This window comes from Salmo salar, chromosome 14 (assembly GCF_965601325.2).
Source record: "Salmo salar chromosome 14, fSalSal1, whole genome shotgun sequence".
Lineage (NCBI taxonomy): Eukaryota > Metazoa > Chordata > Actinopteri > Salmoniformes > Salmonidae > Salmo > Salmo salar.
The window spans coordinates 75,914,205-75,985,632 of NC_138304.1; the positions used below are offsets into that span (position 1 = coordinate 75,914,205).

Consider the following 71,428-nt stretch of genomic DNA (forward strand, 5'->3'; position numbering starts at 1 on the left):
CTTAGAAATTCTAGGGACAATTAGGAGGCCCGCGTCTTGTGACCGTAGCGTACATGTAGGTATGTACGGCAGGACCAAATCGGAAAGATAGGTAGGAGCAAGCCCATGTAATGCTTTGTAGGTTAGCAGTAAAACCTTGAGATCAGCCCTTGCCTTAACAGGAAGCCAGTGTAGGGAGGCTAGCACTGGAGTAATATGATCAAATATTTTGGTTCTAGTCAGGATTCTAGCAGCCGTATTTAGCACTAACTGAAGTTTATTTAGTGCTTTATCCGCGTAGCCAGAAAGTAGAGCATGGCAGTAGTCCAACCTAGAAGTAACAAAGGCATGGATTAATTTTTCTGTCATTTTTGGACAGAAAGTTTCAGATTTTTGCAATGTTACGTAGATGGAAAAAAGCTGTCCTTGAAACAGTCTTGATATGTTCTTCAAAAGAGAGATCAGGGTCCAGAGTAACGCCGAGGTCCTTCACAGTTTTATTTGAGACGACTGTACAACCATTCAGATTAATTGTCAGATTCAACAGAAGATCTCTTTGTTTCTTGGGACCTAGAACAAGCATCTCTGTTTTGTCCGAGTTTAAAAGTAGAACGTTTGCAGCCATCTACTTCCTTATGTCTGAGACACAGGCTTCTAGCGAGGGCAATTTTGGAGCTTCACCATGTTTCATTGAAATGTACAGCTGTGTGTCATCCGCATAGCAGTGAAATTTAACATTATGTTTTCGAATTACAACCCCAAGAGGTAAAATATATAGTGAAAACAATACTGGTCCTAAAACGGAACCTTGAGGAACACCGAAATTTACAGTTGATTTGTCAGAGGACAAACCATTCACAGAGACAAACTGATATCTTTCCGACAGATAAGATCTAAACCAGGCCAGAACTTGTTCATGTAGACCAATTTGGGTTTCCAATCTCTCCAAAAGAATGTGGTGATCGATGGTATCAAAAGCAGCACTAAGATCTAGGAGCACGAGGACAGATGCAGAGCCTCGGTCTGACGTCATTAAAAGGTAATTTACCACCTTCACAAGTGCAGTCTCAGTGCTATGATGGGGTCTAAAACCAGACTGAAGCATTTCGTATACATTGTTTGTCTTCAGCAAGGCAGTGAGTTGCTGCGCAACAGCTTTTTCTAAAATGTTTGAGAGGAATGGAAGATTCTATATAGGCCGATAGTTTTTTATAATTTCTGGGTCAAGATTTGGCTTTTTCAAGAGAGGCTTTATTACTGCCACTTTTAGTGAGTTTGGTACACATCCGGTGGATAGAGAGACGTTTATTATGTTCCACATAGGAGGGCCAAGCACAGAAAGCAGCTCTTTCAGTAGTTTAGTTGGAATAGGGTCCAGTATGCAGCTTGAAGGTTTAGAGGCCATGATTATTTTCATCATTGTGTCAAGAGATATAGTACTAAAACACTTTAGTGTCTCCCTTGATCCTAGGTCCTGGCAGAGTTGTGCAGACTCAGGACAACGGAGCATTGGAGGAATATGCAGATTTAAAGAGGAGTCCGTAATTTGCTTTCTAATGATCATGATCTTTTCCTCAAAGAAGTTCATGAATTCATTACTGCTGAAGTGAAAGCCATCCTCTCTTGGGGAATGCTGCTTTTTAGTTAGCTTTGCGACAGTATCAATTTTTTTTGTCGGATTGTTCTTATTTTCCTCAATTAAGTTGGAAAAATAGGATGATCGAGCAGCAGTGAGGGCTCTTCGATGCTGCACGGTACTGTCTTTCCAAGCTAGTCGGAAGACTTCCAGTTTGGTGTGGCGCCATTTCCGTTCCAATTTTCTGGAAGCTTGCTTCAGAGCTCGTGTATTTTCTGTATACCAGGGAGCTAGTTTCTTATGACATATATTTTTAGTTTTTAGGGGTGCAACTGCATCTAGGTTATTGCGCAAGGTTAAATTGAGTTCCTCAGTTAGGTGGTTAACTGATTTTTGTCCTCTGACGTCCTTGGGCATGCAGAGGGTGTCTGGAAGGGCATCAAGGAATCTTTGGGTTGTCTGAGAATTTATAGCACGACTTTTAATGCTCCTTGGTTGGGGTCTGAGCAGATTATTTGTTGCGATTGCAAACGTAATAAAATGGTGGTCCGATAGTCCAGGATTATGAGGAAAAACATTAAGATCCACAACATTTATTCCATGGGACAAAACTAGGTCCAGAGTATGACTGTGGCAGTGAGTAGGTCCAGACATGTTGGACAAAACCCACTGAGTCGATGATGGCTCCGTTAGCCTTTTGGAGTGGGTCTGTGGACTTTTCCATGTGAATATTAAAGTCACCAAAAATTAGAATATTATCCGCGATGACTACAAGGTCCGATAGGAATTCAGCGAACTCAGTGAGGAACGCTGCATATGGCCCAGGAGGCCTGTAAACAGTAGCTATAAAAAGTGATTGAGTAGGCTGCATAGATTTCATGACTAGAAGCTCAAAAGACGAAAACGTCGTTGTTGTTGGTTTTTTTTGTAAATTGACATTTGCTATCGTAAATGTTAGCAACACCTCCGCCTTTGCGGGATGCGCGGGGGATATGGTCACTAGTGTAACCAGGGGGTGAGGCCTCATTTAACAGAGTAAATTCATCAGGCTTAAGCCATGTTTCAGTCAGGCCAATCACATCAAGATTATGATCAGTGATTAGTTCATTGACTATAACTGCCTTTGAAGTGAGGGATCTAACATTACGTAGCCTTATTTTGAGATGTGAGGTATCACAATCTCTGTCAATAATGGCAGGGATGGAGGAGGTCTTTAAACTAGTGAGGCGAACTAAGGCGAACACCGCCATCTTTAATTTTGCCCAACCTAGGTCGGGGCACAGACACGGTCTCAATGGGGATAGCTGAGCTGACTACACTGGCTGTGCTAGTGGCAGACTCCACTAAGCTGGCAGGCTGGCTAACAGCCTGCTGCCTGGCCTGCACCCTATTTCATTGTGGAGCTAGAGGAGTTAGAGCTCTGTCTATGTTCGTAGATAAGATGAGAGCACCCCTCCAGCTAGGATGGAGTCAGTCACTCCTCAACAGGCCAGGCTTGGTCCTGTTTGTGGGTGAGTCCCAGAAAGAGGGCAAATTATCTACAAATTCTATCTTTTGGGAGGGGCAGAAAACAGTTTTCAACCAGCGATTGAGTTGTGAGACTCTGCTATAGAGCTCATCACTCCCCCTAACTGGGAGGGGGCCAGAGACAATTAATCGATGCCGACACATCTTTCTAGCTGATTTACACGCTGAAGGTATGTTGCGCTTGGTGACCTCTGACTGTTTCATCCTAACATCGTTGGTGCCGACGTGGATAACAATATCTCTATACTCGCCAGTTTTAGCTTTAGCCAGCACTGTCTTTAGATTAGTCTTAACGTCGGTAGCCCTGCCCCCTGGTAAACAGTGTATGATCGCTGGATGATTCGTTTTAAGTCTAATACTGCGGGTAATGGAGTCGCCAATGACTAGGGTTTTCAATTTGTCAGAGCTAATGGTGGGAGGCTTCGGCGTCTCAGACCCCATAACAGGAGGAGTAGAGACCAGAGAAGTCTCGGCCTCTGACTCCGACTTGCTTAATGGGGAGAACCGATTGAAAGTTTCTGTCGGCTGAATAAGCGACACCAGTTGAGCATTCCTACAGCGTTTCCCTCCAGAAGCCATGATAAAGTTGTCCGGCTGCGGGGACCGTGCGAGGGGGTTTATACTAACGTTACTATCTGTACTTACTGGTGGCACAGACGCTGTTTCATCCTTTCCTACACTGAAATTGCCATTGCCTAACGATTGCGTCTGAAGCTGGGCTTGCAGCACAGCTATCCTCGCCGTAAGGCATGCGTTTGTTTACAGTGCCAGATAGCAAGTGAATGAAATCCTCTTTCCTTCTTAATGCGTTTGAGCCAATCAGATGTGTTGTGACAAGGTAGGGGTGGTATACAGAAGATAGCCATATTTGGTCAAATACCAAGTCTATATTATGGTAAGAACAGCTCAAATAAGCAAAGAGAAACAACAGTCCAACAGTCATTTAAGACATGAAGGTCAGTCAATTCGGAAAATGTCAAGAACTTTGAAAGTTTCTTCAAGTGCAGTCGCAAAAACCATCAAGCGCTATGATGAAACTGGCTCTCATGAGGACTGCCACAGGAGATGAAGACCCAGAGTTACCTCTGCTGCAGAGGATATGTTTGTTAGAGTTAACTGCACCTCAGATTGCAGCCCAAATAAATACTTTACAGAGTTCAAGTAACAGACACATCTCAACATCAACTGTTCAGAGATGACTGCATGAATCAGGCCTTCATGGTCGAATTGCTGCAAAGAAACCACTACTAAAGGACACCAATAAGAAGAAGAAACTTGGAGGAGGTGTGATGGTGTGGGGGTGCTTTGCTGGTGACACTGTCTGAGATTTATTTAGAATTCAAGGCACACTTAAGCAGCATGGCTACCACAGCATTCTGCAGCAATACGTCATCCCATCTGGTTTGCGCTTAGTGTGACTATTATTTATTTTTTAACAGGACAATGACCCAACATTCCTCCAGGCTGTGTAACGGCTATTTGGAGTGCTAAATCAGATGACCTAGCCTCCGCAATCACCCGACCTCAACCCAATAGAGATGGTTAGGATGAGTTGGACCACAGAGTGAAGGAAAAGCAGCCAACAAGTGCTCAGCACATGTGGGAACTACTTCAAGACTGTTGGAAAACCATTCCAGGTGAAGCTGGTTGAGAGAATGCCAAGAGTGTGCAAAGCTGCCATCAAGGCAAAGGGTGGCTACTTTGAAGAATCTAAAATATATTTTTATTTGAACACTTTTTTGGTTACTACATGATTTCATATGTGTTATTTCATAGTTGTGGTATCTTCACTATTATTCTACAATGTAGAAAATAGTAAAAAGAAAGAAAAATCCTTGAATGAGTTTGTGTGTCCAAACTTTTGACTGGTACTGTAAGATATTAAATTGTGTTAGATATTTCTGAGCGTAAGGTGCCAGGTCGTACAATCTTGACTTCCTTTGATGTTTAGATGTGCTGGCTGTAATCACCCTCATGAGTCAAACCAATTCATAAAATGTTTAACTAATACTGATTTGCAAAGTCTTTATTACATTTGTCAAACTGTGTGATGAAGAAACAAGTACTGTATTGCAGTTGAAAATAAGTTAGTTAATAGTTAATCAAGAGAGGAAATAACAAAACTCAAATAAATATTTTAATCTACCTTATTATACATTCAATAAATAACTGATAACCGCTTTAGTCAGTGGACAGCACAGCTTGAAACCACATAAAGTACATAGCTAATAAATACATAAACATACATACTGTTCAGCTCAGCTGTAACTTTGATTAACAATCAGATGTATAATATAAAAAATTGTACAATGTGCAAAAAACTTGCGGATTATTAAGCCCATTATGAATTTTCTTATCATGATAAAAAAAATAGATGCAAGCACCCAATGAAGTCTCTTGATTAGCAGATATAGATAGATAATTGGCTGTTCTTGTGATGACAGTTGCCCACTGATGTTAGTGTTGTCACCTCAGAAGAGTCCGTTTCTGGTGGTGTACTGTACATTGTAAGATCTGCGTCTGTGCCAGCGTCTCCGTACAGCTGCACAGCAGCCACATAGCATACACTGCAAAAGAAAGATGGGGAAACATGATTCACATGCTAAAATATCATTGCAGAAAATAAACAGCTTATTTGATGAAATACTATGTAAACTATTTTCATAGTATACATGTGAACACAGGCCTATACGTACACATAGCAGGATCCACAGGGGTACCAGAATGATAGCGATGCCACAAGGAATGATAATGGCCAAAGCCCAGCCAGGAAAACCTCCAACACTTGTGGTATTGAAAGGAGTAGTCAGCAAAAGGGTAGGAAGTGGTGTGGTGCTGGTAGGTGTTGTTGGGGCAACAGTGGTGGTCAGAAGACCTAGAATATTAATAAAATAACATTTTAGAGGGATTATAAACTTGTAAAATGTCATAACATAGATATAAAAGTGTTTTCGGAATTGAGTATTTTTCACATTACATGGTGTTTGATAACTCACTGTCATAAAAAAACATAGAAATGACAACCGTATGGTAACAAAAGCAGAATACCTGAGACTTTTAAGACATCCTGTAGAAAACCACTAGGGTGGCTGACATCTTCCTCCTTGTATACATACGTCACGTTTGCCCTGATTTCAGTGCCATAAGCACTGTGAATGTAAAAATGGATTATGTGTGAGAGTTAAATATGGTCCCTTCTTCCTGTTTAACTGTACAAGCAGCAGCTAAATGAAATCTTCAGAAATTCTAAAGAGTGCAGTTGAGAAAGATGGGTTGGTTCAAGGTTATGACGTTGTACTTACATGAAGTCGGCGTTGGGAAATTGAAACTGTTTGCCGTCTGGTTCACTGAGAAGTTCACGAAGCTAAAAGGGGAAAACATCAAGTTGTCAATTACTATCGTGACCTGAACATGACCATGGATGTATCTTAGGTATACAAGTACAGTATCTTACTAGTGTGTTAATTGAAAGCTGTATCTGGATGTAGGTCTCATTGGTGAATGTGAGTCTATTACTTAGAGACTCCAGGGTTACATTGGTTATTTTGAAACCAAGGTTGATGGCAAATGAAGTATCAGTAAGTTCTGTGAGCACACAAAAAGAAGGTCACTATAGCAACAGATCAAATGAACTGCTACAATTTAGGAGATTCAACAACATTAAAAAACATTCAAGAAGTATTTAGATTGCAGGAGCAGTTGAATGTGTACTTATTAAGAAATTATGTTATAGAGTGGAGATAAATGTGTTCATGAAGCCTAATTTCTTAAACTCACTGATATAAGTTGCATTCTGGAAGGTGGTTTGAGTGGTCTTGGATTGAAGAGACAATTGCTGCTTGACGGCACCAAGGACAGCATCCTCAGTGGGGACTGGTGTTTTGAGCTTGAATATCAGTTCAACAAAAACCACGGCTGTGCCAAATCTAAAAGGAAATAATAATACATGGAAAATTACATTTCCTACAGAAAATGTGTGTACTTGCTAGCATGTCTTAAAGTATTAATGGTTGTAAAATAATTTATAGTAGTGGCAGTCACTGCAAGAGTAATAGTATGACTGGTTATAATTGGAAAAAGTAGGTAGATGGAAAGATTGATTGATGGATCGGAAAGGATAGCATGAACATATGAAAGTTGGTTCGGTCTCTCTAGCTTGATCGGTTCAAGAGGTAATATTATTTTTGCTGGGTTATTATATGCTAATTTATACTCATTTAAATTGTTTTAGTTTAGAAAGTTTAGAAAATGTTAAAATAATTTGAAAAAGTATGTCTTAAATCTAGTGGTCTTGCCTTCAGCAAGCACATTAATAATAATGGATTGGATTTATATTGCGCCTTTTGACCGATTGATGTACTCAAAGAGCTTTCCTAAAGAAAGGTTGACATTTTGGATGCTTTTATTAAAAACATCAGTAGTTAACGACACAAGCATGGATATACATGGTTCATTGTTGCAAAGGTTCCTTGATTGACAAAGTGTTAATTCAATTGTATGAAATAATTATAATAAATGATCTTGCTTACCTAGTTGTTGATGTCACTGAAGTCAAAAGGGTAGGAAGTGGTGTGTTGCTGATAGTTGTTGTTGGGGCAACAGTGGCGGTCAGGAGACCTAGAATAGAAATGAAAATACATTTTAGAGGGATTATAAACTTGTAATATGTCACATAACATAGATATATAAGTGTTTTCGAGATTGAGTATTATACACATTACATGGTGTTTGATAACTCACTGTCATAAAAAAAACATAGAAATGACAACCGTATGGTAACAAAAGCAGCATACCTGAGACTTTTAAGACTTCCTGTAGAAAACTACTAGGCTGGTTGACATCTTCCTCTTTGTATACATACGTCACGTTTGCCGTGATTTCAGTGCCATCGTCACTGTGGATGTAAAAATGGGTTTTGTGTGAGAGTTAAACATGTTCCCTTCATCCTGTTTAGATGTACAAGCAGCAGCTAAATGAAATCTGCAGAAATTCTAAAGAGTGCAGTTGAGAAAGATGGGTTGGTTCAAGGTTATGACATTGTACTTACATGAAGTTGGCGTTGGGAAATTTAAACTGTTTGCCATCTGGTTCACTGAGAACCTTATGGAGCTAAAAGGGGACAAAACATCAAGTTGTCAATTACTATCATGACCTGAACATGACCATGGATGTATCTTATGTATAGAAGTACAGTATCTTACTAGTATGTTAATTGAATCCTGTATCTGGGTTTCGGTCTCATTGGTGAGTGTGAGTCTATTACTTAGAGACTCCTGGGTTACATTGGTTATTTTGAAACCAAGGACGATGGCAAATGAAGTATCTGTATGTTCTGTGAGCACACAAAAACATTGTCACTATAGCAACAAATCAACTGAACTGCTACAATTTGGGAGTTTCAACAACATTAAAAAACATTCAAGAAGTATTTAGATAGCAGGAGCAGTTGCATGTTTACTTATTAAGAAATTATTTTATAGACAGGAAATTAATGTCTTCACGAAGCCTAATTTGTTGAACTCACTGATATAAGTTGCATTCTGGTAGGTGGTTTGAGTGGTCGGGAATTGAGGAGACAGTTGCTTCTTGACGGCACCAAGGACATCATCCTCAGTGGGGACTGGTGATTTGACCTTGAATATCAGTTCAACAAAAAACCCCACTGTGCCGAATCTAAGAGAAAATAATAATACATGGAAAATTACATTTCCTACAGAAAATGTGTGTACTTTCTAGCTTGTCTTAAAGTATTCATGGTTGTAAAATAAGTCATAGTATTGGCAGTCACTGCAGTAGTAATGGTAGTGACTGGTTATAATTGGAAAAAGTAGGTAGATGGAAAGATTGATTGATGGATAGGAAAGGATAGCCTGAACATATGAAAGTTGGTTCGGTCTCTCTAGCTTGAACGGTTCAAGAGTTAATATTATTTTTGCTGGGTTATTATGTGCTAATTTATACTAATTTAAATTGTTTTAGTTTAGAAAGTTTAAAAAATGTTAAAATAATTTGAAAAAGTATGTCATAAATCTAGTGGTCTTGCCTTCAGCAAGCACATTAATATTAATGGATGGATTTATATTGCGCCTTTTGACCGATTGATGTACTCAAAGAGCTTTCCTAAAGAAAGGTTGACATTTTGGATGCTTTTATTAAAAACATCAGTAGTTAACGACACAAGCAAGGATATACATGGTTCATTGTTGCAAAGGTTCCTTGATTGACAAAGTGTTAATTCAATTGTATGAAATAATTATAATAAATGATCTTGCTTACCTAGTTGTTGATGTCACTGAAGTCAAAAGGGTAGGAAGTGGTGTGTTGCTGATAGTTGTTGTTGGGGCAACAGTGGCGGTCAGGAGACCTAGAATAGAAATGAAAATACATTTTAGAGGGATTATAAACTTGTAATATGTCACATAACATAGATATATAAGTGTTTTCGAGATTGAGTATTATACACATTACATGGTGTTTGATAACTCACTGTCATAAAAAAAACATAGAAATGACAACCGTATGGTAACAAAAGCAGCATACCTGAGACTTTTAAGACTTCCTGTAGAAAACTACTAGGCTGGTTGACATCTTCCTCTTTGTATACATATGTCACGTTTGCCGTGATTTCAGTGCCATCGTCACTGTGGATGTAAAAATGGGTTTTGTGTGAGAGTTAAACATGTTCCCTTCATCCTGTTTAGCTGTACCAAGCTAAATGAAATCTGCAGAAATTCTAAAGAGTGCAGTTGAGAAAGATGGGTTGGTTCAAGGTTATGACATTGTACTTACATGAAGTTGGCGTTGGGAAATGTAAACTGTTTGCCATCTGGTTCACTGAGAACCTTATGGAGCTAAAAGGGGACAAAACATCAAGTTGTCAATTACTATCATGACCTGAACATGACCATGGATGTATCTTATGTATAGAAGTACAGTATCTTACTAGTATGTTAATTGAATCCTGTATCTGGGTTTCGGTCTCATTGGTGAGTGTGAGTCTATTACTTAGAGACTCCTGGGTTACATTGGTTATTTTGAAACCAAGGACGATGGCAAATGAAGTATCTGTAAGTTCTGTGAGCAGACAAAAACATTGTCACTATAGCAACAAATCAACTGAACTGCTACAATTTAGGAGTTTCAACAACATTAAAAAACATTCAAGAAGTATTTAGATAGCAGGAGCAGTTGCATGTTTACTTATTAAGAAATTATTTTATAGACAGGAAATTAATGTCTTCACGAAGCCTAATTTGTTGAACTCACTGATATAAGTTGCATTCTGGTAGGTGGTTTGAGTGGTCGGGAATTGAGGAGACAGTTGCTTCTTGACGGCACCAAGGACATCATCCTCAGTGGGGACTGGTGTTTTCACCTTGAAAATCAGTTCAACAAAAACCCCCACTGTGCCGAATCTAAGAGAAAATAATAATACATGGAAAATTACATTTCCTACAGAAAATGTGTGTACTTGCTAGCTTGTCTTAAAGTATTCATGGTTGTAAAATAAGTCATAGTATTGGCAGTCACTGCAGTAGTAATGGTAGTGACTGGTTATAATTGGAAAAAGTAGGTAGATGGAAAGATTGATTGATGGATAGGATAGGATAGCCTGAACATATGAAAGTTGGTTCGGTCTCTCTAGCTTGAACGGTTCAAGAGTTAATATTATTTTTGCTGGGTTATTATATGCTAATTTATACTCATTTAAATTGTTTTAGTTTAGAAAGTTTAGAAAATGTTAAAATAATTTGAAAAAGTATGTCTTAAATCTAGTGGTCTTGCCTTCAGCAAGCACATTAATAATAATGGATTGGATTTATATTGCGCCTTTTGACCGATTGATGTACTCAAAGAGCTTTCCTAAAGAAAGGTTGACATTTTGGATGCTTTTATTAAAAACATCAGTAGTTAACGACACAAGCATGGATATACATGGTTCATTGTTGCAAAGGTTCCTTGATTGACAAAGTGTTAATTCAATTGTATGAAATAATTATAATAAATGATCTTGCTTACCTAGTTGTTGATGTCACTGAAGTCAAAAGGGTAGGAAGTGGTGTGTTGCTGATAGTTGTTGTTGGGGCAACAGTGGCGGTCAGGAGACCTAGAATAGAAATGAAAATACATTTTAGAGGGATTATAAACTTGTAATATGTCACATAACATAGATATATAAGTGTTTTCGAGATTGAGTATTATACACATTACATGGTGTTTGATAACTCACTGTCATAAAGAAAACATAGAAATGACAACCGTATGGTAACAAAAGCAGCATACCTGAGACTTTTAAGACTTCCTGTAGAAAACTACTAGGCTGGTTGACATCTTCCTCTTTGTATACATATGTCACGTTTGCCGTGATTTCAGTGCCATCGTCACTGTGGATGTAAAAATGGGTTTTGTGTGAGAGTTAAACATGTTCCCTTCATCCTGTTTAGCTGTACCAAGCTAAATGAAATCTGCAGAAATTCTAAAGAGTGCAGTTGAGAAAGATGGGTTGGTTCAAGGTTATGACATTGTACTTACATGAAGTTGGCGTTGGGAAATGTAAACTGTTTGCCATCTGGTTCACTGAGAACCTTATGGAGCTAAAAGGGGACAAAACATCAAGTTGTCAATTACTATCATGACCTGAACATGACCATGGATGTATCTTATGTATAGAAGTACAGTATCTTACTAGTATGTTAATTGAATCCTGTATCTGGGTTTCGGTCTCATTGGTGAGTGTGAGTCTATTACTTAGAGACTCCTGGGTTACATTGGTTATTTTGAAACCAAGGACGATGGCAAATGAAGTATCTGTAAGTTCTGTGAGCAGACAAAAACATTGTCACTATAGCAACAAATCAACTGAACTGCTACAATTTAGGAGTTTCAACAACATTAAAAAACATTCAAGAAGTATTTAGATAGCAGGAGCAGTTGCATGTTTACTTATTAAGAAATTATTTTATAGACAGGAAATTAATGTCTTCACGAAGCCTAATTTGTTGAACTCACTGATATAAGTTGCATTCTGGTAGGTGGTTTGAGTGGTCGGGAATTGAGGAGACAGTTGCTTCTTGACGGCACCAAGGACATCATCCTCAGTGGGGACTGGTGTTTTCACCTTGAAAATCAGTTCAACAAAAACCCCCACTGTGCCGAATCTAAGAGAAAATAATAATACATGGAAAATTACATTTCCTACAGAAAATGTGTGTACTTGCTAGCTTGTCTTAAAGTATTCATGGTTGTAAAATAAGTCATAGTATTGGCAGTCACTGCAGTAGTAATGGTAGTGACTGGTTATAATTGGAAAAAGTAGGTAGATGGAAAGATTGATTGATGGATAGGATAGGATAGCCTGAACATATGAAAGTTGGTTCGGTCTCTCTAGCTTGAACGGTTCAAGAGTTAATATTATTTTTGCTGGGTTATTATATGCTAATTTATACTCATTTAAATTGTTTTAGTTTAGAAAGTTTAGAAAATGTTAAAATAATTTGAAAAAGTATGTCTTAAATCTAGTGGTCTTGCCTTCAGCAAGCACATTAATAATAATGGATTGGATTTATATTGCGCCTTTTGACCGATTGATGTACTCAAAGAGCTTTCCTAAAGAAAGGTTGACATTTTGGATGCTTTTATTAAAAACATCAGTAGTTAACGACACAAGCATGGATATACATGGTTCATTGTTGCAAAGGTTCCTTGATTGACAAAGTGTTAATTCAATTGTATGAAATAATTATAATAAATGATCTTGCTTACCTAGTTGTTGATGTCACTGAAGTCAAAAGGGTAGGAAGTGGTGTGTTGCTGATAGTTGTTGTTGGGGCAACAGTGGCGGTCAGGAGACCTAGAATAGAAATGAAAATACATTTTAGAGGGATTATAAACTTGTAATATGTCACATAACATAGATATATAAGTGTTTTCGAGATTGAGTATTATACACATTACATGGTGTTTGATAACTCACTGTCATAAAGAAAACATAGAAATGACAACCGTATGGTAACAAAAGCAGCATACCTGAGACTTTTAAGACTTCCTGTAGAAAACTACTAGGCTGGTTGACATCTTCCTCTTTGTATACATACGTCACGTTTGCCGTGATTTCAGTGCCATCGTCACTGTGGATGTAAAAATGGGTTTTGTGTGAGAGTTAAACATGTTCCCTTCATCCTGTTTAGCTGTACCAAGCTAAATGAAATCTGCAGAAATTCTAAAGAGTGCAGTTGAGAAAGATGGGTTGGTTCAAGGTTATGACATTGTACTTACATGAAGTTGGCGTTGGGAAATTTAAACTGTTTGCCATCTGGTTCACTGAGAACCTTATGGAGCTAAAAGGGGACAAAACATCAAGTTGTCAATTACTATCATGACCTGAACATGACCATGGATGTATCTTATGTATAGAAGTACAGTATCTTACTAGTATGTTAATTGAATCCTGTATCTGGGTTTCGGTCTCATTGGTGAGTGTGAGTCTATTACTTAGAGACTCCTGGGTTACATTGGTTATTTTGAAACCAAGGACGATGGCAAATGAAGTATCTGTAAGTTCTGTGAGCAGACAAAAACATTGTCACTATAGCAACAAATCAACTGAACTGCTACAATTTAGGAGTTTCAACAACATTAAAAAACATTCAAGAAGTATTTAGATAGCAGGAGCAGTTGCATGTTTACTTATTAAGAAATTATTTTATAGACAGGAAATTAATGTCTTCACGAAGCCTAATTTGTTGAACTCACTGATATAAGTTGCATTCTGGTAGGTGGTTTGAGTGGTCGGGAATTGAGGAGACAGTTGCTTCTTGACGGCACCAAGGACATCATCCTCAGTGAGGACTGGTGTTTTCACCTTGAAAATCAGTTCAACAAAAACCCCCACTGTGCCGAATCTAAGAGAAAATAATAATACATGGAAAATTACATTTCCTACAGAAAATGTGTGTACTTGCTAGCTTGTCTTAAAGTATTCATGGTTGTAAAATAAGTCATAGTATTGGCAGTCACTGCAGTAGTAATGGTAGTGACTGGTTATAATTGGAAAAAGTAGGTAGATGGAAAGATTGATTGATGGATAGGATAGGATAGGATAGCCTGAACATATGAAAGTTGGTTCGGTCTCTCTAGCTTGAACGGTTCAAGAGTTAATATTATTTTTGCTGGGTTATTATATGCTAATTTATACTCATTTAAATTGTTTTAGTTTAGAAAGTTTAGAAAATGTTAAAATAATTTGAAAAAGTATGTCTTAAATCTAGTGGTCTTGCCTTCAGCAAGCACATTAATAATAACGGATTGGATTTATGTACTCAAAGAGCTTTCCTAAAGAAAGGTTGACATTTTGGATGCTTTTATTAAAAACATCAGTAGTTAACGACACAAGCATGGATATACATGGTTCATTGTTGCAAAGGTTCCTTGATTGACAAAGTGTTAATTCAATTGTATGAAATAATTATAATAAATGATCTTGCTTACCTAGTTGTTGATGTCACTGAAGTCAAAAGGGTAGGAAGTGGTGTGTTGCTGATAGTTGTTGTTGGGGCAACAGTGGCGGTCAGGAGACCTAGAATAGAAATGAAAATACATTTTAGAGGGATTATAAACTTGTAATATGTCACATAACATAGATATATAAGTGTTTTCGAGATTGAGTATTATACACATTACATGGTGTTTGATAACTCACTGTCATAAAAAAAACATAGAAATGACAACCGTATGGTAACAAAAGCAGCATACCTGAGACTTTTAAGACTTCCTGTAGAAAACTACTAGGCTGGTTGACATCTTCCTCTTTGTATACATACGTCACGTTTGCCGTGATTTCAGTGCCATCGTCACTGTGGATGTAAAAATGGGTTTTGTGTGAGAGTTAAACATGTTCCCTTCATCCTGTTTAGCTGTACCAAGCTAAATGAAATCTGCAGAAATTCTAAAGAGTGCAGTTGAGAAAGATGGGTTGGTTCAAGGTTATGACATTGTACTTACATGAAGTTGGCGTTGGGAAATTTAAACTGTTTGCCATCTGGTTCACTGAGAACCTTATGGAGCTAAAAGGGGACAAAACATCAAGTTGTCAATTACTATCATGACCTGAACATGACCATGGATGTATCTTATGTATAGAAGTACAGTATCTTACTAGTATGTTAATTGAATCCTGTATCTGGGTTTCGGTCTCATTGGTGAGTGTGAGTCTATTACTTAGAGACTCCTGGGTTACATTGGTTATTTTGAAACCAAGGACGATGGCAAATGAAGTATCTGTAAGTTCTGTGAGCACACAAAAACATTGTCACTATAGCAACAAATCAACTGAACTGCTACAATTTAGGAGTTTCAACAACATTAAAAAACATTCAAGAAGTATTTAGATAGCAGGAGCAGTTGCATGTTTACTTATTAAGAAATTATTTTATAGACAGGAAATGAATGTCTTCACGAAGCCTAATTTGTTGAACTCACTGATATAAGTTGCATTCTGGTAGGTGGTTTGAGTGGTCGGGAATTGAGGAGACAGTTGCTTCTTGACGGCACCAAGGACATCATCCTCAGTGAGGACTGGTGTTTTCACCTTGAAAATCAGTTCAACAAAAACCCCCACTGTGCCGAATCTAAGAGAAAATAATAATACATGGAAAATTACATTTCCTACAGAAAATGTGTGTACTTGCTAGCTTGTCTTAAAGTATTCATGGTTGTAAAATAAGTCATAGTATTGGCAGTCACTGCAGTAGTAATGGTAGTGACTGGTTATAATTGGAAAAAGTAGGTAGATGGAAAGATTGATTGATGGATAGGATAGGATAGGATAGCCTGAACATATGAAAGTTGGTTCGGTCTCTCTAGCTTGAACGGTTCAAGAGTTAATATTATTTTTGCTGGGTTATTATATGCTAATTTATACTCATTTAAATTGTTTTAGTTTAGAAAGTTTAGAAAATGTTAAAATAATTTGAAAAAGTATGTCTTAAATCTAGTGGTCTTGCCTTCAGCAAGCACATTAATAATAACGGATTGGATTTATGTACTCAAAGAGCTTTCCTAAAGAAAGGTTGACATTTTGGATGCTTTTATTAAAAACATCAGTAGTTAACGACACAAGCATGGATATACATGGTTCATTGTTGCAAAGGTTCCTTGATTGACAAAGTGTTAATTCAATTGTATGAAATAATTATAATAAATTATCTTGCTTACCTAGTTGTTGATGTCACTGAAGTCAAAAGGGTAGGAAGTGGTGTGTTGCTGATAGTTGTTGTTGGGGCAACAGTGGCGGTCAGGAGACCTAGAATAGAAATGAAAATACATTTTAGAGGGATTATAAACTTGTAATATGTCACATAACATAGATATATAAGTGTTTTCGAGATTGAGTATTATACACATTACATGGTGTTTGATAACTCACTGTCATAAAAAAAACATAGAAATGACAACCGTATGGTAACAAAAGCAGCATACCTGAGACTTTTAAGACTTCCTGTAGAAAACTACTAGGCTGGTTGACATCTTCCTCTTTGTATACATACGTCACGTTTGCCGTGATTTCAGTGCCATCGTCACTGTGGATGTAAAAATGGGTTTTGTGTGAGAGTTAAACATGTTCCCTTCATCCTGTTTAGCTGTACCAAGCTAAATGAAATCTGCAGAAATTCTAAAGAGTGCAGTTGAGAAAGATGGGTTGGTTCAAGGTTATGACATTGTACTTACATGAAGTTGGCGTTGGGAAATTTAAACTGTTTGCCATCTGGTTCACTGAGAACCTTATGGAGCTAAAAGGGGACAAAACATCAAGTTGTCAATTACTATCATGACCTGAACATGACCATGGATGTATCTTATGTATAGAAGTACAGTATCTTACTAGTATGTTAATTGAATCCTGTATCTGGGTTTCGGTCTCATTGGTGAGTGTGAGTCTATTACTTAGAGACTCCTGGGTTACATTGGTTATTTTGAAACCAAGGACGATGGCAAATGAAGTATCTGTAAGTTCTGTGAGCACACAAAAACATTGTCACTATAGCAACAAATCAACTGAACTGCTACAATTTAGGAGTTTCAACAACATTAAAAAACATTCAAGAAGTATTTAGATAGCAGGAGCAGTTGCATGTTTACTTATTAAGAAATTATTTTATAGACAGGAAATTAATGTCTTCACGAAGCCTAATTTGTTGAACTCACTGATATAAGTTGCATTCTGGTAGGTGGTTTGAGTGGTCGGGAATTGAGGAGACAGTTGCTTCTTGACGGCACCAAGGACATCATCCTCAGTGGGGACTGGTGTTTTCACCTTGAAAATCAGTTCAACAAAAACCCCCACTGTGCCGAATCTAAGAGAAAATAATAATACATGGAAAATTACATTTCCTACAGAAAATGTGTGTACTTGCTAGCTTGTCTTAAAGTATTCATGGTTGTAAAATAAGTCATAGTATTGGCAGTCACTGCAGTAGTAATGGTAGTGACTGGTTATAATTGGAAAAAGTAGGTAGGTGGAAAGATTGATTGATGGATAGGATAGGATAGCCTGAACATATGAAAGTTGGTTCGGTCTCTCTAGCTTGAACGGTTCAAGAGTTAATATTATTTTTGCTGGGTTATTATATGCTAATTTATACTCATTTAAATTGTTTTAGTTTAGAAAGTTTAGAAAATGTTAAAATAATTTGAAAAAGTATGTCTTAAATCTAGTGGTCTTGCCTTCAGCAAGCACATTAATAATAATGGATTGGATTTATATTGCGCCTTTTGACCGATTGATGTACTCAAAGAGCTTTCCTAAAGAAAGGTTGACATTTTGGATGCTTTTATTAAAAACATCAGTAGTTAACGACACAAGCATGGATATACATGGTTCATTGTTGCAAAGGTTCCTTGATTGACAAAGTGTTAATTCAATTGTATGAAATAATTATAATAAATGATCTTGCTTACCTAGTTGTTGATGTCACTGAAGTCAAAAGGGTAGGAAGTGGTGTGTTGCTGATAGTTGTTGTTGGGGCAACAGTGGTGGTCAGGAGACCTAGAATAGAAATGAAAATACATTTTAGAGGGATTATAAACTTGTAATATGTCACATAACATAGATATATAAGTGTTTTCGAGATTGAGTATTATACACATTACATGGTGTTTGATAACTCACTGTCATAAAAAAAACATAGAAATGACAACCGTATGGTAACAAAAGCAGCATACCTGAGACTTTTAAGACTTCCTGTAGAAAACTACTAGGCTGGTTGACATCTTCCTCTTTGTATACATACGTCACGTTTGCCGTGATTTCAGTGCCATCGTCACTGTGGATGTAAAAATGGGTTTTGTGTGAGAGTTAAACATGTTCCCTTCATCCTGTTTAGCTGTACCAAGCTAAATGAAATCTGCAGAAATTCTAAAGAGTGCAGTTGAGAAAGATGGGTTGGTTCAAGGTTATGACATTGTACTTACATGAAGTTGGCGTTGGGAAATTTAAACTGTTTGCCATCTGGTTCACTGAGAACCTTATGGAGCTAAAAGGGGACAAAACATCAAGTTGTCAATTACTATCATGACCTGAACATGACCATGGATGTATCTTATGTATAGAAGTACAGTATCTTACTAGTATGTTAATTGAATCCTGTATCTGGGTTTCGGTCTCATTGGTGAGTGTGAGTCTATTACTTAGAGACTCCTGGGTTACATTGGTTATTTTGAAACCAAGGACGATGGCAAATGAAGTATCTGTAAGTTCTGTGAGCACACAAAAACATTGTCACTATAGCAACAAATCAACTGAACTGCTACAATTTAGGAGTTTCAACAACATTAAAAAACATTCAAGAAGTATTTAGATAGCAGGAGCAGTTGCATGTTTACTTATTAAGAAATTATTTTATAGACAGGAAATTAATGTCTTCACGAAGCCTAATTTGTTGAACTCACTGATATAAGTTGCATTCTGGTAGGTGGTTTGAGTGGTCGGGAATTGAGGAGACAGTTGCTTCTTGACGGCACCAAGGACATCATCCTCAGTGAGGACTGGTGTTTTCACCTTGAAAATCAGTTCAACAAAAACCCCCACTGTGCCGAATCTAAGAGAAAATAATAATACATGGAAAATTACATTTCCTACAGAAAATGTGTGTACTTGCTAGCTTGTCTTAAAGTATTCATGGTTGTAAAATAAGTCATAGTATTGGCAGTCACTGCAGTAGTAATGGTAGTGACTGGTTATAATTGGAAAAAGTAGGTAGATGGAAAGATTGATTGATGGATAGGATAGGATAGCCTGAACATATGAAAGTTGGTTCGGTCTCTCTAGCTTGAACGGTTCAAGAGTTAATATTATTTTTGCTGGGTTATTATATGCTAATTTATACTCATTTAAATTGTTTTAGTTTAGAAAGTTTAGAAAATGTTAAAATAATTTGAAAAAGTATGTCTTAAATCTAGTGGTCTTGCCTTCAGCAAGCACATTAATAATAACGGATTGGATTTATGTACTCAAAGAGCTTTCCTAAAGAAAGGTTGACATTTTGGATGCTTTTATTAAAAACATCAGTAGTTAACGACACAAGCATGGATATACATGGTTCATTGTTGCAAAGGTTCCTTGATTGACAAAGTGTTAATTCAATTGTATGAAATAATTATAATAAATGATCTTGCTTACCTAGTTGTTGATGTCACTGAAGTCAAAAGGGTAGGAAGTGGTGTGTTGCTGATAGTTGTTGTTGGGGCAACAGTGGCGGTCAGGAGACCTAGAATAGAAATGAAAATACATTTTAGAGGGATTATAAACTTGTAATATGTCACATAACATAGATATATAAGTGTTTTCGAGATTGAGTATTATACACATTACATGGTGTTTGATAACTCACTGTCATAAAAAAAACATAGAAATGACAACCGTATGGTAACAAAAGCAGCATACCTGAGACTTTTAAGACTTCCTGTAGAAAACTACTAGGCTGGTTGACATCTTCCTCTTTGTATACATACGTCACGTTTGCCGTGATTTCAGTGCCATCGTCACTGTGGATGTAAAAATGGGTTTTGTGTGAGAGTTAAACATGTTCCCTTCATCCTGTTTAGCTGTACCAAGCTAAATGAAATCTGCAGAAATTCTAAAGAGTGCAGTTGAGAAAGATGGGTTGGTTCAAGGTTATGACATTGTACTTACATGAAGTTGGCGTTGGGAAATTTAAACTGTTTGCCATCTGGTTCACTGAGAACCTTATGGAGCTAAAAGGGGACAAAACATCAAGTTGTCAATTACTATCATGACCTGAACATGACCATGGATGTATCTTATGTATAGAAGTACAGTATCTTACTAGTATGTTAATTGAATCCTGTATCTGGGTTTCGGTCTCATTGGTGAGTGTGAGTCTATTACTTAGAGACTCCTGGGTTACATTGGTTATTTTGAAACCAAGGACGATGGCAAATGAAGTATCTGTAAGTTCTGTGAGCACACAAAAACATTGTCACTATAGCAACAAATCAACTGAACTGCTACAATTTAGGAGTTTCAACAACATTAAAAAACATTCAAGAAGTATTTAGATAGCAGGAGCAGTTGCATGTTTACTTATTAAGAAATTATTTTATAGACAGGAAATTAATGTCTTCACGAAGCCTAATTTGTTGAACTCACTGATATAAGTTGCATTCTGGTAGGTGGTTTGAGTGGTCGGGAATTGAGGAGACAGTTGCTTCTTGACGGCACCAAGGACATCATCCTCAGTGGGGACTGGTGTTTTCACCTTGAAAATCAGTTCAACAAAAACCCCCACTGTGCCGAATCTAAGAGAAAATAATAATACATGGAAAATTACATTTCCTACAGAAAATGTGTGTACTTGCTAGCTTGTCTTAAAGTATTCATGGTTGTAAAATAAGTCATAGTATTGGCAGTCACTGCAGTAGTAATGGTAGTGACTGGTTATAATTGGAAAAAGTAGGTAGGTGGAAAGATTGATTGATGGATAGGATAGGATAGCCTGAACATATGAAAGTTGGTTCGGTCTCTCTAGCTTGAACGGTTCAAGAGTTAATATTATTTTTGCTGGGTTATTATATGCTAATTTATACTCATTTAAATTGTTTTAGTTTAGAAAGTTTAGAAAATGTTAAAATAATTTGAAAAAGTATGTCTTAAATCTAGTGGTCTTGCCTTCAGCAAGCACATTAATAATAATGGATTGGATTTATATTGCGCCTTTTGACCGATTGATGTACTCAAAGAGCTTTCCTAAAGAAAGGTTGACATTTTGGATGCTTTTATTAAAAACATCAGTAGTTAACGACACAAGCATGGATATACATGGTTCATTGTTGCAAAGGTTCCTTGATTGACAAAGTGTTAATTCAATTGTATGAAATAATTATAATAAATGATCTTGCTTACCTAGTTGTTGATGTCACTGAAGTCAAAAGGGTAGGAAGTGGTGTGTTGCTGATAGTTGTTGTTGGGGCAACAGTGGCGGTCAGGAGACCTAGAATAGAAATGAAAATACATTTTAGAGGGATTATAAACTTGTAATATGTCACATAACATAGATATATAAGTGTTTTTTTCGAGATTGAGTATTATACACATTACATGGTGTTTGATAACTCACTGTCATAAAAAAAACATAGAAATGACAACCGTATGGTAACAAAAGCAGCATACCTGAGACTTTTAAGACTTCCTGTAGAAAACTACTAGGCTGGTTGACATCTTCCTCTTTGTATACATACGTCACGTTTGCCGTGATTTCAGTGCCATCGTCACTGTGGATGTAAAAATGGGTTTTGTGTGAGAGTTAAACATGTTCCCTTCATCCTGTTTAGCTGTACCAAGCTAAATGAAATCTGCAGAAATTCTAAAGAGTGCAGTTGAGAAAGATGGGTTGGTTCAAGGTTATGACATTGTACTTACATGAAGTTGGCGTTGGGAAATTTAAACTGTTTGCCATCTGGTTCACTGAGAACCTTATGGAGCTAAAAGGGGACAAAACATCAAGTTGTCAATTACTATCATGACCTGAACATGACCATGGATGTATCTTATGTATAGAAGTACAGTATCTTACTAGTATGTTAATTGAATCCTGTATCTGGGTTTCGGTCTCATTGGTGAGTGTGAGTCTATTACTTAGAGACTCCTGGGTTACATTGGTTATTTTGAAACCAAGGACGATGGCAAATGAAGTATCTGTAAGTTCTGTGAGCACACAAAAACATTGTCACTATAGCAACAAATCAACTGAACTGCTACAATTTAGGAGTTTCAACAACATTAAAAAACATTCAAGAAGTATTTAGATAGCAGGAGCAGTTGCATGTTTACTTATTAAGAAATTATTTTATAGACAGGAAATTAATGTCTTCACGAAGCCTAATTTGTTGAACTCACTGATATAAGTTGCATTCTGGTAGGTGGTTTGAGTGGTCGGGAATTGAGGAGACAGTTGCTTCTTGACGGCACCAAGGACATCATCCTCAGTGGGGACTGGTGTTTTCACCTTGAAAATCAGTTCAACAAAAACCCCCACTGTGCCGAATCTAAGAGAAAATAATAATACATGGAAAATTACATTTCCTACAGAAAATGTGTGTACTTGCTAGCTTGTCTTAAAGTATTCATGGTTGTAAAATAAGTCATAGTATTGGCAGTCACTGCAGTAGTAATGGTAGTGACTGGTTATAATTGGAAAAAGTAGGTAGATGGAAAGATTGATTGATGGATAGGATAGGATAGGATAGCCTGAACATATGAAAGTTGGTTCGGTCTCTCTAGCTTGAACGGTTCAAGAGTTAATATTATTTTTGCTGGGTTATTATATGCTAATTTATACTCATTTAAATTGTTTTAGTTTAGAAAGTTTAGAAAATGTTAAAATAATTAGAAAAAGAATGTAAGAAATCTAGTGGTCTTATATACACGGTTCATTGTTGCCAAGGCTCCTTGATTGACAAAGTGTTAATTGAATAGTATGAAATAATTATACTAATTTATCTTGCATACCTAGTTGTTGATGCCATAGAAGTTGAGTTATAAGTTGCATTTCTGGATGTCGAGTTAGGAAGTACAATTGTGGTTGTACTTGTAGGTGCTGCAGTTGTAGTCGTTGTTGTAGGATGAGAACTACCAGTTGTGGTGGTGGTTGTAGGACCTGCAATATTAATTGTTGTAATAGGTGTCGTAGGACCAACTATTGTTGTCATAGGATTTACAGTTGCAGTAGAAAGAGCTGTTGTAGTTGTTGTAGAAGGTGCTGCAGTCGATGTGGTCATAAGAACAGCAGTTGTCATAGGAGCTGCACTGGCTGTCATGGTAGGTTCTGCAGTCGTAGCAGTCGTAGGAGTAGGTTCTGTCGTAGCAGGTTCTGGAGTTGTAGTGGTCGTAGGAGTAGCAGTTGTTGTAGTTAGAGCTGCAGTGGTTGTCGTAGAAGCAGCTGCTGTGGTTGACGTAGAAGCTACAGTTGTTGTAGGAGCTGCACTGGTTGTCGTAGAAGGTTCTGGAGTTCTAGTGGTGGTAGGAGCAGCAGTTGTTGTAGTTAGGGCTGCGGTGGAAATCGTAGGGGCAGCTGCTGTGGTTGAAGTAGATGCTAAAGTTGTTGTAGGAGCTGCAGTTGTCGTGGGAGCTACTGTTGTTGTTGTGATTGTCGTAGGAGCTGAAGTTGTAGTTGTTGTAGAAGGTGCTGCATTCGCAGTGGTTGTAAGAATAGCAGTTGTTGAAGTTAGAGCTGCAGTGGTTGTTGTAGAGGCAGCTGCTGTGGTTGACGTAGAAGCTACAGTTGTTGTAGCAGGAGCTGTAGTTGTGATTGTTGTAGTAAGTACAGCAGGTGTAGTGGTCGTGTGAGCTACAGTTGTAGGAACTGCAGGTGTTGTAGTAGGTGCTGTTGTTGTGGTTGTCGTAGGAGCTGAAGTTGTAGTTGTTGTAGAAGGTGCTGCGGTCGTTGTGGTCGTAAGAACAGCAGTTGTTATAGAAGGAGCTGCACTGGTTGTCGTAGTAGGTTCAGGAGTTGTAGTGGTCATAAGAGCAGCAGTTGTTGTAGTTAGGACTGCAGTAGTTTTCGTAGGAGCAGCTGCTATGGTTGAAGTAGAGGCTAAAGTTGTTGTAGGAGCAGCTGTTGTCGTGGGAACTACAGTTGTTGTAGGTGTTGCTGTTGTGGTTGTCGTAGGAGCTGAAGTTGTAATTATTATAGAAGGTGCTGCTGTCACAGTGGTTGTAAGAATAGCAGTTTTGGGAGCTGCAGTGGTTGTTGTAATAGGTTCTGGAGTTGTAGTGGTCGTTGGAGCAGCAGTTGTTGTAGTTAGAGCTGCAAGGGTTGTCGTAGAGGCAGCTGCTGTGGTTGACGTAGAAGCTACAGTTATTGTAGCAGGAGCTGTAGTTGTGATTGTTGTAGTAAGTACATCAGGTGTAGTGGTTGTGGGAACTACAGTTGTAGGAACTGCAGGTGTTGTAGTAGGTGCTGTTGTTGTGGTTGTCGTAGGAGCTGAAGTTGTAGTTGTTGTAGAAGGTGCTCCAGTCGTTGTGGTCGTAAGAACAGCAGTTGTTATAGAAGGAGCTGCACTGGTTGTCGTAATAGGTTCTGGAGTTGTAGTGGTCGTTGGAGCAGCAGTTGTTGTAGTTAGAGCTGCAGTGGTTGTCGTAATAGGTTCTGGAGTTGTAGTGGTCGTTGGAGCAGCAGTTGTTGTAGTTAGGGCTGCAGTGGTTGTCGTAGGGGCAGCGGCTGTGGTTGAAGTAGAGGCTAAAGTTGTTGTAGGAGCTACAGTTGTTGTAGGTGTTGCTGTAGTGGTTGTTGTAGGAGCTGAAGTTGTAGTTGTTATAGAAGGTGCTGCAGTCACAGTGGTTGTAAGAATAGCAGTTGTTGTAGCAGAAGCTGCAGTGGTTGTTTTAATAGGTTCTGGAGTTGTAGTGGTTGTTGGAGCAGCAATTGTTGTAGTTAGAGATGCAGTGGTTGTTGTAGAGGCAGTTGTACTGGTTGTTGGAGCAGCAGTTGTTGTAGTTGTTGTAGAAGGTGCTGCAGTCACAGTGGTCGTAAGAACAGCAGTTGTTGTAGTAGGAGCTGCACTGGTTGTGGTAGTAGGTTCTGGAGTTGTAGTGGTGGTAGGAGCAGCAGTTGTTGTAGTTAGAGCTGCCGTGGTTGTCGTAGAGGCAGCTGACGTAGAAGCTACAGTTGTTGTAGCAGGAGCTGTAGTTGTGATTGCTGTAGTAAGTACAGCAGGGGTAGTGGTCGTGGGAGCTACAGTTGTAGGAACGGCAGGTGCTGTAGTAGGTGCTGTTGTTGTGGTTGTCGTAGGAGCTGAAGTTGTTGTAGAAGGTGCTGCGGTCGTTGGGGTTGTTAGAATAGCAGTTGTTGTAGCAGGAGCTGCAGTGGTTGTTGAAATAGGTTCTGGAGTTGTAGTGGTTGTTGGAGCAGCAGTTGTTGAAGTTAGAGCTGCAGTGGTTGTTGTAGAGGCAGCTGCTGTGGATGATGTAGAAGCTACAGTTGTTGTTGCTGTAGAAAGTACAGCAGGTGTAGTGGTTGTGGGAGCTACAGTTGTAGGAACTGCAGGTGTTGTAGTAGGTGCTGTTGTTGTGGTTGGCGTAGGAGCTGAAGTTGTAGTTGTTGTAGAAGGTGCTGCGTTCGTTGTGGACGTAAGAACAGCAGTTGTTGTAGTAGGAGCTGCACTGGTTGTCGTAGTAGGTTCTAGAGTTGTAGTGGTTGTTGGAGCAGCCGTTGATGTAGTTAGAGCAGCAGTGGTTGTCGTAGAGGCAGCTGTAGTGGTTGTTGGAGCTGCTGTGGTTGAAGTAGAGGCTAAAGTTGTTGTAGGAGCTACAGTTGTCGTGGGAGCTACAGTTGTTGTAGCAGGAGCTGTAGTTATCATTGTTGAAGTAAGTACAGCAGCTGTAGTGGTCGTGGGAGCTACAGTTGTAGGAACTGCAGGTGTTATAGTAGGTGCTGTTGTTGTGGTTGTCGTAGGAGATGAAGTTGTAGTTGTTGTAGAAGGCGCTGCGGTCGTTGTGGTCGTAGGAGCTACACTGGTTGTCGTAGTAGGTTCTGGAGTTGTAGTGGTCGTAGGAGCAGCAGATGTTGTAGTTAGGGCTGCAGTGGTTGTCGTAGGGGCAGCTGATGTGGTTGAAGTAGATGCTAAAGTTGTTGTGGGAGCTACAGTTGTTGTAGGTGTTGCTGTTGTGGTTGTCGTAGGAGCTGAAGTTGTAGTAGAAGGTGCTTCGGTCGTTGTGGTTGTAAGAACAGCAGTTGTTGTAGTTGGAGCTGCACTGGTTGTCGTAGTAGGTTCTGGAGTTGTAGTGGTCGTAGGAGCTACAGTTGTTGTAGTTAGGGCTGCAGTGGTTGTCGTAGGGGCAGCTGCTGTGGTTGAAGTAGATGCTAAAGTTGTTGTAGGAGCTGCAGTTGTCGTGGGAGCTACAGTTGTTGTAGGTGTTGCTGTTGTGGTTGTCGTAGGAGCTGAAGTTGTAGTTGTTGTAGAAGGTGCTTCGGTCGTTGTGGTTGTAAGAACAGCAGTTGTAGTTGGAGCTGCAGTGGTTGTCGTAGTAGGTTCTGGAGTTGTAGTGGTCGGAGGAGCAGCAGTTGTTGTAGTTAGGGCTGCAGTGGTTGTCGTAGGGGCAGCTGATGTGGTTGAAGTAGATGCTAAAGTTGTTGTGGGAGCTACAGTTGTTGTAGGTGTTGCTGTTGTGGTTGTCGTAGGAGCTGAAGTTGTAGTAGAAGGTGCTTCGGTCGTTGTGGTTGTAAGAACAGCAGTTGTTGTAGTTGGAGCTGCACTGGTTGTCGTAGTAGGTTCTGGAGTTGTAGTGGTCGTAGGAGCTGCAGTTGTTGTAATTAGGGCTGCAGTGGTTGTCGTAGGGGCAGCTGCTGTGGTTGAAGTAGATGCTAAAGTTGTTGTAGGAGCTGCAGTTGTCGTGGGAGCTACAGTTGTTGTAGGTGTTGCTGTTTTGGTTGTCGTAGGAGCTGAAGTTGTAGTTGTTGAAGAAGGTGCTTCGGTCGTTGTGGTTGTAAGAACAGCAGTTGTAGTTGGAGCTGCACTGGTTGTCGTAGTAGGTTCTGGAGTTGTAGTCGTCGTAGGAGCAGCAGTTGTTGTAGTTAGGGCTGCAGTGGTTGTCGTAGGGGCAGCTGATGTGGTTGAAGTAGATGCTAAGGTTGTTGTGGGAGCAACAGTTGTTGTAGGTGTTGCTGTTGTGGTTGTCGTAGGAGCTGAAGTTGTAGTTGTTGTAGAAGGTGCTGCGGTCGCAGTGGTTGTAAGAATAGCAGTTGTTGCAGAGGTTGTTGTAATAGGTTCTGGAGTTTTAGTGGTTGTTGGAGCAGCAGTTGTTGAAGTTAGAGCTGCAGTGGTTGTTGTAGAGGCAGCTGCTGTGGTTGACGTAGAAGCTACAATTGTTGTTGCTGTAGTTGTGATTGTTGTAGTAAGTACAGCAGGTGTAGTTGTTGTGGGAGCTACAGTTGTTGTAGGTGCTGTTGTTGTGGTTGTTGTCGGAGCTGAAGTTGTAGTTGTTGTAGAAGGAGCTGCGGTCGTTGTGGTCGTAAGAACAGCAGTTGTTGTAGTTGGAGCTGCACTGGTTGTCGTAGTAGGTTCTGGAATTGTAGTGGTCGTAGGAGCAGCAGTTGTTGTAGTTAGGGCTGCAGTGGTTGTCGTAGGGGCAGCTGCTGTGGTTGAAGTAGATGCTAAAGTTGTTGTAGGAGCTGCAGTTGTCGTAGGAGCTGAAGTTGTAGTTGTAGAAGGTGCTTCGGTCGTTGTGGTTGTAAGAACATCAGTTGTTGTAGTAGGAGCTGCACTGGTTGTCGTAGTAGTTTCTGGAGTTGTAGTGGTCGTGGAAGCAGCAGTTGTTGTAGTTAGGGCTGCAGTAGTTGTCGTAGGGGCTGCTGCTGTCGTTGAAGTAGAGGCTAAAGTTGTTGTAGGAGCTGCAGTTGTCGTTGGAGCTACAGTTGTTGTAGGTGTTGCTGTTGTGGTTGTCGTAGGAGCTGAAGTTGTAGTTGTTGTAGAAGGTGCTGCAGTCGCAGTGGTTGTAAGAATAGCAGTTGTTGTAGCAGGAGCTGCAGTGGTTGTTGTAATAGGTTCTGGAGTTGTAGTGATCGTTGGAGCAGCAGTTGTTGAAGTTAGAGCTGCAGTGGTTGTTGTAGAGGCAGCAGCTGTGGTTGACGTAGAAGCTACAGTTGTTGTTGCTGGAGCTGTAGTTGTGATTGTTGTAGTAAGTACAGCAGGTGTAGTGGTCGTGGGAGCTACAGTTGTAGGAACTGCAGGTGTTGTAGTAGGTGCTGTTGTTGTTGTTATCGTAGGAGCTGAAGTTGTAGTTGTTGTAGAAGGTGCTGCGGTCATTGTGGTCGTAAGAACAGCAGTTGTTGTAGTAGGAGCTGCACTGGTTGTCGTAGTAGGTTCTGGAATTGTAGTGGTCGTATGAGCAGCAGTTGTTGTAGTTAGGGCTGCAGTGGTTGTCGTAGGGCCAGCTGATGTGGTTGAAGTAGAGGCTAAAGTGGTTGTGGGAGCTACAGTTGTTGTAGGTGTTGCTGTTGTGGTTGTCGTAGGAGCTGAAGTTGTAGTTGTTGTAGAAGGTGCTGCAGTCACAGTGGTTGTAAGAATAGCAGTTGTTGTAGCAGGAGCTGCAGTGGTTGTTGTAATAGGTTCTGGAGTTGTAGTGGTCGTTGGAGCAGCAGTTGTTGTAGTTAGGGCTGCAGTAGTTGTCGTAGGGGCAGCTGCTGTGGTTGAAGTAGATGCAAAAGTTGTTGTAGGAGCTGCAGTTGTCGTGGGAGCTACAGTTGTTGTAGGTGTTGCTGTTGTGGTTGTCGTTGGAGCTGAAGTTGTAGTTGTTGTAGAAGGTGCTTCGGACGTTGTGGTTGTAAGAACAGCAATTGTTGTAGTAGGAGCTGCACTGGTTGTCGTAGTAGGTTCTGGAGTTGTAGTGGTCGTAGGAGCAGCAGTTGTTGTAGTTAGGGCTGCAGTAGTTGTCGTAGCTGCTGCTGCTGTGGTTGAAGTAGAGGCTAAAGTTGTTGTAGGAGCTGCAGTTGTCGTGGGAGCTACAGTTGTTGTAGGTGTTGCTGTTGTGGTTGTCGTAGGAGCTGAAGTTGTAGTTGTTGTAGAAGGTGCTTCGGTCGTTGTGGTTGTAAGAACATCAGTTGTTGTAGTTGGAGCTGCAGTGGTTGTCGTAATAGGTTCTGGAGTTGTAGTGGTCGTAGGAGCAGCAGTTGTTGTAGTTAGGGCTGCAGTGGTTGTCGTAGGGCCAGCTGATGTGGTTGAAGTAGAGGCTAAAGTGGTTGTGGGAGCTACAGTTGTTGTAGGTGTTGCTGTTGTGGTTGTCGTAGGAGCTGAAGTTGTAGTTGTTGTAGAAGGTGCTGCAGTCGCAGTGGTTGTAAGAATTGCAGTTGTTGTAGCAGGAGCTGCAGTGGTTGTTGTAATAGGTTCTAGAGTTGTAGTGGTCGTTGGAGCAGCAGTTGTTGAAGTTACAGCTGCAGTGGTTGTTGTAGAGGCAGCTGCTGTGGTTGACGTAGAAGCTACAGTTGTTGTTGCTGGAGCTGTAGTTGTCATTGTTGTAGTAAGTACAGCAGGTGTAGTGGTCGTGGGAGCTACAGTTGTAGGAACTGCAGGTGTTATAGTAGGTGCTGTTGTTGTGGTTGTCGTAGGAGATGAAGTTGTAGTTGTTGTAGAAGGTGCTTCGGTCGTTGTGGTTGTAAGAACAGCAGTTGTAGTTGGAGCTGCACTGGTTGTCGTAGTAGGTTCTGGAGTTGTAGTGGTCGTAGGAGCAGCAGTTGTTGTAGTTAGGGCTGCAGTAGTTGTCGTAGCGGCTGCTGCTGTGGTTGAAGTAGAGGCTAAAGTTGTTGTAGGAGCTGCAGTTGTTGTGGGAGCTACAGTAGTTGTAGGTGTTGCTGTTGTGGTTGTCGTAGGAGCTGAAGTTGTAGTTGTTGTAGAAGGTGCTTCGGTCGTTGTGGTTGTAAGAACATCAGTTGTTGTAGTTGGAGCTGCAGTGGTTGTCGTAGTAGGTTCTGGAGTTGTAGTGGTCGTCGGAGCAGCAATTGTTGTAGTTAGGGCTGCAATGGTTGTCGTAGGGGCAGCTGATGTGGTTGAAGTAGATGCTAAAGTTGTTGTGGGAGCTACAGTTGTTGTAGGTGTTGCTGTTGTGGTTGTCGTAGGAGCTGAAGTTGTAGTTGTTGTAGAAGGTGCTTCGGTCGTTGTGGTTGTAAGAGCAGCAGTTGTAGTTGGAGCTGCACTGGTTTTCGTAGTAGGTTCTGGAGTTGTAGTGGTCGTAGGAGCAGCAGTTGTTGTAGTTAGGGCTGCAGTAGTTGTCGTAGCGGCTGCTGCTGTGGTTGAAGTAGAGGCTAAAGTTGTTGTAGGAGCTGCAGTTGTCGTGGGAGCTACAGTTGTTGTAGGTGTTGCTGTTGTGGTTGTCGTAGGAGCTGAAGTTGTAGTTGTTGTAGAAGGTGCTTCGGTCGTTGTGGTTGTAAGAACATCAGTTGTTGTAGTTGGAGCTGCAGTGGTTGTCGTAGTAGGTTCTGGAGTTGTTGTGGTCGTAGGAGCAGCAGTTGTTGTAGTTAGGGCTACAGTGGTTGTCGTAGGGCCAGCTGATGTGGTTGAAGTAGAGGCTAAAGTGGTTGTGGGAGCTACAGTTGTTGTAGGTGTTGCTGTTGTGGTTGTCGTAGGAGCTGAAGTTGTAGTTGTTGTAGAAGGTGCTGCAGTCGCAGTGGTTGTAAGAATTGCAGTTGTTGTAGCAGGAGCTGCAGTGGTTGTTGTAATAGGTTCTAGAGTTGTAGTGGTCGTTGGAGCAGCAGTTGTTGAAGTTACAGCTGCAGTGGTTGTTGTAGAGGCAGCTGCTGTGGTGGACGTAGAAGCTACAGTTGTTGTTGCTGGAGCTGTAGTTGTCATTGTTGTAGTAAGTACAGCAGGTGTAGTGGTCGTGGGAGCTACAGTTGTAGGAACTGCAGGTGTTATAGTAGGTGCTGTTGTTGTGGTTGTCGTAGGAGATGAAGTTGTAGTTGTTGTAGAAGGTGCTTCGGTCGTTGTGGTTGTAAGAACAGCAGTTGTAGTTGGAGCTGCACTGGTTGTCGTAGTAGGTTCTGGAGTTGTAGTGGTCGTAGGAGCAGCAGTTGTTGTAGTTAGGGCTGCAGTAGTTGTCGTAGCGGCTGCTGCTGTGGTTGAAGTAGAGGCTAAAGTTGTTGTAGGAGCTGCAGTTGTTGTGGGAGCTACAGTAGTTGTAGGTGTTGCTGTTGTGGTTGTCGTAGGAGCTGAAGTTGTAGTTGTTGTAGAAGGTGCTTCGGTCGTTGTGGTTGTAAGAACATCAGTTGTTGTAGTTGGAGCTGCAGTGGTTGTCGTAGTAGGTTCTGGAGTTGTAGTGGTCGTCGGAGCAGCAATTGTTGTAGTTAGGGCTGCAATGGTTGTCGTAGGGGCAGCTGATGTGGTTGAAGTAGATGCTAAAGTTGTTGTGGGAGCTACAGTTGTTGTAGGTGTTGCTGTTGTGGTTGTCGTAGGAGCTGAAGTTGTAGTTGTTGTAGAAGGTGCTTCGGTCGTTGTGGTTGTAAGAGCAGCAGTTGTAGTTGGAGCTGCACTGGTTGTCGTAGTAGGTTCTGGAGTTGTAGTGGTCGTAGGAGCAGCAGTTGTTGTAGTTAGGGCTGCAGTAGTTGTCGTAGCGGCTGCTGCTGTGGTTGAAGTAGAGGCTAAAGTTGTTGTAGGAGCTGCAGTTGTCGTGGGAGCTACAGTTGTTGTAGGTGTTGCTGTTGTGGTTGTCGTAGGAGCTGAAGTTGTAGTTGTTGTAGAAGGTGCTTCGGTCGTTGTGGTTGTAAGAACATCAGTTGTTGTAGTTGGAGCTGCAGTGGTTGTCGTAGTAGGTTCTGGAGTTGTTGTGGTCGTAGGAGCAGCAGTTGTTGTAGTTAGGGCTACAGTGGTTGTCGTAGGGCCAGCTGATGTGGTTGAAGTAGAGGCTAAAGTGGTTGTGGGAGCTACAGTTGTTGTAGGTGTTGCTGTTGTGGTTGTCGTAGGAGCTGAAGTTGTAGTTGTTGTAGAAGGTGCTGCAGTCGCAGTGGTTGTAAGAATTGCAGTTGTTGTAGCAGGAGCTGCAGTGGTTGTTGTAATACGTTCTAGAGTTGTAGTGGTCGTTGGAGCAGCAGTTGTTGAAGTTACAGCTGCAGTGGTTGTTGTAGAGGCAGCTGCAGTGGTTGACGTAGAAGCTACAGTTGTTGTTGCTGGAGCTGTAGTTGTCATTGTTGTAGTAAGTACAGCAGGTGTAGTGGTCGTGGGAGCTACAGTTGTAGGAACTGCAGGTGTTATAGTAGGTGCTGTTGTTGTGGTTGTCGTAGGAGATGAAGTTGTAGTTGTTGTAGAAGGTGCTTCGGTCGTTGTGGTTGTAAGAACAGCAGTTGTAGTTGGAGCTGCACTGGTTGTCGTAGTAGGTTCTGGAGTTGTAGTGGTCGTAGGAGCAGCAGTTGTTGTAGTTAGGGCTGCAGTAGTTGTCGTAGCGGCTGCTGCTGTGGTTGAAGTAGAGGCTAAAGTTGTTGTAGGAGCTGCAGTTGTTGTGGGAGCTACAGTAGTTGTAGGTGTTGCTGTTGTGGTTGTCGTAGGAGCTGAAGTTGTAGTTGTTGTAGAAGGTGCTTCGGTCGTTGTGGTTGTAAGAACATCAGTTGTTGTAGTTGGAGCTGCAGTGGTTGTCGTAGTAGGTTCTGGAGTTGTAGTGGTCGTAGGAGCAGCAATTGTTGTAGTTAGGGCTGCAATGGTTGTCGTAGGGGCAGCTGATGTGGTTGAAGTAGATGCTAAAGTTGTTGTGGGAGCTACAGTTGTTGTAGGTGTTGCTGTTGTGGTTGTCGTTGGAGCTGAAGTTGTAGTTGTTGTAGAAGGTGCTTCGGTCGTTGTGGTTGTAAGAACAGCAATTGTTGTAGTAGGAGCTGCACTGGTTGTCGTAGTAGGTTCTGGAGTTGTAGTGGTCGTAGGAGCAGCAGTTGTTGTAGTTAGGGCTGCAGTAGTTGTCGTAGCGGCTGCTGCTGTGGTTGAAGTAGAGGCTAAAGTTGTTGTAGGAGCTGCAGTTGTCGTGGGAGCTACAGTTGTTGTAGGTGTTGCTGTTGTGGTTGTCGTAGGAGCTGAAGTTGTAGTTGTTGTAGAAGGTGCTTCGGTCGTTGTGGTTGTAAGAACATCAGTTGTTGTAGTTGGAGCTGCAGTGGTTGTCGTAGTAGGTTCTGGAGTTGTTGTGGTCGTAGGAGCAGCAGTTGTTGTAGTTAGGGCTACAGTGGTTGTCGTAGGGCCAGCTGATGTGGTTGAAGTAGAGGCTAAAGTGGTTGTGGGAGCTACAGTTGTTGTAGGTGTTGCTGTTGTGGTTGTCGTAGGAGCTGAAGTTGTAGTTGTTGTAGAAGGTGCTGCAGTCGCAGTGGTTGTAAGAATTGCAGTTGTTGTAGCAGGAGCTGCAGTGGTTGTTGTAATAGGTTCTAGAGTTGTAGTGGTCGTTGGAGCAGCAGTTGTTGAAGTTACAGCTGCAGTGGTTGTTGTAGAGGCAGCTGCTGTGGTTGACGTAGAAGCTACAGTTGTTGTTGCTGGAGCTGTAGTTGTCATTGTTGTAGTAAGTACAGCAGGTGTAGTGGTCGTGGGAGCTACAGTTGTAGGAACTGCAGGTGTTATAGTAGGTGCTGTTGTTGTGGTTGTCGTAGGAGATGAAGTTGTAGTTGTTGTAGAAGGTGCTTCGGTCGTTGTGGTTGTAAGAACAGCAGTTGTAGTTGGAGCTGCACTGGTTGTCGTAGTAGGTTCTGGAGTTGTAGTGGTCGTAGGAGCAGCAGTTGTTGTAGTTAGGGCTGCAGTAGTTGTCGTAGCGGCTGCTGCTGTGGTTGAAGTAGAGGCTAAAGTTGTTGTAGGAGCTGCAGTTGTCGTGGGAGCTACAGTTGTTGTAGGTGTTGCTGTTGTGGTTGTCGTAGGAGCTGAAGTTGTAGTTGTTGTAGAAGGTGCTTCGGTCGTTGTGGTTGTAAGAACATCAGTTGTTGTAGTTGGAGCTGCAGTGGTTGTCGTAGTAGGTTCTGGAGTTGTTGTGGTCGTAGGAGCAGCAGTTGTTGTAGTTAGGGCTACAGTGGTTGTCGTAGGGCCAGCTGATGTGGTTGAAGTAGAGGCTAAAGTGGTTGTGGGAGCTACAGTTGTTGTAGGTGTTGCTGTTGTGGTTGTCGTAGGAGCTGAAGTTGTAGTTGTTGTAGAAGGTGCTGCAGTCGCAGTGGTTGTAAGAATTGCAGTTGTTGTAGCAGGAGCTGCAGTGGTTGTTGTAATAGGTTCTAGAGTTGTAGTGGTCGTTGGAGCAGCAGTTGTTGAAGTTACAGCTGCAGTGGTTGTTGTAGAGGCAGCTGCTGTGGTTGACGTAGAAGCTACAGTTGTTGTTGCTGGAGCTGTAGTTGTCATTGTTGTAGTAAGTACAGCAGGTGTAGTGGTCGTGGGAGCTACAGTTGTAGGAACTGCAGGTGTTATAGTAGGTGCTGTTGTTGTGGTTGTCGTAGGAGATGAAGTTGTAGTTGTTGTAGAAGGTGCTTCGGTCGTTGTGGTTGTAAGAACAGCAGTTGTAGTTGGAGCTGCACTGGTTGTCGTAGTAGGTTCTGGAGTTGTAGTGGTCGTAGGAGCAGCAGTTGTTGTAGTTAGGGCTGCAGTAGTTGTCGTAGCGGCTGCTGCTGTGGTTGAAGTAGAGGCTAAAGTTGTTGTAGGAGCTGCAGTTGTTGTGGGAGCTACAGTAGTTGTAGGTGTTGCTGTTGTGGTTGTCGTAGGAGCTGAAGTTGTAGTTGTTGTAGAAGGTGCTTCGGTCGTTGTGGTTGTAAGAACATCAGTTGTTGTAGTTGGAGCTGCAGTGGTTGTCGTAGTAGGTTCTGGAGTTGTAGTGGTCGTCGGAGCAGCAATTGTTGTAGTTAGGGCTGCAATGGTTGTCGTAGGGGCAGCTGATGTGGTTGAAGTAGATGCTAAAGTTGTTGTGGGAGCTACAGTTGTTGTAGGTGTTGCTGTTGTGGTTGTCGTAGGAGCTGAAGTTGTAGTTGTTGTAGAAGGTGCTTCGGTCGTTGTGGTTGTAAGAGCAGCAGTTGTAGTTGGAGCTGCACTGGTTGTCGTAGTAGGTTCTGGAGTTGTAGTGGTCGTAGGAGCAGCAGTTGTTGTAGTTAGGGCTGCAGTAGTTGTCGTAGCGGCTGCTGCTGTGGTTGAAGTAGAGGCTAAAGTTGTTGTAGGAGCTGCAGTTGTCGTGGGAGCTACAGTTGTTGTAGGTGTTGCTGTTGTGGTTGTCGTAGGAGCTGAAGTTGTAGTTGTTGTAGAAGGTGCTTCGGTCGTTGTGGTTGTAAGAACATCAGTTGTTGTAGTTGGAGCTGCAGTGGTTGTCGTAGTAGGTTCTGGAGTTGTTGTGGTCGTAGGAGCAGCAGTTGTTGTAGTTAGGGCTACAGTGGTTGTCGTAGGGCCAGCTGATGTGGTTGAAGTAGAGGCTAAAGTGGTTGTGGGAGCTACAGTTGTTGTAGGTGTTGCTGTTGTGGTTGTCGTAGGAGCTGAAGTTGTAGTTGTTGTAGAAGGTGCTGCAGTCGCAGTGGTTGTAAGAATTGCAGTTGTTGTAGCAGGAGCTGCAGTGGTTGTTGTAATAGGTTCTAGAGTTGTAGTGGTCGTTGGAGCAGCAGTTGTTGAAGTTACAGCTGCAGTGGTTGTTGTAGAGGCAGCTGCAGTGGTTGACGTAGAAGCTACAGTTGTTGTTGCTGGAGCTGTAGTTGTCATTGTTGTAGTAAGTACAGCAGGTGTAGTGGTCGTGGGAGCTACAGTTGTAGGAACTGCAGGTGTTATAGTAGGTGCTGTTGTTGTGGTTGTCGTAGGAGATGAAGTTGTAGTTGTTGTAGAAGGTGCTTCGGTCGTTGTGGTTGTAAGAACAGCAGTTGTAGTTGGAGCTGCACTGGTTGTCGTAGTAGGTTCTGGAGTTGTAGTGGTCGTAGGAGCAGCAGTTGTTGTAGTTAGGGCTGCAGTAGTTGTCGTAGCGGCTGCTGCTGTGGTTGAAGTAGAGGCTAAAGTTGTTGTAGGAGCTGCAGTTGTTGTGGGAGCTACAGTAGTTGTAGGTGTTGCTGTTGTGGTTGTCGTAGGAGCTGAAGTTGTAGTTGTTGTAGAAGGTGCTTCGGTCGTTGTGGTTGTAAGAACATCAGTTGTTGTAGTTGGAGCTGCAGTGGTTGTCGTAGTAGGTTCTGGAGTTGTAGTGGTCGTAGGAGCAGCAATTGTTGTAGTTAGGGCTGCAATGGTTGTCGTAGGGGCAGCTGATGTGGTTGAAGTAGATGCTAAAGTTGTTGTGGGAGCTACAGTTGTTGTAGGTGTTGCTGTTGTGGTTGTCGTAGGAGCTGAAGTTGTAGTTGTTGTAGAAGGTGCTTCGGTCGTTGTGGTTGTAAGAGCAGCAGTTGTAGTTGGAGCTGCACTGGTTGTCGTAGTAGGTTCTGGAGTTGTAGTGGTCGTAGGAGCAGCAGTTGTTGTAGTTAGGGCTGCAGTAGTTGTCGTAGCGGCTGCTGCTGTGGTTGAAGTAGAGGCTAAAGTTGTTGTAGGAGCTGCAGTTGTCGTGGGAGCTACAGTTGTTGTAGGTGTTGCTGTTGTGGTTGTCGTAGGAGCTGAAGTTGTAGTTGTTGTAGAAGGTGCTTCGGTCGTTGTGGTTGTAAGAACATCAGTTGTTGTAGTTGGAGATGCAGTGGTTGTCGTAGTAGGTTCTGGAGTTGTTGTGGTCGTAGGAGCAGCAGTTGTTGTAGTTAGGGCTGCAGTGGTTGTCGTAGGGGCAGCTGATGTGGTTGAAGTAGATGCTAAAGTTGTTGTGGGAGCTACAGTTGTTGTAGGTGTTGCTGTTGTGGTTGTCGTAGGAGCTGAAGTTGTAGTTGTTGTAGAAGGTGCTTCGGTCGTTGTGGTTGTAAGAACAGCAGTTGTAGTTGGAGCTGCACTGGTTGTCGTAGTAGGTTCTGGAGTTGTAGTGGTCGTAGGAGCAGCAGTTGTTGTAGTTAGGGCTGCAGTAGTTGTCGTAGCGGCTGCTGCTGTGGTTGAAGTAGAGGCTAAAGTTGTTGTAGGAGCTGCAGTTGTTGTGGGAGCTACAGTAGTTGTAGGTGTTTCTGTTGTGGTTGTCGTAGGAGCTGAAGTTGTAGTTGTTGTAGAAGGTTCTTCGGTCGTTGTGGTTGTAAGAACATCAGTTGTTGTAGTTGGAGCTGCAGTTGTTGTCGTAGTAGGTTCTGGAGTTGTAGTGGTCGTAGGAGCAGCAATTGTTGTAGTTAGGGCTGCAATGGTTGTCGTAGGGGCAGCTGATGTGGTTGAAGTAGATGCTAAAGTTGTTGTGGGAGCTACAGTTGTTGTAGGTGTTGCTGTTGTGGTTGTCGTAGGAGCTGAAGTTGTAGTTGTTGTAGAAGGTGCTTCGGTCGTTGTGGTTGTAAGAACAGCAGTTGTTGTAGTAGGAGCTGCACTGGTTGTCGTAGTAGGTTCTGGAGTTGTAGTGGTCGTAGGAGCAGCAGTTGTTGTAGTTAGGGCTGCAGTAGTTGTCGTAGTGGCTGCTGCTGTGGTTGAAGTAGAGGCTAAAGTTGTTGTAGGAGCTGCAGTTGTCGTGGGAGCTACAGTTGTTGTTGGTGTTGCTGTTGTTGTCGTAGGAGCTGAAGTTGTAGTTGTTGTAGAAGGTGCTTCGGTCGTTGTGGTTGTAAGAACAGCAGTTGTTGTAGTTGGAGCTGCAGTGGTTGTCGTAGTAGGTTCTGGAGTTGTAGTGGTCGTAGGAGCAGCAGTTGTTGTAGTTAGGGCTGCAGTAGTTGTCGTAGCGGCTGCTGCTGTGGTTGAAGTAGAGGCTAAAGTTGTTGTAGGAGCTGCAGTTGTCGTGGGAGCTACAGTTGTTGTAGGTGTTGCTGTTGTGGTTGTCGTAGGAGCTGAAGTTGTAGTTGTTGTAGAAGGTGCTGCAGTCGCAGTGGTTGTAAGAATTGCAGTTGTTGTAGCAGGAGCTGCAGTGGTTGTTGTAATAGGTTCTAGAGTTGTAGTGGTCGTTGGAGCAGCAGTTGTTGAAGTTACAGCTGCAGTGGTTGTTGTAGAGGCAGCTGCAGTGGTTGACGTAGAAGCTACAGTTGTTGTTGCTGGAGCTGTAGTTGTCATTGTTGTAGTAAGTACAGCAGGTGTAGTGGTCGTGGGAGCTACAGTTGTAGGAACTGCAGGTGTTATAGTAGGTGCTGTTGTTGTGGTTGTCGTAGGAGATGAAGTTGTAGTTGTTGTAGAAGGTGCTTCGGTCGTTGTGGTTGTAAGAACAGCAGTTGTAGTTGGAGCTGCACTGGTTGTCGTAGTAGGTTCTGGAGTTGTAGTGGTCGTAGGAGCAGCAGTTGTTGTAGTTAGGGCTGCAGTAGTTGTCGTAGCGGCTGCTGCTGTGGTTGAAGTAGAGGCTAAAGTTGTTGTAGGAGCTGCAGTTGTTGTGGGAGCTACAGTAGTTGTAGGTGTTGCTGTTGTGGTTGTCGTAGGAGCTGAAGTTGTAGTTGTTGTAGAAGGTGCTTCGGTCGTTGTGGTTGTAAGAACATCAGTTGTTGTAGTTGGAGCTGCAGTGGTTGTCGTAGTAGGTTCTGGAGTTGTAGTGGTCGTAGGAGCAGCAATTGTTGTAGTTAGGGCTGCAATGGTTGTCGTAGGGGCAGCTGATGTGGTTGAAGTAGATGCTAAAGTTGTTGTGGGAGCTACAGTTGTTGTAGGTGTTGCTGTTGTGGTTGTCGTAGGAGCTGAAGTTGTAGTTGTTGTAGAAGGTGCTTCGGTCGTTGTGGTTGTAAGAGCAGCAGTTGTAGTTGGAGCTGCACTGGTTGTCGTAGTAGGTTCTGGAGTTGTAGTGGTCGTAGGAGCAGCAGTTGTTGTAGTTAGGGCTGCAGTAGTTGTCGTAGCGGCTGCTGCTGTGGTTGAAGTAGAGGCTAAAGTTGTTGTAGGAGCTGCAGTTGTCGTGGGAGCTACAGTTGTTGTAGGTGTTGCTGTTGTGGTTGTCGTAGGAGCTGAAGTTGTAGTTGTTGTAGAAGGTGCTTCGGTCGTTGTGGTTGTAAGAACATCAGTTGTTGTAGTTGGAGATGCAGTGGTTGTCGTAGTAGGTTCTGGAGTTGTTGTGGTCGTAGGAGCAGCAGTTGTTGTAGTTAGGGCTGCAGTGGTTGTCGTAGGGGCAGCTGATGTGGTTGAAGTAGATGCTAAAGTTGTTGTGGGAGCTACAGTTGTTGTAGGTGTTGCTGTTGTGGTTGTCGTAGGAGCTGAAGTTGTAGTTGTTGTAGAAGGTGCTTCGGTCGTTGTGGTTGTAAGAACAGCAGTTGTAGTTGGAGCTGCACTGGTTGTCGTAGTAGGTTCTGGAGTTGTAGTGGTCGTAGGAGCAGCAGTTGTTGTAGTTAGGGCTGCAGTAGTTGTCGTAGCGGCTGCTGCTGTGGTTGAAGTAGAGGCTAAAGTTGTTGTAGGAGCTGCAGTTGTTGTGGGAGCTACAGTAGTTGTAGGTGTTTCTGTTGTGGTTGTCGTAGGAGCTGAAGTTGTAGTTGTTGTAGAAGGTTCTTCGGTCGTTGTGGTTGTAAGAACATCAGTTGTTGTAGTTGGAGCTGCAGTTGTTGTCGTAGTAGGTTCTGGAGTTGTAGTGGTCGTAGGAGCAGCAATTGTTGTAGTTAGGGCTGCAATGGTTGTCGTAGGGGCAGCTGATGTGGTTGAAGTAGATGCTAAAGTTGTTGTGGGAGCTACAGTTGTTGTAGGTGTTGCTGTTGTGGTTGTCGTAGGAGCTGAAGTTGTAGTTGTTGTAGAAGGTGCTTCGGTCGTTGTGGTTGTAAGAACAGCAGTTGTTGTAGTAGGAGCTGCACTGGTTGTCGTAGTAGGTTCTGGAGTTGTAGTGGTCGTAGGAGCAGCAGTTGTTGTAGTTAGGGCTGCAGTAGTTGTCGTAGTGGCTGCTGCTGTGGTTGAAGTAGAGGCTAAAGTTGTTGTAGGAGCTGCAGTTGTCGTGGGAGCTACAGTTGTTGTTGGTGTTGCTGTTGTTGTCGTAGGAGCTGAAGTTGTAGTTGTTGTAGAAGGTGCTTCGGTCGTTGTGGTTGTAAGAACAGCAGTTGTTGTAGTTGGAGCTGCAGTGGTTGTCGTAGTAGGTTCTGGAGTTGTAGTGGTCGTAGGAGCAGCAGTTGTTGTAGTTAGGGCTGCAGTGGTTGTCGTAGGGGCAGCTGGTGTGGTTGAAGTAGATGCTAAAGTTGTTGTGGGAGCTACAGTTGTTGTTGGTGTTGCTGTTGTGGTTGTCGTAGGAGCTGAAGTTGTAGTTGTTGTAGAAGGTGCTTCGGTCGTTGTGGTTGTAAGAACAGCAGTTGTAGTTGGAGCTGCACTGGTTGTCGTAGTAGGTTCTGGAGTTGTAGTGGTCGTAGGAGCAGCAGTTGTTGTAGTTAGGGCTGCAGTAGTTTTCGTAGCGGCTGCTGCTGTGGTTGAAGTAGAGGCTAAAGTTGTTGTAGGAGCTGCAGTTGTCGCAGTAGCTACAGTTGTTGTAGGTGTTGCTGTTGTGGTTGTCGTAGGAGCTGAAGTTGTAGAAGGTGCTTCGGTCGTTGTGGTTGTAAGAACATCAGTTGTTGTAGTTGGAGCTGCAGTGGTTGTCGTAGTAGGTTCTGGAGTTGTAGTGGTCGTAGGAGCAGCAGTTGTTGTAGTTAGGGTTGCAGTGGTTGTCGTAGGGGCAGCTGATGTGGTTGAAGTAGATGCTAAAGTTGTTGTGGGAGCTACAGTTGTTGTAGGTGTTGCTGTTGTGGTTGTCGTAGGAGCTGAAGTTGTAGTTGTTGTAGAAGGTGCTTCGGTCGTTGTGGTTGTAAGAACAGCAGTTGTTGTAGTAGGAGCTGCACTAGTTGTCGTAGTAGGTTCTACAGTCGTAGCAGTTGTAGGAGTAGGTTCTGTCGTAGTAGGTTCTGGAGTTGTAGTGGTCGTAGGAGCAGCAGTTGTTGTAGTTAGGGCTGCAGTAGTTGTCGTAGCGGCTGCTGCTGTGGTTGAAGTAGAGGCTAAAGTTGTTGTAGGAGCTGCAGTTGTTGTAGGTGTTGCTGTTGTGGTTGTCGTAGGAGCTGAAGTTGTAGTTGTTGTAGAAGGTGCTTCGGTCGTTGTGGTTGTAAGAGCAGCAGTTGTAGTTGGAGCTGCACTGGTTATCGTAGTAGGTTCTGGAGTTGTAGTGGTCGTAGGAGCAGCAGTTGTTGTAGTTAGGGCTGCAGTAGTTGTCGTAGCGGCTGCTGCTGTGGTTGAAGTAGAGGCTAAAGTTGTTGTAGGAGCTGCAGTTGTCGTGGGAGCTACAGTTGTTGTAGGTGTTGCTGTTGTGGTTGTCGTAGGAGCTGAAGTTGTAGTTGTTGTAGAAGGTGCTTCGGTCGTTGTGGTTGTAAGAACATCAGTTGTTGTAGTTGGAGATGCAGTGGTTGTCGTAGTAGGTTCTGGAGTTGTTGTGGTCGTAGGAGCAGCAGTTGTTGTAGTTAGGGCTGCAGTGGTTGTCGTAGGGGCAGCTGATGTGGTTGAAGTAGATGCTAAAGTTGTTGTGGGAGCTACAGTTGTTGTAGGTGTTGCTGTTGTGGTTGTCGTAGGAGCTGAAGTTGTAGTAGTTGTAGAAGGTGCTTCGGTCGTTGTGGTTGTAAGAACAGCAGTTGTAGTTGGAGCTGCACTGGTTGTCGTAGTAGGTTCTGGAGTTGTAGTGGTCGTAGGAGCAGCAGTTGTTGTAGTTAGGGCTGCAGTAGTTGTCGTAGCGGCTGCTGCTGTGGTTGAAGTAGAGGCTAAAGTTGTTGTAGGAGCTGCAGTTGTCGTGGGAGCTACAGTTGTTGTTGGTGTTGCTGTTGTTGTCGTAGGAGCTGAAGTTGTAGTTGTTGTAGAAGGTGCTTCGGTCGTTGTGGTTGTAAGAACAGCAGTTGTTGTAGTTGGAGCTGCAGTGGTTGTCGTAGTAGGTTCTGGAGTTGTAGTGGTCGTAGGAGCAGCAGTTGTTGTAGTTAGGGCTGCAGTGGTTGTCGTAGGGGCAGCTGGTGTGGTTGAAGTAGATGCTAAAGTTGTTGTGGGAGCTACAGTTGTTGTTGGTGTTGCTGTTGTGGTTGTCGTAGGAGCTGAAGTTGTAGTTGTTGTAGAAGGTGCTTCGGTCGTTGTGGTTGTAAGAACAGCAGTTGTAGTTGGAGCTGCACTGGTTGTCGTAGTAGGTTCTGGAGTTGTAGTGGTCGTAGGAGCAGCAGTTGTTGTAGTTAGGGCTGCAGTAGTTGTCGTAGCGGCTGCTGCTGTGGTTGAAGTAGAGGCTAAAGTTGTTGTAGGAGCTGCAGTTGTCGCAGGAGCTACAGTTGTTGTAGGTGTTGCTGTTGTGGTTGTCGTAGGAGCTGAAGTTGTAGAAGGTGCTTCGGTCGTTGTGGTTGTAAGAACAGCAGTTGTTGTAGTAGGAGCTGCACTGGTTGTCGTAGTAGGTTCTACAGTCGTAGCAGTTGTAGGAGTAGGTTCTGTCGTAGTAGGTTCTGGAGTTGTAGTGGTCGTAGGAGCAGCAGTTGTTGTCGTCAGAGCTTCAGGTGTCGTGGGAGCTACAGTGGTCATTGTAGGTGTTACCTTTGTAGTGTCCGTAGGATCTACAGTCGTAGTAGGGGCTGTAGTTGTAGTAGTAGTAGGAGCTACATTTGTTGCTGTAGGAGCTACAACTGTCGTTGTAGGTTCTACTGTTGTTGTGGTCGTTGGAGCTACAGTTGTATTAGGAACTGCAGTTGTGGGTGTCGTATTAGGTACTGCAGTTGTCGTTGGAGCTGCAGTTGTCGTAGGAGCTACAGTTGATGCCATAGGAGCTGCAGTTGTTGTTGCCGTAATAAGATCTGCAGTTGTAGGAGATGCAGTTGTAGAAGAAGCGGTTGTGGTAGAAACTCCATGGATAATCCAACATAAGAACACTGTGGTTTGTGAAATGAAGGGTTAAATTGTTTATTTCACACAATATCAATATTTCCAAGAATACTCTTCATCAGGATGGTGCAGTTTTTAAATATTCTGCTTATTTTCATATAAAATAAATGATTATAATTTGTAGCCACACTCCTTTTTTTTCCAGAAAATAAATAATGATGTAAAAATGCTAAAATGTAATTGATTGTCAAGAATATTACCTACAATGCCTTAAGTGTTCATACCACTTGACTTATTCCACATTTTGTTGTGTTACAGCCTGAATTTAAAATGTATTCAACAACAACAAAAAATTCTTACCCATCTACACACAATAAGCCATAATGACAAAGTGAAAACATGTTCAAGAAAATGTTTTTAAATGCATTGAAAATAAAATACAGAAATATCTAATTTACATAAGTGTTCACACCTGAGTCAATACTTTGTAGAAACACCTTTTGTCAGTCTAAGAGCTTTCCACTCCTGGATTGTGCAACATTTGCTCATTATTATTTTCAAAATTCTTCAAGCTCTGTCAAATTGGTTGTTGATCATTGCTAGACAACCATTTACATAGATTTTCAAGTAGATTCAAGTCAAAACTGGAACATTCACACTGTCTTCTTGATTATGAACTCCAGTGTAGATGTGGCCTTCCTTTTTAGGTTATTGTCCTGGTGAAAGGTGAATTCATCTTCCAGTGTCTGGTGGAAAGCAGACTCAACCAGATTTTCTTCTAGGATTTCACCTGCGCTTAGCTCCATTTCTTTTTTATCCTTAAAAACTCCCCAGTCCTTAATGATTATAAGCATACCCATAACATGATGCATCTACCACTATGCTTGAAAATATGGAATGGTACTCAGTAATGTGTTGTATTGGATTTGCCCCAAACATAAAACTTTGTATTCAGGACAAAAAGTGAATAGCATATTCTGTATAGGTTTCTGTCTTTTCACTCTGTCAATGTCACAATTGTCGTAGGGTAAAGTGGACCAAGACGCAGCGGGGAAATGTGCACTCATCTTCTTTTTATTAAATGGATAAGAAGGTGAACCAAAACAACACGTACACAAAAAAACACAACGACTAATAACATACCTATTTATAGAACCCTCAGAGGCAATGAGAAAACACCTGCCTCCAATTGAGGGTTCAACCCCCAATAAACTAAACATAGAAATACAAAGAACTAGACTAAACATAGAAATACATTAACATAGAACAGTGCCCAAAACCCCGGAATAATAAATCAAACACTCCACTAAACACACAACCACCCCGAACCACATAAAACAAATACCCCCTGCCACGTCCTGACCAAACTACAATAACAAATAGCCCCTATTACTGGTCAGGACGTGACAGTCAATTAGGTTAGTATTGTGGATTAACTACAATGTTATTGATCCATCCTCAGTTTTCTCCTATCACAGCCATTAAACTGTTTCAAAGTTACCATTGGCCTGATGGTGAAATACCTGAGAGTTTTCCTTCCTTTCCGGCAACTAAATTAGGAAGGATGCCTGTGTCTTTGTAGTGACTGGGTGTATTGATACACCTTCTAAAGTTGAAATAATAACTTCACCATGCTCAAAGGGATATTCAATGTCTGCTTTTTTTTTTTTGCGAGGCATTGGAAAACCTTCCTGGTCTTTGTGGTTGAATCTGTGTTGGAAATTCACTGCTCGAGAGCTTACAGATAATTGTATGTGTGGGGTACAGAGATGAGTTAGTCACTCAAAAATCATGTTAAACACTATTATTGCACACAGAGCGAGTCCTTGCAACTTATTATGTGACTTTTAAATTACATTTTTTGGGTTGAATACTTATGAACTCAACACATTTCAGCTTTTCATTTTTTATTAATTTCTTAGAAAAAATTGAAAAACATGACTCCACTTTGACATTATCGGGTATTGAGTCGAGGTCAGTGACATAAAAATCTCAATTTAATCCGTTCTAAATTCAGGCTGGAATTCAACAACGTGGAAAAAGTGAAAGGGTGTGAATACTTTCTGAAGGCACTGTATAATACCTTACTGAGATTAACACACTTGAGTTGTATTTTTTGTTTGTTTACAAGATATCACATTTTTCATTACAGTAAGTAGTGTGTTAATATAATTGAAGTAATATATAGCAGTGTGATTATGTTTACCTCTTACACTTTAGTAATTTTCCCTTTTAATATGTATGTATTTAATCGAGGTGTGACATTTGACAGTAGATTAGGCAACATTTACATTTTCCCACACTAAATGTCAAAATATAAACATATGCATTGTAACATCATATGCAAAAAAAATACATCATTGCTCATTAGTATAATTACATTTTATGTCACCATCCTGCCTTTTTGATCATTTATATTTTGATTTCGGATTAATACACTAGTTGACATGAAGTTAGCATTTAGTAAAACATTAGTTGGAAACATCACCACAGAAAGAAATTCAGTGTACTACATACCCATGGTGAAAGTAGCTGTCACTTTCTGTGCCTTCATTTTGAACCCAGTTGATGCAGTTGTTTTCTGAACAGAAAGGAAAATATCAATTTTATTGACTGTTCATATGAACCACTATTAATGTGCAATGGTGGACTCCATTCAAGTTAAACTTAATGTGTAACTTGGTAAGGAAACGTATGCACTTGAACTCATTTAGGTGTGCCAGATCAAGAGGTATAAAGATCTCAAAAAGTGTTCTATAATTTTTTGTGAAGTAGGCTCTATAACTGCTGTAAAAATGGATTTATACACCCTAGTGAAATTATATAGGAAAATCTACATTTGTGTTGTATTCTTTCTATGAGAAATCTGCCTTTTACTGCAGCACTTCAATCATGTTACTTCATAAAAGAAGAAAAGTAATTTCTAGTTTTCAAACAGTCTACCAGCACCCAGCAATTCACTCTGAAACCTATACATATTATGTGACAGTAATAGGTTCAGTTCATCAAAAGTGGAGTGTTTTTCCAAATATAACACATAATACATCAAATAATATAGTAAAATCTACATTAGGGTTGCATTTTCTCAAGAGAAATCCGCCTTTTACTGATTAAAAAATATATGTATTTAAACTTGGCTATCATAAAGCTCATAAATCCAATTTCTATATTCTTTAAAAGGAAAGGTGGTAAATTTAGATGGGAGATATGTTTGTGTCATTCATTATGACAGCACAGGACTTGGCTACATGTTATTGTATTCGTATAAAGAAGACATGGGGATAGATAATTATGCTTAATATCCTCTCACACATAACAATACTGTAAGCATACTTAATTATTTTGAAAGGAATCCACATCCATACATTATACTGATGAATGTATATCACTTAAATCATGTAACCGTTACTTCATAAAAGAGGAAAAGTAATTTCAAGTTTCCAAACGGTCTGACAGAAATTCTGAATCCTATATATATTCTGTGACAGTAATAGTTGTAGTTCATTAAAAGTGGATGGGTTTTCATATATAACACATACATAATAACCATAATCTTCATAGTTTCAATGTTTTTTCATAGTTTCAACCCATTTTGGGTTTCTCTTCCTCATGTGACATGTGTACATAACTGTGCAAATAAAATATGTTAAAAAAACCTAAGCTTTTCCGTGTATATATTACATTATATAGTAAAGGTCATTACTTACCTACAGAAAACACTTTACTGCCAGTCTCCTTATTTCTGTAATTTCTCAAAATCTCAATTGAGGAAGGAATTGGTCAATGACAATAAACAATCACAATATCTAGCTTCTATCCACTCTAAAATGTTATTATCCTTGTAGTTGTGTTTGCCATTTCAAGCTTCCAATTGAACTGTTCATATGTATACTGTCATGTCAATGCATTTCTAGTTTCTATTTATATTACTCTAGGGCTGTTTTGATGCCACAAATTCTTCACCTTTCAAGTGACGTAAATATTTTGGGAGGCACAAAATATAAGATAAAGATTATGAAAAAAGGGAGGGACAATGGATGGGCGGGTGAATGCATGTGAAAGGTCTTGTGGATAATACTGTTTTTGTTTTTTCCCAAGATACTGACGTGGTATTGAAAACTGGTCAGGTGAAAAAAAACTGGTTAGGTGTTCTGGCAAAAACTTTTGGGAGGGACAAACGATAAGATGAAAAAAGGAAGGAACAAAATATGGGCAGGTAAATCTGTTTGCGAGTATAATAACAATTTTGTTTTCCCCAGTTACTGACCTTATTGTTTTGAAAACTGGTCAGGAACAATTACAATTTTTCAATGTTTTCTATAGTCAAAAACATACTTTTATTTAGTCAGTGGCCTAAGGTTATAATTCAGCCTTTTTCTATTTATTAACAGTCCTACACTCACACACCTGCTAATTCGTATATATATTATTAACATAACCTAGCTGTTTCTTTTAACAGTAGATTCAGTTTATGAATCTCGAACAAAAGAGATGTCAAGGTTCTTTGTAGTCAGCTGCTAACTATGACTGAGGATCACAATGACCCCACATGGTGAACCCAACAATGAAGAAAATCATCTTGGATTTCCAGATTTCAGTTGGACTTCATTAATTGTATTAATAAGAATAATATATTTGTATGGCACTTTTTTTCAGATGCTAAAATGATTTAACATTGATTACTTAAACTGAAGGTTGACACCAAAACATCCGTGTACCTGCTGAAAAGCAATACATTTAAAAAAAAAAAAAAAATCGGACATTCTGTCTATTATTTTTGTGCGCAAACTACCCTTTATTTTTTGGACTTCACAGATAATATTTTTTGAGAAATTAATATAAATCTTTATCTTGTGGCTGAATAAAAAAAAAAAATATTAAAAAAGTGATTGGACAGAGTCTTTAAATGGACAATCTGGGATTGGTAAATATGATGGTTACATTTCCCCAGGACAGGGGACAACCTAAGGATGTGAGCCCTACAAATGGCTATTGAGAGACCATTTTGAGACCGCCAACCTATGTTGAACTCCGAACCAAACATACTGCAGGAACCCCAATTGTAACCTTCCGCAACAATTTATATTTATCAGATGTGAATTGTACAACCTACTCTTACACTCTTTGGATATGTGAACTGTGATTTAATGTTTCTGATCATTTACTGTTGTCTTAGCTGTTGCTGTCCATCAGATGACTAATTCTGTGACTAGCCAAAGCCTTTATAATCATGGTTGATTGAACACTGGTTTGGTTTGTTATAATATTACACATCAGAAGATTGCATGTTTATTTAAAGACTTGTATCTCTGCCTGACAAACACTATAATGATGAGAAAGGTGTTCAAATATTTTTTTAATTTGTTCTATTGAACATGAAACTACACTACAATAAAGGCATTTCAATATTTTGAAGACTGCCTTGGTCCTCATAATTTTTACTTAATTGATGGTCATTCCTTGCATCCATGAATTTGAGAGTGGTTACATTTATCCAGCCTCATTCCCCAGCTGTTTACTAAAGTGGTGGGATGACTGCTTTGTTATATAATAATATACAGTATATAGATAATATTGCTTTTGTTTTTTCCCAAAGATACTGGCGTTTCACCGATCAGGTGAAAGAAAACTGTTTAGGTGTTCTGAAGAAAACTTGTGGGAGGGTCAAACGATAATGTGAAAAAGGGAGGGACAAAAGATGGGTAGGTGAATCTCTTTGAGAGTATAATTACAATTGTTAGTTCCCCAGTTACTGACCTTCTTGTATTGAAAACTGGTCAGGTGACAAACATTTTTCAAGGTTTTCTGTAGCCCAAAACTTGCTTAATTACTCTTAATTTACTTAACTTTTGAGCCATTAATTTGATTTAGTCAGTGGCCTAAAGTGATCACTCAGCCTTTTTTATTTAACAGTCCTACACTCACATACTTGCTAATTCCAATATATTTTAACTAACATAACGTAGCTGTTTCTTTTAAAAGGTAGATTCAGTTTATGAATCTCTAACAAAAGAGATGTCAAGGTACTTTGTAATCAGCTGCTAACAATGATTGAGGGTCACAATGACCCCACATGGTGAACCGAACAACAGAGGAAATCATCTTGGATTTCCAGATTTATAGTTTTATAGTGAGTTGAACTTGTGTTAAGAAGAATAATATACACTGTACAAAAAAATAAACGCAACATGCAACAATTTCAAATATTTTACTGAGTTACACAGTTCATATAAGGAAATCAGTTAATTGAAATAAAATCATTAGACCCTAATCTATGGATTTCACATGACTGTGAATACAGATATGCATCTGTTGGCCACAGATACCTTAAAAAAGGTAGCGATGTGGATCAGAAAACCAGTCAGTATCTGGTGTGACCACCATTTGCATCATGCAGCTCAATACCACTCCTTCACATAGAGTTGTGGACACCTACACCACCCGATGTCACAGGAAGGCCAAAAAGATCATCAAGGACAACAACCACCCGAGCCACTGCCTGTTCACCCCGCTATCATCCAGAAGGCGAGGTCAGTACAGGTGCATCAAAGCGGGGACCGAGAGACAGAAGCTGTTTTTCAATCTCAAGGCCATCAGACTGTTAAACAGCCATCACTAACATTGAGTGGCTGCTGCCAACATACTTACTCAACTCCACCCACTTTAATAATGGTAAAATTGATGTAATCAATTTATCACTAGCCACTTTAAATTATATAATGTTTACTTACCCTACATTACTCATCTCTTATGTATATACTGTACGCTATACCATCTACTGCATCTTGCCATCTGATGTAATTAAATGTATCACTAGCCACTTTAAACAATGTCACTTTATATAATGTTCTCATACCCTACATTGCTCATCTCATATGTATATACTGTACGCTATGCCATCTTGATGTAATGTATCACTAGCCACATTAAACAATGTCACTTCATATAATGTTTTCATACCCTGCATTGCTCATCTCATATGTATATACTGTACTCTATTTCACTATTCGGCGCATGTGACAAAATTACATTTGATTTGGATGGAAACCTGGTTAATGTGAAGCCATTTTGAAGGTGCTAGAATCATATTTTGGACAAACGTGCACATGCCTACAGGACACTTTTGAAGTAGCCTAATCAGATTAAAACACTGTGCCTGGTTGTGTTCATGGCACATAAAAGGTAATACCTTTTAAAAGTTAAATGACCAATATTTAGGCTATATTGATACGTTAGGTTCCAGGGGTGCGAGGAATAGCCGCTTGGATTGAAGATTAAGCAGAGCTCATGTTAAGCTTTCCTGAATAACTGGGCCTGCCGGGAGCATGTGGCCACATTATTGTACGAAGACTTGATGATCAGCAACAGACCACATCTCAGTATCAGAAATAAAAAGCCAGACTGGCCTGCTACTTTATTTTCTAGAACTTCTACACTGTCGAGAGTAGACCCACAACTGATCCAAATTAAATAAAACACAGGGCTTTTGCGCCGTTATTCAAATGACATTTTCAAAGCAGCCTAGAGTAGAATCTTGTACTCACTAACAATAATGCAATTATTTATTGCATTGTGGTGTTGTAGGCTAGTCTAGGTAGGATATTGTCCCTAAACATGATCAATAGGGGAACTTTTTGAGCTGCGTGTTTCATGTCTTCACTGTTCTTTCATGCGCAATGATGCACCTGGCCTCTCTGCTGCCTATCAGCTATTCTGATTTGTTATTGTGGATTCATACTGAAAATTGATGCAGCTTTAAATGCTTTTATATGTGGTATGATTGCTAGTTATCCTACTGCAGATCTGGACAAATGATCCACCTACCACTATTGTCACTATGAATGGTGGATGGAGGGCAGGATATACTGGTAGACTATACTGACCTGTGACATAGTAAATGTTAGCATGAGGAAAAGCGTAGTGCATAAGGGAAGTACCAAAACACCTTGATATAGGGGAGGGGCATGAAAGCAGATGAGGAAATGTGGCTAAGATGGAAGACATTATATAGTAAATCCTGCAAAAAAGCAAATGTAAACCAGGGGGGGAAAAAAATGCACTAACCCCCCCCTTTTCCCAATAAAAAATTAAAAAAACACACACACAACCCTCCCAAAAGCAAAAACAAAAAAAAAGTTAGACAACCCTCCCGTATTTCGGATGACCTCCCCACCCCAGTACCGGTATGTAAAATAAGGCATTAAAAATAAGGGTGTTCATTAGAATATTTAGAAATATTCTCTCTATCCTAGAAAGCAAGTTTTGTAAAACCAGATGATCAGTATGTTTACTCTTTCTATAAGGTACTAATATTGTGTAAGTGCTCTTTTAGTGAACTTGACTGTAACTATGGATGGGAAATGTTAATTTGTATGAGTTTGTAGAGTCCGTGGTGGTTGGCGAACTCTCAACCTTCTGGCCCATAGCCCTGCATGGCATCTACTGTGCTACAAAAACATGCTGAAGTGTCAAAGTTGATATCCATGTTTATAAACACAGGGTTGCTAGCTACAGTTATCGTTAAAAAATATTTTTAGTTAATTCTATGAGGACAGAGGGTGTGCAGACAGAGGGTCTTGTAAAGATATTTTGACGTTGGGGAAGGGAGTGCCTTTTTTAAAAGACACCTTGAGTTGGAATGTTCCTAAATCATCGCCCTTTCTATTCTGGTGTGCGTCTGTCTGACTGTCTTAATTACACATAATAACACCCAGACATGTAGAGACACCTCTGCATATGACGTAGAATGTGTGAAATATGTTGATGACAAACCCAGAACATATTAGTGTTGAATGCTTTCCAGGCTGGTGAGGCATTGCAAAATCCAGTGTTTCATTGATCAATTCATTGCTAAGCCACTTTAAGATGATTCATAGGGATGGTCTACAACTTAATCAAGGTGGTGAGGTAAGTTGCTGTGTTAACGTATACCCTTTCACACTACTGAACTGACCCACCATACTGTGCTGGCTTGGATATTTTCTTGTAACATTGTCCTTTCCAGCATGGTTCCAGCAACTAGTGGATGCCAGCTCAGTAGAGCTTGGCTCTGTTTGTCTCAGCAATGTGAAAAGCCCTTTATAGCTTTTACAACTTTAGCTTAACCAGAAACGGAGTCAGAATCAAATACAAATACAGGATATTTCCTAAAACTTAGCCAGCCAGGTGTATTTACAACCTTTATTTATACAGTGAGGGAAAAAAGTATTTGATCCCCTGCTGATTTTGTACATTTGCCCACTGACAAAGAAATGATCAGTCTATAATTTTAATGGTAGGTTTATTTGAACAGTGAGAGACAGAATAACAACAAAAAAATCCAGAAAAACTCATGTTAAAAATGTTATAAATTGATTTGCATTTTAATGAGGGAAATAAGTATTTGACCACATCAATCAGAAATATTTCTGTCTCCGAGGTGTCTTTTATACAGGTAACGAGCTGAGATTAGGAGCACACTCTTAAAGGGAGTGCTCCTAATCTCAGTTTGTTACCTGTATAAAAGACACCTGTCCACAGAAGCAATCAATCAATCAGATTCCAAACTCTCCACCATGGCCAAGACCAAAGAGCTCTCCAAGGATGTCAGGGACAAGATTGTAGACCTACACAAGGCTGGAATGGGCTACAAGACCATCACCAAGCAGCTTGGTGAGAAGGTGACAACAGTTGGTGCGATTATTCACAAATGGAAGAAACACAAAAGAACTGTCAATCTCCCTCGGCCTGGGGCTCCATGCAAGATCTCACCTCGTGGAGTTGCAATGATCATGAGAACGGTGAGGAATCAGCCCAGAACTACACGGAGGATCTTGTCAATGGTCTCAAGGCAGCTGGGACCATAGTCACCAAGAAAACAATTGGTAACAAACTACGCTATGAGGGATTGAAATCCTGCAACGCCCGCAAGGTCCCCCTGCTCAAGAAAGCACATATACATGCCCGTCTGAAGTTTGCCAATGAACATCTGAATGATTCAGAGGACAACTGGGTGAAAGTCTTGTGGTCAGATGAGACCAAATGGAGCTCTTTGGCATCAACTCAACTCGCCGTGTTTGGAGGAGGAGGAATGCTGCCTATGACCCCAAGAACACCATCTCCACCATCAAACATGGAGGTGGAAACATTATGCTTTGGGGTGTTTTTCTGCTAAGGGGACAGGACAACTTCACCGCATCAAAGGGACGATGGACGGGGCCATGTACCGTCAAATCTTAGGTGAGAACCTCCTTCCCTCAGCCAGGGCATTGAAAGTGGGTCGTGGATGGGTATTCCAGCATGACAATGACCCAAAACACACGGACAAGGCAACAAAGGAGTGGCTCAAGAAGAAGCACATTAAGGTCCTGGAGTGGCCTAGCCAGTCTCCAGACCTTAATCCCATAGAAAATCTGTGGAGGGAGCTGAAGGTTCGAGTTGCCAAACGTCAGCCTCGAAACCTTAATGACTTGGAGAAGATCTGCAAAGAGGAGTGGGACAAAATCCCTCCTTAGATGTGTGCAAACCTGGTAGCCAACTACAAGAAACGTCTGACCTCTGTGATTGCCAACAAGGGTTTTGCCACCAAGTACTAAGTCATGTTTTGCAGAGGGGTCAAATACTTATTTCCCTCATTAAAATGCAAATCAATTTATAACATTTTTGACATGCGTTTTTCTGGAGTTTTTTGTTGTTATTCTGTCTCTCACTGTTCAAATAAACCTACCATTAAAATTATAGACTGATCATTTCTTTGTCAGTGGGCAAACGTACAAAATCAGCAGGGGATCAAATACTTTTTTTCCTCACTGTACTATAGTACTATAAAATTTGGCCTGGTGCATGCCGTTAAACCTCTGTGAAGTGGATTATTTCGATAGAACTCCTTCCTGCTTATAGGATGGCTACTTGCCACAGTAAACAAAACACATGTACAGGTAGAAATGTATTCAGTTAGAGAAAACGTGTCATCTTGCGAAGAGTAACATCCTCAGTCAGTGTGTCAGTGTTTTGACCAATGATATATATTTTTTTGCACACATCCCAACTAACGATTTGCAGTGACCCAATCGTAACAAATCCTAACTTATATTTATCAGATGTGAATTGTACAACTTACTCTTACACAACACTATTTGGATATGTGAAATGTGATATCATGTTTCTGATTATTTATTGTTGTCTTAGGCATTGCCATCCTCCAATAACTAGCCACACCCTAAACGGTCATGGTTGATTTAAAACTGGGTTTGGTTTGTCATTAGATGTCATATAATAAGATGGAATGTTTATGTAAGAGTTGACTCACTCCCTGACATTTCCCTGAATTCTACTATGACGCTGAAAGGTGTTCTAGTTTCATTGAATGAATCTGTTCTACTGAACATGCCATTACATCCACGATAAGGAACATCCTCCTTGTTTTATGTGTGAATGCCATGAAAGATGAACAATACGTGCTTAGTTTATATTATAATTTTGTAGATGCTTTTATTGAAAGCGAATCACAGTAGAGCATGCATAGATTTTTGTGTGGAGGACTCCAGTGGGAACCGACACTGGCATTGCAAGCTCCACACTCCACATAATGGTACATAATGGCTCTTGGAAAACTTGTAATGTTAGTTTTCACCAATTCAGACATATATGAATGCATTTTCAATGTACACTGCTCAAAAAAATAAAGGGAACACTTAAACAACACAATGTAACTCCAAGTCAATCACACTTCTGTGAAATCAAACTGTCCACTTAGGAAGCAACACTGATTGACAATAAATTTCACATGCTGTTGTGCAAATGGAATAGACAACAGGTGGAAATTATAGGCAATTAGCAAGACACCCCCAATAAAGGAGTGGTTCTGCAGATGGGGACCACAGACCACTTCTCAGTTCCTATGCTTCCTGGCTGATGTTTTGGTCACTTTTGAATGCTGGCGGTGCTTTCACTCTAGTGGTAGCATGAGACGGAGTCTACAACCCACACAAGTGGCTCAGGTAGTGCAGCTCATCCAGGATGGCACATCAATGTGAGCTATGGCAAGAAGGTTTGCTGTGTCTGTCAGCGTAGTGTCCAGAGCATGGAGACGCTACCAGGAGACAGGCCAGTACATCAGGAGACGTGGAGGAGGCCGTAGGAGGGCAACAACCCAGCAGCAGGACCGCTACCTCCGCCTTTGTGCAAGGAGGAGCAGGAGAAGCACTGCCAGAGCCCTGCAAAATGACCTTCAGCAGGCCACAAATGTGCATGTGTCTGCTCAAATGGTCAGAAACAGACTCCATGAGGGTGGTTTGAGGGCCCGATGTCCACAGGTGGGGGTTGTGCTTACAGCCCAACACCGTGCAGGACGTTTGGCATTTGCCAGAGAACACCAAGATTGGCAAATTCGCCACTGGCGCCCTGTGCTCTTTACAGATGAAAGCAGGTTCACACTGAGCACGTGACAGACGTGACAGAGTCTAGAGACGCCGTGGAGAACGTTCCGCTGCCTGCAACATCCTCCAGCATGACCGGTTTGGCTGTGGGTCAGTCATGGTGTGGGGTGGCATTTCTTTGGGGGGCCGCACAGCCCTCCATGTGCTCGCCAGAGGTAGCCTGACTGCCATTAGGTACCGAGATGAGATCCTCAGACCCCTTGTGAGACCATATGCTGGTGCGGTTGGCCCTGGGTTCCTCCTAATGCAAGACAATGCTAGACCTCATGTGGCTGGAGTGTGTCAGCAGTTCCTGCAAGAGGAAGGCATTGATGCTGTGGGCTGGCCCACCCATTCCCCAGACCTGAATCCAATTGAGCACATCTGGGACATCATGTCTCGCTCCATCCACCAATGCCACGTTGCACCACAGACTGTCAAGGAGTTGGCGGATGCTTTAGTCCAGGTCTGGGAGGAGATCCCTCAGGAGACCATCCGCCACCTCATCAGGAGCATGCCCAGGCGTTGTAGGGAGGTCATACAGGCACGTGGAGGCCACACACACTACTGAGCCTCATTTTGACTTGTTTTAAGGACATTACATCAAAGTTGGATCAGCCAGTAGTGTGGTTTTCCACTTTAATTTTGAGTGTGACTCCAAATCCAGACCTCCATGGGTTGATAAATTGGATTTCCATTGATTATTTTTGTGTGATTTTGTTGTCAGCACATTCAACTATGTAAAGAAAAAAGTATTTAATAAGATTATTTCTTTCATTCAGATCTAGGATGTGTTGTTTAAGTGTTCCCTTTATTTTTTTGAGCAGTATATTTGGACCGGGCCTGTATGTTGAACAATAACTAACCAGAACCTGATCATTTGGCGCCCTCTTGCTGTAGAGACAAAATATGACTACAATAGTGAAGTATTCTGAATGATGTAGGAAGTCTTTGCAGGCCCCCATTGTCCGGTCTGGAGCGTGAAGTCGCAAACTCTGCTGATCGGCTACTGCGTAGCAACCGAGCGGTGCCAAAAGCCCTGGTCTGCCCTAGAAAGCCTACGTAAATTACAATCGCCAGAACGGCCAAAATTGTTCTGATTCTACCAACAACGACAAGAAACTGCCATGTGGGGAATCGTACGTGACTTGTTTCAGCTTGTTATTGATACCATGTCTTGTTTTGAGGTGTTTTGACTGATGTCATGTCAATGTAACGTTAAATATGTCTACGATTGGCTAGCTAGCTAAACAACAACTAACGATGTTTTGAGAGACAAGTGCTCATTGTGCAAACGTATTTATGTTTTAAATAAACATTGGAGAATAAATAAGAGTTCACATATTGTCAACTATGGAATGCAGTTTGGTCCTTTACGTGTCAAAAAAGATACACACACTATTTGATGCGTCCAATAAGCTTGTTGACCAACCAGGACCTGTATAAATGGAGCGCCGTTTCGACTTTTGCGTATCAAAAATATACAGGTCAACACTATTTAATGCAACAAATAAGCTTTCTTCCCAATCAGGACCTGGATATGACAGCACGTCACATATTCATTTAACACGTGCATTACTTTTTTACGTATTTTAATTAATAAAAAATAAAATAATAAAATATATATATATATTTTTTTTTTATTATTATTATTATATATATATTTTTTTTAATTATTATTATTATATATAACGTTGATAATAGGGGCTCTTAGACTTTTTCAGCCTGGGACCCAAATTAGAAATTCTGTTTTCCTGAGACCCAAGTTTATGAAAATATACATAAATAAAAAAAAATAAAAAACTATACGTAAATACTGGTACATTTCATTGCCCATAAGCCAAAAACAAATAACAATGAAATACCCATATAAATAGCTATGCATATTTATTTTTTCCCATTAAAAACACTCTCTACATCTGTCTAGGTTGGAACTGTTGCTGTTAAAATACAATCAATGATTTTAAATCTTAACTGGAATAAACTCATTGATCACAGTTTGAGTTTTTGATAGTGCAACCCTAAGTAATAGTACAGATGAAAAATGCAGGCCTACTGTACATCTTACTGTAGGAAGTATTGTTGAAAAAAAGTCTAGGTTAGAACTGTTGCTGTTAAAATACAATATATATTTTTTATTCTGAACTGTAATAAACTGATTGATCAAATCACACAGGTTTTCTATTCTGGGTTTGACAGCGCAACACGGAGGTCATGTTCAGCATTGAGCCTGTTTCTGTACTTGTTTTTTAAGTATGCCAGAGTTGAGAACCCTGACTCGCGTAGATACAGTACCAGTCAAAGGTTTGGACACACCTACTCATTCCAGGGTTTTTCTTTATTTGTACTATTTTCTACATTGTAGAATAATAGTGAAGACATCAAAACTATGAAATACCACATGTTATCATGTAGTAACCAAAAAAGTATACGTTAAAATATATTGTATTTTTGAGATTCTTCAAATTGCCAACCTTTGCCTTGATGACAGATTTGCACACTCTTGGCATTCTCTCAACCAGCTTCACCTGAAATGCTTTTCCAACAGTCTTGAAGGAGTTCCCACATATGCTGAGCACTTGTTGGCTGCTTTTCCTTCACTCTGCGGTCCGACTCATCCAAAACCATCTTAATTTGGTTGAGGTCGGGGGATTGTGGAGGCCAGGTCATCTGATGCAGCACTTCATCACTCTCCTTCTTGGTAAAATATCTCTTGCACAGCCTGGAGGTGTGTTGGGTCATTGTCCTGTTGAAAAACAAATGATAGTCCCACTAAGCTCAAACAAGATGGGATGGTGTATAGCTGCAGAATACTGTGGTAGACATGCTGGTTAAGTGTGCCTTGAATTCTAAATAAATCACAGACAGTGTCACCAGCAAAGCACCATAACACCTCCTCCTTCATGCTTTACAGTGGGAAATACACATGCAGAGATAATCCGTTCACCCACACCGCGTCTCACAAAGACACGGAAGTTGGAACCAAACATCTCCAATATGGATAGATTTCCACCGGTCTAAAGTCCATTGCTTGTGTTTCTTTGCCCTAGCAAGTCTCTTCTCCCTATTGGTGTCCTTTAGTAGTGGTTTCTTTACAGAAATTTGACCATAATGGCCTGATTCACAGAGTCTCATCTGTTGATGTTGAGATGTGTCTGTTACTTGAACTCTGTGAAGCATTTATTTGGACTACAATTTCTGAGGCTGGTAAATCTAATGAACGTATCCTCCATTCCTATGGCAGTCCTCATGAGAGACAGTTTATTTTATTTTGACCTTTATTTAACTAGGCAAGTCAGTTAAGAAAAAATATATATTTTCAATGACGGCCTAAGAACAGTGGGTTAACTGCCTTGTTCAGGGGCAGAACTACAGATTTTTACCTTGTGAGCTCAGGGATTCGATCTTGCAACCTTTCGGTTACTAGTCCAACGCTCTAATCACTAGGCTACCTGCCGCCCCAGTTTCATCATAGCGCTTTATGGTTTTTGCAACTGCACTTTAAGAAACTTTGAAAGTTCTTGAAATGTTCAGTATTGACTGACCTTCATGTCTTAAAATAATGGACTGTCATTTCTCTTTCCTTATTTGAGCTGTTATTGCCATAATATGGACTTGGTCTATCTTCTGTATACCCCCCTACCTTGTCACAACACAACTGATTGGCTCAAATGCATTAAGAAGGAAAGAAATTCCACAAATTAACTTTTAAGAAGGCACACCTGTTAACTGAAATGCATTCCAGGAGACTACTTCATGAAGCTGGTTGAGAGAATGCCAAGTGTGCAAAGCTGTCATCAAGGCAAAGGGTGGTTATTTGAAGAATCTCAAATATGAAATACACTTTTTTGGTTACTACATGATTCCATATGTGTTATTTCATAGTAAAAAATAAAGAAAAACCCTTGAATGAGTAGGTGTTCTAAAACTTTTGACCAGTAGTGTATTTGCATAAACTCTTCAGAGTTGTGTTCTGTGGTTGTAACCGAGTAGACTGATACCCCATTTCATTGCTTCACATTCCAACCTTGTTTAACATTATCTCATCTAAATATGGCATGATTCAACCAACTGTAACCTTCTGCATCACTTTCAAATAGGTACTTTTATTTTGAAGGTAAACCTCAAATTCCACTATTGTGCCTAATCCTTTTTGTGGCTAGCTTCACAACATATTACCCGGTCCGGTTGAGCCTCACTAGCCAGATGAAGCTAGTTGGCTGCTTTTTTTGTTGTTGTTGTTGAATATTTTATTTTTGCATATTCCAATTAAGCACATTCAAAACAAAAGTGAAAAGATATTAGACAACAATTGGACAAAGTGACGGTAACAGACGAGCGTAACAATTTAAAAAAATATATATATATATACAACCATACATAACACATAAAAGTCATAATAAAGAGTAAAATAAAAAATACATATTATACATTACGTGTGAAACATTATATAAGGATTATCTAGAGATGCAATCAATGTGATGTGGGGGGAGATTCTCCATATAGTCAATAAAAGGTTGCCAAATGTCTTTAACTTATTCCTCAAGCAGTAAGTGATTTTCTCCAGTGGGATACAACTATTAATTAACTTCCGATAGCCACATTGTAACTGGCAGGGAGGAATCTGATTTCCATTTCAAGGCAATACATTTCTTGGCAATCGCTAGCAATATTTCTGTTAGCTTTATAGTATGGCTTTGCCTAAGATTAGTGTTAGTAAAGTTACCCAGTAGACAGACCTCCGGGTCTAAAGGGAATACAACCCCGTGAATTGAGGATATGGTATCGCATACCCCCTGCCAGAAACCGTGTAGTTTTGAACACTGCCAAGTGGAATGGAGGAATGTTCCTTCATCTGAGCCACATCTAAAACATAGGGAGGAGATATCAGGGTTGAACTTGTGCAGTCTAGATGGGGTGATATAGAGCTGATGGAGGAAATTAAACTGGATCAGTCTGTATCTGGAGTTCAATGTGGATGTAACACCATCCCTGCATAAGTCACTCCATAGACCCTCATCAAGATCAATACCCAGATCTTTTTCCCATCTAAGTCGGGGTTTATCTAGCTCAGGCAGCGTTAGTCCTGACATAAGAGCATCGTAAACACGGGAAATGGTCTTGAATAGTGGTTGGTCTGCATGGCAGAGTTGTTCAATAGGTGACATCTTAGGTAGGTTCCATTGTCCCTTGAGGGTCACCCTAATAAAGTTTCGTAGTTGTAGGTAGCTAAAGAAGTCCCTGTTAGACAAGTGGTATTTCTGTTTCAGCTGATCAAAAGACATAAGAACTCCCTCCTCATAACAGTGTTCCAAAAGAGTGATCCCCTTATCAGACCATGGTCTAAAGTTACTATTCTGGAAAAACATAGGGATCAGTCTGTTGTTCCATAAAGGGGTTTTAGGGGAAAGAAATCCCTGTCGTCTGAACAGCTCATGCAGTTTGCACCATGCCAGGACAGAATGTATGATTAAAGGGTTGTCTGTGATGGTTTTTATAGATTTTCTGTCCCATTTGTAAAACAATTCTGCCCCCGTGTCGTCATTTACCTCAAGCTTTTCAATGTTCAACCATGAGGGAGAGGGACCATTGCCAAAGCTCTGAGCCAGAAACCTAGACTGTGCAGCCCAGTAGTACATTCTAAAATTGGGGAGGTTTAAGCCTCCTTGACCGTAATCAAGGGTCAGTTTGTCCAGGCTAACCCTCGGGGTTTTGCCATGCCAGATAAACCGTCTGGTCAGCTTGTCGAGAGAGGAAAAGAATGCTGCGGGCACAGGGATAGGGAGAGATTGAAACAAATATATTAATCTGGGCAGGACATTCATTTTAATCACATTGATTCTACCCAGTAGAGTGAGGGGCAAGTCCATCCACTTACACAGGTCACCCTCCACCTTTTGCAACAAGCTGGCCAGATTGAGTTTATAGAGGTTGTTCAGGTTACCATCCACCATTATGCCCAAATATGTGAAGCCCAGAGGCGACCATCTAAAAGGAAAGTTGTGCTTGATGGTATGATGGTCAAAGACAGACAACGGTAAGATTTTGCTTTTGTCAAAATTAACCTTATATCCAGAGAAAGAACAATAACACTGTAGTAGGATCTGCAAGTGAGAGAGGGAGTGTTCTGGGTTTGTTAGAAATAAGATAAGGTCGTCCGCAAAGAGTGATAACTTATGGGTCTGGGGGCCCACCTCAAAGCCATGTATGTCAGGACACGTTCTAATAGCCTCAGCCAACGGTTCGATGGCGAGGGCAAAGAGGTAGGGGCTAATTGGGCAACCTTGTCTGTTCCCCCTATAGAGAGGGAAAGTGGAGGAAGTAATTCCATTGGTAGCAATCCTAGCTTTAGGAGATTTGTAGAGTGATTTTATCAAATTTACAAACACGGTACCTAAACAAAACTTTTCCAAGACGCGAAAAAGGTATGGCCATTCAACCCTATCAAAGGCCTTTTCAGCGTCGAGGGAGACTGCGACACTAGGTATTTTGGAATCAACGACGTTTTGGTCGTCCTTCTTGCCTCTCGGTCGGAGGTCCATGGCTCTTTGGGAAGGTAAGTACCTGACAATTTAATCAGCCGATGTTAGAATATTGTTTCAACGTTGTTATTTAGGTAATAATAGAATAACTTTCAAGAGCTCGGTTTGTCAACATCTGCTCAGCTCCGCGGCATCACGTGCTCCCCTAGTTGGCTGCTTTTAACGCTAGCTTTGGGCAACAGGGTTAAGTAGCTGGCTAGCTATTTATTTTCATGAACTGAAGTTCAATTTCATTAGGCGAACAACAATACTTACTCACAAGGACTCCTAAATCATTGCTAAGAATAATGCAAATGACTACAGTTTCTACTGGTCATTGTTTTCAGGCTGGTTGTATTGGTGCTAGCTAGGTGCTAGCTGGTACAATAAATGTGGCTCATTTGAGCCACATTTATTGTACCAGTCAACCTATTTTGTGTTTGTTGAACACTATTCCAGAGGAAAAACAATACAACATGGATGTTTTGGAGTCTGATAACTGAGGAGGACTTCGGTACAGAGTAGACTGATACCCCATTTCATTGCTCCACATTCCAACACTCCAACCTTGTTTCGCATTATCTAGTCTAAATATGGCATGATTCCACTATTTGTATCCATTTGCATCACTTTCAGAGGGACTTTTATTTAAAAGGCGAACCGCAATTTCCACAACACAGCCCGGTCCGGTCAAGCGGCACTAGCCAGATGAAGCCAGCTAGCTGCTTAAACGTTAACTTGGGGCAACAGGGTTAAATAGCTGGCTAGCTTGTTTAGTTCGTTATCTAGCTAGCTAGTTATTTTAATGAACTGAAGTTCGATTTCAATAGGACAACAACAAGTGGTTGCCTAGCTAATATTTAGTCACATGGATTCCTAAATCATTGCTAAGAATATTGAAAATGGCTGCAGTTTCATCTGGTCATTGTTTACAGGCTGGTTGCATTGGTGCTCGCTAGGTACCTAGCTAAAGCTAACTACCCCAAAAGTTGATAATAAAATCTGTATCAAAAGATATTTGCTAACATTTTTGATCCTGCTCGTTTGATCCTGGTCTTATTTCAAATGCTAACACAGACGTTGTCCCATTCAGTCAAACAAATAATGCCTTATTACCAACGTGGTATTGTAACTACATCGTGGCCGAGGAGTATGCTTGTTTGCAATCTTTTATTTATATTTTACAGCAGCTTTGACAGTGCTACTGATCGTAATATTAGCGCTTGGCTTACATGTGCAAATTTAGCACACACAACAATATTATAATATAACTTTTTTTTGACATGTCAAATTAAAACCTTATTTGACTCGTCAAATAGTGTTATTTGACATGTTTTTTTTTTGGGGGGGGGGGGGGTTTTACACGTAAAGACCCAAATGGCTTTCCATAGTCAACAATCTAAGCCAACTCCCAATCCCGTCTGTTTTGCCCCCTAGTTCCTTAGGCGTTGGTTGTGTTGCTAAACAAGCATTAAGGTTGACTCTCAGGCAGGATGAAAATGACTACATCGACAAGGATTCTTAGCAATTTTTTTTTTTGTGCCATTCAGCAACATGACGCATGAGATAGTAGAGAAAGGAGAAAGGAATCACATTAGGCAATGAATAATTAAATATATAACGTCCACCCAGCACACTGTCGACTAATCGCGATCTCATTGTCATGCAGTCCCTTCTCAAAGTCAGGGTATGAGTTGAGAAAACTGCCTATTTTCCGTGAAAGTACGTAATGTCACGATTCCAGAACTATACAATATTACAGAGAACAAGTTATTTATCTTACATCTCAGAAAATATTTGCAATGCTGTACTTCTTGTTCACAAAACTCATGCTAATGTTGGGTTTTTTAGCTAGCGCCCAATTGACTCCATTTCACTCCATGACGGAGAGCTCAACTTGTCCTAGAATCGCCCTGAATGTACCGTTCAGCCCACTGACGACGCATGGGCAACAATATGCGTTAATATGAGTTTGCCATCTCCTCAAAAATGTCTCTGGTTTCCCATATCTTCAAAAGTATCTCTGATGATGCGCAGCCATCGGGAGTTTTCCATAGGAATACGTGGATGACGTCAGCGCTATCACCATCAACTGGTTTTAATGTCTATGGGTCTTTTGTCCATTCATAATTTCTTCTCATGAACCTTTCAAGAGACTGAGTAAAGTGGAAAAAAAACATATCAATACATTTTGGGTTAGAGAAAATAAATGTGTATTTAAAACAAGTAATATCTTGTGTTGAGTACTTCAAGACATTGACTTTAAATGTTCCAAAATTACTTTTATGATAGGTACTCAAAATTAATGTAGATATTCTGGGTTTACAGTTATATCACTTTTTTCAGACTCAAATGTGTTTAACACAAGAAAGGTCAAGGAGATAATATCACTGACATTTTTAAAGTAATTCCCCCCTCCATCCTTAACTTTTCCTTAATAAGTCATATGTTGTTAGAATTTCAATATCACTAACAGAATGTGTTATAAGCAGTTAAGAGGTCTTTTTTCCCCACGCCAAAAAGGGACTTTTTCAAATCCTCCTACAGAGTCACATGCAGATAACATATTTCGATTTAATTTCTATACAGTATCAGAAACAGCAGATTCTTAGGTTTCAAAAACACTTACCATTGCCAAATCAGTCTCAAAATTGAGTCGATGAGCTCAAAATATTACTTTTTCCAAGAATATCCTCTGTTCCATGCGCTCCACATTTGAGCATGCCAGCAACAGACAGCCTGCAGTAACAAACTAATGAAAATTTATTTGTGTTCTTGGAAATACTATTTTGTTTGTATTATGTTACCCAAGATCTTCATAAACACAACCAAAGTATTATTTTGAAAATGTATTTATTAAACTGAAAATGTATTTATTAGACTGAATGTTGAGTCAAAATGATCCCTCATTGGCCTGAATGGGGATTCAAAGAGGCCGGGCTTTTCTAGTATTACAAGGAAACATTTTAATGATTTAACAAATGTCCTAATGGCCTTAATATTGGTTCCAAATTAATAAGATTCAAAATTAGAAAACAAGCTGGTAATGTATAAATTAATTTCATAAGCTCTGCTTTTTTTTATTAATAGCTTCGACTTATTTACTGTCAAATCTATAGTTTATATTTGTCCCAAAAAAATATCTCCCTTGAGGTTTCTGGAGCATCTGTTTCGATTTTGGTTAGTATCCTTAGATGCCATCTTAAAGCTCCATTCTGCTACGAAAACAATAATATGGGGTCCCATCAATTGTTTTGGTATAGAGCTAGGAACGGTCCTAGCGAATTGTAACCACTCAAATTAATAGACGGCACTCAGAATATTTTTACTTTGAAACTATACATCGTTCGGTTTGTAAACATTCGATTTGTAACACTCACAGGACACAGTATATAATCCTCATATATGGTTGTCAATCTAAGCAGGTATGGAAATTGAGGGTGAAGAAATAAAGTTGAGCGTGGAAAGTGAATTAGAACTGAAGGGATGACAGATTAATGTGATTACATTTAAAATGAATCTCTCTTACCGTTTGCAGTGTTTGTCCATTTTGTGGTTGGCAGTGGTGTTGAAGGAGTGGCCACAGAGCAGTTCAGTAGCTGTTTTCTTCTTGCTGAAGGTTCTCATCTCATCCTCCAATGTCCACCTCTTCTAAACCATCTTATTTTTATTTCTGCAGCCGTCTCTTCAGCTGCTCCTACCTGTACCTAGCAACTGAAATCCCAGAGAAAAGTTAGTGTTTCACATGGATCTTGCGAAACAATTTTATATATTTTTTTACGTCGGAAGCAGGTTTGAGGAGTTAGCGAAGTAACTGTAGTCAACTCTGAGTTCAACTTGGGATAACCGGTCATTCGAAAGTGGCTCACCTTTTAGCCAGGTACATTCATATCTAACCTCCTCCGGGGAATGCTAATGGTACTTTCACGACAACTGGGAACGAGTTTAAATCATGACGTCAGTGATCTTCATGTCGGGAAGTCAACTCTAGAAAGATGCCTGAGTTTCCGACTTGTAATTCCGAGCTAATTTTTTTCCCCCAGTGCCAGTTGTTTTGAACGCGGCATAAATCACGGTTAACTCCACTTATCGCGAATGAAATGACTGAGCCAGGAGATGAAGACCAATAATATCAGATTACCTCCCTCTTGCAAAGATTGCGTCATCATCCCCTTCATTTGAGGAAGAAGACTGATTACATAAAATAAAAATAAAATTAAAAAAAGACTGATTACATATGTTAATCATATGTTTTTTTGTGTTAAAAAGTAGTAATGTTAAAATACCACGTTACACATTTAGTAATGACAGAATGCATTTTATACTTCACGCACAATAAGAATCTTGTATGACTTAGCCTAATAAATTATTGTATCTATTTTATGATAGGAGTGGGGGGAAAGGTGCTTGTGCATTGATAAGCACACCAAAGTCGGCATTACTGATAAGTAATGAAATAAAGACCGCACTTCTAAAAGCCTATTTCACACCATAGCCTGCTGGATTTGCACATGAACTTTTCTATAATTTTTATTTCAGCACAAATGAAAATGTGGCACTGACGCGCCCGATGACGTTTCAGCATTGCCTCAATTAAGAGTTCGGCGTTCACCTATGTGCGACATGTGTTACCCCTTCTCTGAGCTTATAATACAAACTACAACGCGGAAGGTACGGTTTACTTCACTATTAATCATGTCAGCAAATGTAACAGCAGTTTACAGCCCTTTTTAAATTCTTATTCTTCCTCTCCCCAATTCACTTAAACTATATTTCTTTATTTCCCATGGGCTTCACCAGAGTAGCCCCTAGTGGCTGGAATACAACTGTATTACAACACCCCCATGCAAAAACTAAGTGTTGTCCCAAACATTTCACTGGACTCAAAACAAACAGAGGATGTAAGTACTGGTCATGAGAACAACTGAGAAAACTGGCCTAACAGCGATATAACTATCTAGACATAGACATATAGACGCAACCCCCACTAAACATTATCACACTGTGATTAGTAAAGGTAACAAAAATATATATACACATCTGAACATCTCTAGTTGTTATCCTGATAAGAGCTTGGCAGCCCTAAAGCGTTATAGGTTAGAATGTCTCTGGGCCTCCTCTGCCGGGCTGAACGGCGGGGCAAGGTCATGGGTGACCCCAATGAATCAGTGTCCACTTCATCATGAGATGATTGAGTCTCTGAGCCCTCAGCTGTTTCCATATTTACCCCCGTCCTCTCCGGGCTGTCTCTGAGGACTGGCTGGCACTCCTTCACAGTGAAGTTTTTATCAGTCTGACCCCGTTCCTCACTATTATCTGATACTAGCTGTGTGCTACTCTGTCTGCTCTCTTCATCCCTACATGGCCTATTGATGAAAACTGGATAAGAATCTTCATCTGAGCTCTCAGACTCAGCGCTCTCCCCATTTTTCTACTTTTGCTGGGGTGGTTCCCTTCTCCACAGACCCCTACAGGGTGTTTCAACAAGTTCCTCAAATGGTAGGGAATTACATGACATGAGCATACTGCGATGCAGAACCCGGGCCCTGCCTGTACCCCTCTCGGGTTTGACCTCATAGAACGGCTGTCATCACCTTTCCTGGTTACCACCACGTGTATTTGGTCCTCCCAGTGTGATTTGAGCTTTCCTGGCCCTCCACGTTCTGACATGTTCCTCACCAGTACACGATCCCCTGAGACCAGAACCTAACTCGTTTTCTTCCGATCGTAGTAGGCTTTTCCCTTTGCTGTTGATTTCTCCATGTTTCTAATGGCAATGTCATAGGCTTCCATCATCTGTTGCTGCCACTTCTTAGCATAATCCTTGTATGATTTCTCCTGTTCCTTTATCTGTAACACAAAGACAAGGTCAACAGGTAGCAGTGGAGCCCTTCCAAAAAGCAGGAAATACAGTGACAACCCAGTAGCATCACTGGTGGTACAATTATATGCATGAATGACCTTGTTCAGATAATCACCCCAGTTGGCCTTTTTCTGTTCATCTAGTGTGCGCAACATTGACTACAGTGTACGGTTAAATCTCCCCACCGGATCCCCTGTGGATGATATGGAGAGGATCTAGAATTGGCTAGTCCCGTACAGTTCTGCAAGGCTCTGAATAACTGATTTTCAAACTTTCTTCCCTGATCATGATGGATTTTTGACACAGAGCCAAACTTTGGGAAAAAATAATCGAAAAGCTTTTAGGCTGCAGTTTTCCCTGACTTATTTCTGGTGGAGTAGGCTTGTGCAAATTTTGTAAAGTTATCTAAAATAACTAAAATTTACTCGTAGCCCCCTCTGCTTTTCTCCAAATGCACATAGTCAATTGAAATCATCTCGAAAGGAGCTGTAGCTCGTACATGTTGCATTGGGGCCCTAGTTATTTCACTGGTTCTTTTGTTTGATACACTTACACACTTTAGTGATAAAAGGTTTAATGTCATGTTGCATGCGTGGCCAATAAAAGCGTTCTCGTGCTAAGTTCAACACTCTTTCTGTTCCTGGATGGGCCATTTCAGTGTGTAAGTACTTGTAAATCAGTGTTCTATACTGACTTGGTACCACAACTTGTGTCCTTTTTGCTGTTTTCAGTTGTAATAATCCATCTGATGAGACATGGAGCCTGTTCCACTCTTGCAGTAACTGTTTGACTTTGTATGACTCTTGTTGACATTCTGTTGGTTTAGGCTTAGTCCTTTGACTTTTCAGTTCCAAGATTCTCGATACAGCTGCATCCTTTAACTAAGCCTGTATGAGATCGTGTGGAGACAGTCAGTCTGTAACTGTTCCCCCCCACCACAACAGCTCCTCTTGCACTGATGGCCTTAGTGTGACCGCGGATATCCAAATTACAGTCGTTCTGTTGTGTCTGAACATTAGTGAGTGTTTCTCTGTGCATTCTTCCATGTAATGTTCAGCATGCAAAGGAGAGTGTAACAGAAAGTCTGCATCAGTGTTCACCTTTCCAGGACGAAACTTCATTGTGAGATTAAAGTCATACAGCTCTGCCACCCAGCGATGACCGGTGGCATTCAGTCTTGCTGTAGTTAGTACATGTGTCAAGGGGTTATTATTACTGTACACTGTCACAAAGGGAGCATAAAATAGGTCATCTCGGGACCGCTCAGTCACTGCCTATTTGAGAGCTAAGAATTCCAGTTTCCCTGAGTGAAGGTGAAAGTTTCTCTCTGCTTGAGTCATGGTGCGGGAGCCATATCCAATGACCCTCAGTTTGCCACTTTGTCGTTGGTTTAACACACTTTCCAATCCCTCTTCGGAGGCATCAACATGCAGGATAAAAGGGTCCTTGAAATCTGGGTAAGCATGCACAGGTGGGTTAGTCAACACACTCGCCAAGTGTTCTAATTGAAATCATCTCGAAAGCTGCCACTTCTTTTGGCCTGGACCCTTAGCTTCCCGAAACGGAGCCCCGCCGATCCATAATGACTGGTCTACCGACGTAACCATCCGAGGGGGTTTCTGTCCCGAAGCAAGCACCAGTTAGCCTGGAGCTATCCTGGAGCTAGGCCCTTCTCCCGGCTAGCCGAAGAATTCCATCAGATAATTCCTGGGCTTCAATACCTCTTCTGCCAATTGGCCTGAACCCTTTGCTGCCGACACGGAGCCCCGCCGATCCATCACGACCGGTCTGTCTGAATCACCGTGCCTCCAGCTCACCTAGCTACTCACTGGACCCTATGATCACTCGGCTACACATGCCTCTCCCTAATGTAAATTTACATAATCTATTGCTGTTTTGGTTAGTAATTTTTGTCTTATTTCACTGTAGAGCCTCCAGCCCTGCTCAATATGCCTGAGATAGCTCTTATGTTCCACCCCCCCACACATGCGGTGACCGCACCTGGCTTAAATGCTGCCTCTAGAGACAAAACCTCTCTCATCATCACTCAATGCCTAGGTTTACCTCTGCTGTACTCACATCCTACCATACCCGTCTGTACATTATACCTTGAATCTATTCTTCCGCGCCCAGAAACCTGCTCCTTTTACTCTCTGTTCCGAATGCATTAGACGACCAGTTCTTTTAGCCGTACTCTTATGTAGAGATTAACCCAGGCCCTGCAGCCCCCAGCATCACTCCCATTCCACAGGCGCTCTCATTTGTTGATTTCTGTAACCGTAAAAGCATTGGTTTCATGCATGTTAACATTAGAAGCCTCCTCCCTAAGTTTCTTTTATTCACTGCTGTAGCACACTCCGCCAACCTGGATGTCCTAGCCGTGTCTGAATCCTGGCTTAGGAAGGCCACCAAAAATCCTGAAATTTCCATCCCCAACTACAACATTTTCCAACAAGATAGAACTGCCAAAGGGGGCGGAGTTGCAATGTACTGCAGAGATAAGCTGCAGACTTCTGTCACTATCCAGGTCTATGACCAAACAATTCGAGCTTCTACTTTAAAAAAAATCCACCTTTCCAAAAACAAGTCTCTCACCGTTGCCGCTTGTTATAGACCCCACTCGGCCCCCAGTTGTGCCCTGGACACCATATTTGAATTGAACGCCCCCCCATCTATCTTCAGAGTTCATGCTGTTAGGTGACCTAAACTGGGACATGCTTAACACCCCTGCCATCCTACAATCTAAACTAGATGCCCTCAATCTCACACAAATCATCAAGGAACCTACCAGGTACAACCCTAAATCCGTAACCATGTGCACCCTCTTAGATATCATCCTGACCAACCTGCCCTCTAAATACATCTCTGCTGTCTTCAACCAGGATCTCAGCGATCACTGCCTCATTGCCTGCGTGCGTACTGGGTCCGCGGTCAAACGACCACCCCTCATCACTGTTAAACGCTCCCTAAAACACTTCAGCGAGCAGGCCTTTCTAATCGACCTTGCCCTGGTATCCTGGAAGGATATTGACCTCATCCCGTCAGTAGAGGATGCCTGGTTGCTCTTCAAAAATGCTTCCTCTCCATCTTGAATAAGCATACCCCATTCAAAACATTTTGAACTAAGAACAGATATAGCCCTTGGTTCACCCCAGACTTGACTGCCCTTGACCAGCATAAAAACATCCTGTGGTGTTTCATAGCTCCCGCGACAGGCAACTTTTCAGGGAAGTCAGGAACCATTATACTCAGTCAGTTTGAAAAAGCTAGCCTTAGCTTTCCTGACGGAAATTTGCTTCCTGTAGCACTAATTCCAAAAGGTTTTGGGACACTGTAAAGTCCATGGAGAATAAGAGCACCTCCTACCAGCTGCCCACTGCACTGAGGATAGGAAACACTGTCACCACCACTAAATCTACAATAATCGGTAATTTCAATAAGCATCTTTCCACAGCTGGCCTTGCTTTCCACCTGGCTACCCCTACCCTGGTCAGCATGTCAACACCCCCTGCAGCAACTCGCCCAAATCCCCCCCGCTTCTCCTTCACCCAAATCCAGACAGCTGATGTTCTGAAAGCGCTGCAAAATCTGGATCCCTACAAATCAGCTGGGCAAGACAATCTGGACCCTCTCTTTCTAAAATTATCAGCCAAAATTGTTGCAACCTATTACTAGCCTATTCAATCCCTCTTTTGTATCGTCTAACATCCCCAAAGATTGGAAATCTGCCGCGGTCATCCCCCTCTTCAAAGGGGGAGACACCCTAGACCCAATCTGTTATAGACCTATATCCATCCTGCCCTGCCTTTCTAAAATCTTCGAAAGCCAAGTTAAT

The 71,428-nt window shown here is 41.1% G+C and overlaps 1 protein-coding gene and 1 long non-coding RNA gene across 2 annotated transcripts; both read right to left on the reverse strand.

Moving 5' to 3' along the window:
- Nucleotides 1-8,612: 8,612 nt before the first annotated feature.
- LOC145860394 (uncharacterized) lies at nt 8,613-9,695 on the reverse strand. The gene is made up of 3 exons (XR_014380425.1): nt 9,623-9,695; nt 9,359-9,446; nt 8,613-8,755 (listed from the first exon to the last, which is right to left on the reverse strand). It is a non-coding gene; the product is annotated as an uncharacterized LOC145860394 (long non-coding RNA).
- Nucleotides 9,696-21,500: 11,805 nt separating this feature from the next.
- On the reverse strand, nt 21,501-46,767 carry LOC145860422 (uncharacterized). The gene is made up of 7 exons (XM_082961413.1): nt 46,522-46,767; nt 45,332-45,395; nt 30,283-42,861; nt 22,171-22,301; nt 22,017-22,078; nt 21,836-21,868; nt 21,501-21,588 (listed from the first exon to the last, which is right to left on the reverse strand). The coding sequence occupies exons 2-7, from the start codon at nt 45,366-45,368 to the stop codon at nt 21,501-21,503; spliced, it is 12,930 nt and encodes a 4,309-aa protein (XP_082817539.1). The 5' UTR covers nt 45,369-45,395; nt 46,522-46,767.
- Between the last annotated feature and the right edge of the window lie 24,661 nt (nt 46,768-71,428).

Coding starts and splice junctions, on each gene's coding strand:
- LOC145860422 (XM_082961413.1), bottom strand. CDS start 45,368: ATGAAGGCACAGAAAGTGACAGCTACTTTCACCATGG. Junction 21,869..22,016: donor TTTCCCAACGCCAACTTCAT/GTAAGTACAATG, acceptor TTACATCCACAG/TGACGATGGCACTGAAATCA. Junction 21,589..21,835: donor GAAATCACGGCAAACGTGAC/GTATGTATACAA, acceptor TTTCTATTCTAG/GTCTCCTGACCGCCACTGTT.